We start from the raw sequence: 72,089 nt of genomic DNA, 5'->3' as shown, positions 1-72,089 counted from the left end.
TGGAGTGGGGTGCCATTGCCTTCTCCAGTTATCACCTACAAAAGTAGTCAAAGTTGAGAAGAAGTACTATAGTGGATGGCACGGACTGTGGTGCTTGATCATTAGGGCTCAAATCAAGTCTTCCACTTACTAGAAGATGAGTATAACACGGATCCATGTTGAGATAGTTATTCAATCTCTCTGGTTACCCAAGTTCTCTTCATTTAACATTCAGATTTGAAAACCAGGAAGAACTGACTACATCCCCTTTTTGTAAGAATTAAACAATCGATGATAGAACAGTGCCTAGATTATAGGAAGTGGTCAATGGTTATTAGTTATTAGTAATATTAACCCAGAGCCACATCTTTTGTGGAGCTCTGGGTGGAGAATACAGAAGTTCCACAGTACAGGACAATAGATACAGGTAGACTCTAAAGTAAATAGATGATATCTCCCAGAATCACATGTCCCTAGCTACAAGTGTTTTCTACGGCTCCAGTGATCCCAATGTATCAAAATCACTGACAAGAAGGAAGATAAGGACTTATTAAGCTGCATTTTATCTGTCTCTTTTCAGTGTCCCCAGAGTCTCCACTTCTCAAGTCTGGACAGAGTCAGCTGGAGTCAAAAGTTGAACTCATTGCATTGAATAGTCCTAGATGCAGATCTGAACCAAATTCCATTGAGGGACCAAGAAATGTAAAAAAATAAAAAAAAGACATGGATTAGCTTTGAAGCGCCCTGAAACTTAAAATTACCCTTTAGACCACTGAAGAATTTAGAACTCTTTAATTATGACAGCTTCTTGGTGAGGCACTTAAATCTACCTGTTCTAAATTTCTGTCCTAATGATTTCTCAGGGACAGTTTCTTTTCCATGAGCCTGCTTTTCTAGGAAGCAATCAAAATGATCCATTTCATTCTAGACCAAAATTGGGGGGCAATATATAAATCAGCTGAATCCTGAAGTGTTTGCTTCTCACTAGCAACTGAATTTTGATAAAGGATAAAAAGGGAATGGCTGAAATCTGTGGATACAGATAATTTTTCTTTTTCAAGCAGCTCTATCATAGATCCAACCTCTCCTCACCAATCATGTGTTCAGAACACAGATTTTAATTAGTTTAAGATTATATTTTATATCTAGTGTTATCAAAATGCAAATTTTTTACTCCCATTTCTTATTATCCTAACATTTTACCATGTCATTGTTCTCTTTTATGAGGCCTCCGTGTCTTCTGGCTAGGATTCTTGGCCCTGGGTCTATGTGTGAGTGTGTATGTAACTGAACTGTAGGAGTATAAGGCATCATTACCACTTTTGCTTTCATATAAACCACGCACCATTGTAATTTTTAATAAATTGCATACTTCTTTACAACTCTTATTCAGTAATTGGCTTTAGTATTTTATATATGCTATGAAAATTACTCTTTTATGATTTGTTACCATAAAAAAAAAACTAAAGTGAAATAGTCACAGGTCTAGGTACAACTGTCCAATGATTTATAAACTTTACTGAAGAGTTGAAAGTATGTTGATCAGGGCACATGAGCATACTCTTTAGGTAAATTCATACTACTGAAATGAATTTAGGAAAACTCTGAAATGATGAATTTGAAGGATATATTGCCTGTATTGTTTCCTCTATTTCAATTTTGTCCAAAGATAATTATTATTTAAAGTTTTATGTTCTTATAGTAATAATCTTTTCTGAAATACTGACTGTTGAGTGACATAAAAGATATTCTCTTTTTAACAAATAAGGGTCTCAGAACATGCTCTCAGTTATTCATTCTATTTATGCATATAATTGGGAACTTGCAGGCTACAAAATACTCCTTTTTTCCTTAGAAGTTTGAAGCTAACTATTGATAGTTTTCTAAAGAAACTGTAAGTTTGTGTCCAAAGAAGTCTTTGTAGAGTGTTTTTGACAGGCAGAGAAATAGGGAATGAGAGCATTTTGATATCTTGCAATGACTTATATATATTTATATGTCATATATGTGTATCGTAAATATAAATATATGTCATAAAAATACAGATAAATAGAATGTGTTCTTAAGCCATATGATTTTTTCTTTTTAAAATGTAAAACGTTTCACAAAATGCCTAAAAATTTTCTGAATAATGAAGGAATCTTTGTGATGATGATGGACTCAGAAGTTACTTCCAAACTAATCAATTTATACAAAAATAGAAAACAAAAAAGAAAGTGCCAGTTGTATAATTGAAAAATATGTGTTGAATGAAATAAGGGTCAGTAAATTTTATCTCACAAAACAGACAGACAGAGCATCACATCTTTGTGAATGCTAGTTTAGAATGGACATATTTTCTTTGGGGCTGTCATTGTCTTCTCTCCAACTCGATTTGTAACTTATCCTATACAACTGTATGATTTGAATGGGAATTTCATAATCTCACTGTACTGTAAACTACCATCTTGTGTCCTGTTATCACTTATACAGACGTGTTTTTAAATTTTCGTTATTTTGATATAGTCTGAAGAAATGCTTTGGTGAGACAAAATTTCTTTTTAAAATGTTGGATACTGCTTCTTTTGAAAACAGAAAACACTACACAAGGACAAAAGTATGTTCTCATTTATTGTTCATTCCTTTAACGTTATTCAGAATTTATTATATATAGGATGGTCTCTGACACACACTGGAGGAAGGGTAGCTCTGTAAAATTGTATCTTTTCCTTCAAGAAATCTTACCAAGATGACAAGAAAATAGTTGCTGTTGATTCACAACCACTCTGGTCTGGCCCAGCACTTCCAGGCATACTGCTAAAATCAAACCAGAAGTATTCCATCTCTCCCTGTCATAGGTGAAGACTCTTGCAAGATGAGCTACAGATCTACCTATTTAATTATTGAATCTTTTGAAACACACACACAAACACACCCACTTATACACATACAGCCTTTATCACTCTTGGGCACTGGATATTGCTAATAGGACATTGGCAGAGTTACTGAAGCCCATTTTGAGAAAGGAAATGTTTCTCTAACTTGCTTACATTCAGAAAGACATTGTCAAAATAAAGTTTATTCCTCTGCACTTTATCGCTTCCTTATGTTGAATATGCTGACCTAAGAATTAGGGTTTGTTATCATTTGGCTATACCCTTGACTTTCCAATGAATGTTTTAAAAACCTCATTTTAGTCAAAACTGATTTTTTCACAGAATCTTTTTTCCTGAGTCTTTCTATTATACACAATGGTAGGGAGCACAACAAGTGAGACAATGTAGGGCATAGCGCTGTTAAATGACTCACTGCCTACACTAGTTTCTGAGCTGCAAATGGCTAACTCTGGGACATTAAGCAGAAATCTCAATCAGAAGCCCAGTATGGACCAAGAGACAGAACACTATAGTGTACTGTCTCTTCCCTAGACATGGGACTTGGGAATGGAGGGTATCATTAATCATCCTCCTAAAAACCCAAGGATTGACTTAATCTCAAATGTCTCAAATTTGGAAAAGTGTACTCCTAAAGGACTACACTAATATTTGCATTTCTATAAATGTGGTGTCAATTATTAGAAGAGCATTATGCAGTTTGGACGTGAGAAAAGAAAGGTCATACCTTATCAGAACAGTTAGGAAATTGAATGTTTCCTCATGTGGAAACCTTTTGATGAAAAATGCTAATTCCTTAGATTCTCTTTTTACAAACTCTTAGGAAAGTTCACTTTAAGGAACAGCATGCCAGCTGTACAATGGGAAATGGCAAAACTAGACACGGTAGAAAAAGAACGCATAGTGCCAGGAACACATCAAAGTACAAAACTAAAGACCAAATCTTCTCCGCTTAACCTAAACAGCAAGCGGAGCTGATGTTGAAAGATAAACAAAAGAAGAGTTACAGGTTATACCATTCTAGCATGGTATGGCTCTGATAATCACTAACCATCATACATCACTTGGCTATTCACCTAGAAGATGACCAAAGATGCTTGTATGCTAAACGAATACCAACATACACCAAAAAATGACTGCTATTTGAAGAGACTGTCTCCTCTACCTCATAACTTAGATTACATATTTGAAATCTGGATTTAGGACTTTGCCCATATATTGATGCTATAATAAGCAGAGAGAAATAATGATGTAAACATATGCACGAGTATAAAAATTAAGATACATGCCATGCATTTGCAAATAATTTTCTGTCATCACAATTAACTTCATATATGATACGTTTTACAGTGAATAATTTAGGGAAAGGTTGAAGTTATTTTTCAGTTCAGTTCACTTCAGTCACTCAGTCATGTCCGACTCCTTGTGACCCCATGAATCGCAGCATGCCAGGCCTCCCTGTCCATCACCAACTCCCGGAGTTCACTCAGACTCACGTCCATCGAGTCAGTGATGCCATCCAGCCATCTCATCCTCTGTCGTCCCCTTCTCCTCCTGCCCCCAATCCCTCCCAGCATCAGAGTCTTTTCCAATGAGTCAACTCTTCGCATCAGGTGGCCAAAGTACTGGAGTTTCAGCTTTAACATCATTCCTTCCAAAGAAATCCCAGGGCTGATCTCCTTCAGAATGGACTGGTTGGATCTCCTTGTAGTCCAAGGGACTCTCAAAAGTCTTCTCCAACACCGCAGCTCAAAAGCATCAATTCTTTGGCGCTCAGCCTTCTTCACAGTCCAACTCTCACATCCATACATGACCACAGGAAAAACCATAGCCTTATTTTTACTTAGATAATATATGTTCACTATAGTGGAAGATGTTGTGACTGGTTTACACTGACAATTAGATTTCATTGATTTAGTCTTATTGGGTACAGTCAATCAACTTCCATAAAACCTGCATTAACTCTGCCTTCCATGTGGCAACGTAAAGTTTTATATAGTCACACCAGTAATTTTGATTTAACATCACCACCATGTTTGTTTATCTGTGAAAGCTACCTTTAACATAAAATATAAAGTGAATGGCACCTGGTCAAACTGTTCAATAGGGCAGGAAAGCAAATCATGCAAGTTGCCAAAATGTGACAAGGACTTTGCAATATAAATTATTTACCTGATTAATTAGGAAAAGGGAGATTTTTCTGGCTGATCAGCCTATAGCCAAACTTCTGCAAGTGCTTTGAAACTGCTAGATTTTTCATTGAAGACTATGATACATGTTAAAAATTCCAACTAAAAGGAACTTTAGAAGTTCCTCTGGTTAACATTAAGTGACTTCCTTGAACTAAAAATATTTCCTACTCTTCTGAGCAAAAACATCTATAACTAGCTCCATAAATTTGAAAATGTGCTAAAATGGTCCTTCGAACATTTGCTTTTGATAAGTCCATCATATTTTATAATCTTTCGACACACATACTTATTCCTACTTGAAAATAACCTTAAGGTATAACTTACATTAAGAAGTATGAACTAACAACAAGTTCATTTACTGATTTTTAAGAAGCAGAAACAGCCGAAAACAAAATCCAAAACAAGAAACAGGACACAACCCACATTTCAGAATTCCCCTATCCCCTCTCCCAACAGTAGCCCTCCTGATCAGAGGTGATCATTTTCCTAAATATTAGATTATTCAAATAGACTTTTACAGCGTATATCCTGTTATGTATGACTCCGAAATAATTGTGATATCAAACTATGTTGTCGCACGTGGCTGCCATTTGTTTCCTTTCATTTTTATATCCACTGTAAAAATATGACACAATTTATTCACCCCCTCATATTCTTGTAAACAATTTCGTTGTTTCCAGTTTGGGACCATTTCAAATAATGTTGCTACATACATTTTTGAACATGTCTTCTGGTACACACAGAGATGTTTTTTGTTACTATATTTAGAATTGAAATTGATTGGGGTACTCATGGGAGAAGGCAATGGCACTCCACTCGAGGACTGTTGTCTGCAAAATCCCATGGATGGAGGAGCCTGGTGGGCTGCAGTCTATGGGGTCACTAAGAGTCACACACGACTGAGCGACTTCACTTTCACTTTTCCCTTTCATGCATTGGAGAAGGAAATGGCAACCCACTCCAGTGTTCTTGCCTGGAGAATCCCAGGGACGGGGGAGCCTGGTGGGCTACTGTCTATGGGGTCGCACAGAGTGGGACACGACTGAAGCGACTTAGCAGCGGGGGTACTCATATGCTTGTGTTTAGTAGATACTGGCAAAAAAATCCAAAAAATCATTATAATACCAGCCCAAAGTTTGTAACGCTATCTATTGCTTAGTAACTTGTGTTATCTTCTTACTGTTTTTCTTCAAACAGTGTTCACGCACCAGTGCCTTTCACTTTCCCCTTTGTTACTCTAATTATAAATATTAAATTCTTTTTTACCTTGCCCCAAACATGTCTTATTCCTTTATCTGTATTTTCAAAACTGTTTCATCTCTGTGTGTTTCAATTTGCTTATTTTTACTGACTTATCTTTCAGATTGTAAGTCCTCAATTGGGCTATGTGTAATGTACTATTAAATCTATTTATTAAGTTTTTAACTCTATATAGTATATTTTTCTAATGTTACAGTTTATTTTTGAACTATTTTCTCTACATATAATTTTATGCTAAAATTTTCCTTCTATCAGTTCAGTTCAGTTGCTCAGTGGTGTCGGACTCTTTGTGATCCCATGAATCGCAGCACATCGGGCCTCCCCGTCCATCACCAACTCCCGGAGTTCACTCAGACTCACGTCCATCAAGTCAGTGATGCTAATAAGCCATCTCATCCTCTGTCGTCCCCTTCTCCTCCTGCCCCCAATCCCTCCCAGCATCAGCGTCTTTTCCAATGAGTCAACTCTTTGCATGAGGTGGCCAAAGTACTGGAGTTTCAGCTTTAGCATCATTCCTTCCAAAGAAATCCCAGGGCTGATCTCCCTCAGAATGGACTGGATGGATCTCCTTGCAGTCTAAGGGACTCTCAAGAGTCTTCTCCAGCACCACAGTTCAATTCTTCGGCGCTCAGCTTTCTTCACAGTCCAACTCTTACATCCATACATGACCACTGGAAAAACCATAGCCTTGACTAGATGGACCTTTGTTGGCAAAGTAATGTCTCTGCTTTAGACTGAGATATAAACTTGAGTTATTTGAAAACTTATGGCTGATAATTCCACTATTTATTTTTCCCTATAGGTCTGTTTCTATAGTGTGATTTTTCAATTAGTTTTAAATACTTTTGGGATCCTGGAATTCCTTTTTTTTTTTTTTTTTTAATACCAAGTATCATATATAAAAACATGGAGAGGTTACTTGTGAGTGTATAAAACATTAGTTTTCTTTTCTTTTGTTCCTAATAAGAAGTTACATTCTGGGGTGACTGCTTTAATCTTAACATGAGTTGAATTCTTTTGAGGCTAGGTTTCTGTTTTCATGAGAACCACTTACATTCTTTCTGGCCATTCTTCTTGGGCAAACTCTTTCAGAAACCTCAACTAAAATCCTAAATGTATTCCAGAACTCACTACCGGCCCCAAGTCCCCAAGAGACTGCTTAATGCTTTTCTCAACTCCTCAGCATTTCTTCTGCTACTTAGATTTAGGACAGATCATCGTGGTATAATCAGGGCAGAGCTGTTTGAAGTTTAAGGTCTGGCTGCAGCTTGAAAATAAGCAAATAACTCCAAAGCAAGAGAAAATTCCAATATTAAACTCACTTCTTATTGTATGTTATCACTCTAAGATACTGACCTCTAAAATTTTGGCTAACTTGATGGTTTTCTGATGTTATTACATTATTTTTTTTAATATTTTATTCACTTTTCTAGTTTTTTTCAGTAGAAGAGTTGGTCTGATACAACCCGATCGACCATAGTCAAACACTGAAATTTTATATACTCACTCAAACCATGCTCAAAACTTACTCAAACCATGCTGCTTTACACATGTTTTATTCAAAAAGGATACCAATACAGTGGAAGGTATATAAAACTTTTGGTTTAATTTATAAACATGCCCTTTTATCAGTTCAGTAAAACATTTGAAACGTAAGAACTGATATTAAAAGCACACATTTATTATTAATATATGTAGACTTCTTTATTTTCCTAATATCATATTTGGGTTTTGTTTCTAGAATTTTTTGAGACTGCAACCTAAACATAAAATTAAATAATATCTTCATAGAGTAGTCTCTATTGGGTATATAAATGTAACCATAAGATGGTATTAGTTTTTATATGAAATTCACAAATGTTCTATATAATTTCAGGTTGTTTTTGTATGATTATATTTTCCCTTAGTTAAGGATAAACCCATTGAATAATTATAAAATAAAATAATTTATTTTCCTTTGGTTTTAGAAATAGTAATTTCATTAAATTAGAAATAATGAAATCATGTACTTAAGAGAGTTTTTGGTGATAATGTTCACCCACAGATATACAAAATTATATGTATTTTTACTCACAAAGTCTATCTCAATTTTAAAGGTGTCAAGGTTTTTAGTTTACTTTATTGCTGGCTCAAAAACCTGAAGGCAACTATTTTCTTCACAATTTGAGAACAAATGAATATTTCTAGTGGAAATATAATATGATTATAGGTTGCCAGAATATCCTTCCCCATAATTGTGGAATAAAAAAATAAGCCCATCAATTAATATTTAATTATTCATATGTGAGCACATACATGTTGATGTTTACTTAAGTATGTGTCTTCTCACTTCATTTTCTACTTGTATTGGTAAAAATGAAAAAAAAAAAAACTGTACTCATTACACTAATAATATTGAATAAAAAAGAAGTGAAATATGCTATACTGATTAAACATTTGTCAGTTCTGCTTCATTTGTGTTCTCATCCCCCATCCATTCCTAGAAAAAAAATTGTGCTGCTAGATATTTCCATATGATGGCTTTTTAATAGCACAACCATTTTTATTCAAACTATATTTTCTGAGCAGCTACAAAATGCCCCTCCTCAGGCTGACTGGGGAAGGGTACCCCAGGGCTAAACAGGCAACTCTGAACTGCCTGCCAAACCAAAGGGCATGTATTTCCATCCTTCCTCTATTCTGGTCCTTTCATCCATATCCCAATAGTCCTGCTCAAGTCACTGTGCAAGCAGGCTGGGTAGCTTCTTAATCTTGGTAATAAAAGGTCCTGATTCTGATCTGGGCCTTTAGAATCTGGTTAGAATCTGGATCCCATCCCCATCTGGATCTACAAACTATTCTTGCTCTGATTCCCACATACACTCATACTATTGTATGGCCAGATCTCGAAGAATTAGACTTCTGCTAAAGTAGGACAATTCTCTTCCTTTGTGTCAGGACAAATCACTACTGTGCATTTCTCTTTTCTGCTGTACTTTCTGCCATTTGCCTGGATCATGGCCAGAAAAATTGCCTCTTTCACTTGAGTATGTCTTCCAGCCTGGGGCTCCTCATACACCAGCATCTGGGCACTGGGGCTTGTTCCATGGTATATCAAGCCAGGTGGCACTAGTGGTAAAGAACCTTCCTACCAACACAGGAAGACATAAGAGACACAGGTTCTATTCATGGGTTGGGAAGATGGCCTGGAGATGGGCATGGCAACCCACTCCAGTATTCTTGCCTGGAGAATCCCATGGACAGAGGAGCCTGTAGGGTTACAGTCCATAGGGTTGCAAAAAGTTGGAAACAACTGAAGTGACTTAGCATGCACCTATATCAAGCCACGGCCTCTTTTTTGACTTCACAGTTATTTGTTACTAATTAGCTCCCATGTTCCTTCAGGAATTCAGAGACACAACAAATCTCATATAAGCAATCCTTTGCTGTGCCATAGAGTTGACCCCCCCCTTTTTTTTTCTATTAAAGGATACATTTCTTTTCCAATTATAGGGACAAGTTTATCACATCAAAATATTGGTCAAATATTATTCTGTGAATCTTAAAAATAAACAAATATAATTTATTTCCTAATATATAAAGGAAATTATAAACCATAAGGAAATGAACATTCAGAAAATATTCCTTCCAGATAACATTACATGCTAGCAACAAGACCCTGGTAATTTACGAATTTTACTATTACCAACAATATTAATAATCACCAAAATTAAATATGTAATCCAGTCCCATATTAAAAATATATGACTTAAGTCATTCCATTTGATTCACATCATAGCTTGAGGTGGTGTATAAGTTGAAGAGTAAGAAAGAAGCATATACACTCCGGTGGGTCTACCTTTAATCAAGGAGTGAAAAGATTCTACAATATGATCATCGTCATTTACAAAATATGAGGCTTTACAAATTAGTTAGTTAATACAGCAATGCATCCTTCCCCACAAAACTGAAATTTATGAATAATGGTTACATAATATTTAGAAACAGATTCTTATACTAATACTCATTTTCAACGAAATTCATATTACTTAACTGTTTCATATGATCATTCTGATGAGTGATAACTTTCAATGAGGTAAATTAAGAAAACTAAGTTTTTAGTCATTTTTATTGCCAAGTAATATGAAAGCATATGTTCCCACCTCGTCTGAATATTACCCTGTCACTCACTACCTCTAGAAGTTTAGAATGAGCTGAGACTCAGAAATCAGCCAAACCAAATATAAAAGTTTAAGACCTTTCAGTTCATTTCAGTCACTAAGTCGTGTCCGACTCTTTGCAACCCCATGAACTGCAGCATGCCAGGCCTCCCTGTCCATCACCAACTCCCAGAGTTCACTCAAACTCACGTCCATCAAGTCGGTGATGCCATCCAGCCATCTCATCCTCTGTCATCCCCTTTTTCTCCTGCCTCCAATCCCTCCCAGCATCAGGGTCTTTTCCAACGAGTCAACTCTTTACAAGAGGTGGCCAAAGCACTGGAGTTTCAGCTTTAGCATCATTCTTTCCAAAGAACACCAAGGATTGATCTCCCTCAGAATGGACTAGTTAGATCTCCTTGCAGTCCAAGGGACTCTCAAGAGTCTTCTCCAACACCACACTTCAAAAGCATCAATTCTTTGGCGCTCAGCTTTCTTCACAGTCCAACTCTCACATCCATACACGACTACTGGAAAAACCATAGCCTTGACTAGATGGACCTTTGTTGGCAAAGTAATGTCTTTGCTTTTGAATATGCTGTCTAGGTTGGTCATAACTTTTCTTCCAAGGAATAAGCGTGTTTTAATTTCATGGCTGCATTCACCACCTGCAGTGGTTTTGGAGCCCAGTAAAATAAAGTCTGACACTGTTTCCACTGTTTCCCCATCTATTTGCCATGAAGCGATGGGACCAGATACCATGATTTTTGTTTTCTGAATGTTGAACTTTAAGCCAACTTTTTCACTCTCCTCTTTCACTTTCATCAAGAGGATTTTTAGTTCCTCTTCACTTTCTGCCATAAGGGTGGTGTCATCTGCATATCTGAGGTTATTGATATTTCTCCCGGCAATCTTGATTCCAGCTTGTGCTTCTTCAAGACCATAGAAAGGATTAAAATGGGGAAAAGCTTATGAATGAGTCAGAGTGAGGAACAAAGAGGAGATGAGACATAAAGTTGAGATACAAAGTTCTGAATGAGTACTTATAGAATACTTTGTAGTACAAAAATAGCCTTTAAATATTACTTATGGACAAATTGTTACAATATAATGTTTTTTTCAATCAACCATATCACATGTCCTGTTTTACCACAAACATAAGAAGGTGTGTAATGAGGGAGTCCCCTAAGTATTGTCCAAGTGTTAAAATAATAAAATATACAAATAGAGATTTGTGTATAAGTAACCATAACTAAATGAGTAACTAAATACAGAAAAAATCAAAGTTTAGGCAAGGAAGGGACTTCCCTAATGGCTCTGTGGTAAAGAATCCACCTGCCAATGAGGAGACATGGGTTCAATCCCTGACCTGGGAAGATTTCCACAAGCCTGTGGGCCACAACTCCTGAGCCTGTGCTCCAGAGCCCAGGAACCACAACTGCTAAGCCCTCGTGCCACAGCTGCTGAAGCCCTCACACTCCAGAGCGCATGCTCCGCAGCAATCGCAGCCACTGCAATGGGGAGATCACTCACAAGCTAGAGAGTAGCCCCACTGTCCACAAGTAGAGAGAAGTCCACACAGCAAGAAAGACCCAGTGCAGCCAATAAATACATTAAAACACATAGGTATATCCAAAAAAAAAAGTAACCCAGTGGAAGGGGATAATGGGAAGAATAAAGATGAAATAAATTGGTTAAAAAAAAAGAGAAAGAAAGAAAAGAGACAAAGTTTAGGCAAAATAGCTAGTGGAAGTCTCAGTAGAGCAGGATGAGCAGGTGAGTTTGAATAAAGCTTAATTGTCATTGATTTCGCTATTCCTCAGAGGAAAACTGTGTTAACAGAAAATGTTTCAAAGGATCTCAGAGAGCAGGCATTCACAAGACTGGACTCTGACCACGTGACCTCACATCTATCTAGTCTAGGAAAAGGTCTGTGTGGCCCAAACAAGACAGAACTGCCTCAGGCTATCCGATCATGATGATACCAGCCATTTCAATTATAAAACTAATTATCTTCGAACTGGTTTTGTACCCACTAAACTAACTCCTGTTTGAAATTGGGCTTCTCACGGAAAACTTTCCTATAAAGAATGGATAGACACTGTGAACACTGAAGTTACATTGCTCATTACAAATCAATATTGTGTGGTTCTGGTTAAAGCTGAATCTTTTAAAAATATGATTATTGTGGGTTAGTTCTCAAGAGACTAAACTACTTGAACTACATAGATAAAATAATGATTCTGTTGCAGAAACACTGACAAGTAAACATATCCAATGCATCAACTCAGATTTTCTAAATTTTTTACTCAGTTTTAACGTACACTCAGCAAAATGCAGAGTTTTGAACTGTTTGCTTGATGGGTTTTTGACAAATCTATATGCACTTGTGTATAAAACGCTCAAAATGGAATGTTTCTCCACCAATAGAGTATCCTCGCTGTTTTTTTGATCCAATCTCTTCCCACAGAGGAACTGTTTTGACTCCTATCAGCAAAGATTCTTTTTCTTCCTCTTCTAGAACTTTATATGGATGGAATCATAGGGCATATATTACTTTTTCTTGACATTGTCATTGTCTATGACAGCTACGAGATGAATCCTTATTAGCATTCAGTTTTCCTTGCCTAGTTTATGATGGTGGTGGTGGTTTAGTTGCTAAGTCATGTCATACACTTGCAGACCACTGCATAAATGTACCAAATACATATATCCATTTTCTTGTGGATATATAACTTCTTTCCCCACCACCCCTCCAGTCCTTCAGGTTTACAGCTATTACAAAGAAAGATGTTAAATACTTCTTCACATATATTGGCGGGTGAATATGCATACATTCATGTGTTTTCATTATACACCAAGAAATGAATGTCTAAGGTTGCAGGGAAGGTGCATGTTTAACTTACTTTATAGTGAAAGTTGCTCAGTTGTGTCCTACTCTTTGTGACCCCATGGACTACACAGTCCATGGAATTCTCCAGGCCAGAATACTGGAGTGGGTAGCCTTTCCCTTCTCCAGGGATCTCCCCAACTCAGGGATCGAACCCAGCTCTCTGGCATTGCAGGTTGATTCTTTACCAGCTGAGCCACCAGGGAAGCCCAACTTACTTTATAAGAGAGTACATTTACATTTCTCCATGTTATGGTTCTATCAGCAATATACAGTGTGAGACTTCACAGTTGCTTCACACCTTCAAAATATTCTTTAATCATTTTAAAATTTAGTCTTTCTAAAGAGACTATAGTGATATTTCATTATTTTAATCTGCTTCTGTGATGGAGCGCTACGTTGAGCTCCTTCCACATGCTTATTTTCTTTTTCAGAGTACTGTTCAAGTCTTTTAATTGGGTATTCATGTTTTCATTCATAAACTGAAGGATAATCTTTAGATTCTCTGAATACAAGTCCTTTACCAGAAAATTTTACAAATACTTTCCCCAATCCGTCTTGCTTTTTCATTTACTTAATACTGTTTATTAATGAGACACGTTTTCACATTGTAATGTAGCCTAATTTATTAAAATTCTAACATATTGCTAGTGCTTTTGCATCTGAAGAAAATTCTGCCTACCCCAGGACTGTTGATATATTCTCCAGGATGTTGCTATATTTTCTTCTATAAATCTTAAAATTTACCTTTCATATTTAGAATTATGACACATCTTTGGTTAATTTTATATATGTTTCAAAATATGGAGGACTTCCCTTGTGGCTCAGATGGCAAAAACTCTGGCTACAAATGCAGGAGACCCAGGTTTGATCCCTAGGATCAGGAAGATCCCCTGGCGAATGGAATGGCTACCCCCTCCAGTATTCTTGCCTGGAGAATTCCACAGAGGAGATGGTGGGGGAGGGTGTTTTCTGTGGGGTCACAAAGAATCAGACACAACTGAGCCACTAACACACTGGCAGGTGAGAGCAAGATTTGGAAGAAGGTTCACTTTCCTTGATTTTAATATTCATTTGTCCCTACACCAATTAGTTGAAAAGACTGCACTTTCTCTTTGACTTGTGTTGTCAATTTTGTTAAAAATCAATTTCCACAGTTATGTGAACTTAGAGACATAATGACTTCATGTTCAGTTATATTAATTTATTTATATATCCTTATTAATTTCTGTTCCTTTACAGTACTTTAAAAAATTGAGCAGTAGAAATCACCCATCTTTTTATGCATGTTTAAAGTTGGTTTGGCCATTTTAAACCATTTGCATTTTCATATAAACTTTAATTTTACTAGTCATCTCCTCAAAAATCACTACTGGTAGAATAATTGGGATTACATGCTTAAGACGGTTACTTTTATATGTATTTTTGCTGTTGTTTTTTTATTTCAACTCTGATTCTGTCAGAGAACACATTCTATACTATTTTGACACGAGATTTACAGAAACTATATTTTAAGGTATCTGTTTTGCTGTATTAAACACACGCACTTGAAACCAAAGTGCATTCTATAGGTATTGAGTGTGATGTTCTCTAAATATCAATTAGGTAAAGGGAGTTTGTTGTTGTTTAGTCACTAAGTTATGTCCAACTCTGCAACACCATGGACTGTAGGCCATCAGGCTCCTCTGTGGGATTTCCTAAGCAGGAATACTGGAGTGGGTTGCCATTTCCTTCTTCAGAGAATCTTCCCAAACTAGGGATCAAACCCATGTCTTGCATTGCAGGTGGATTCCTTAGCACTGAGCCACAAGTTTATTTTGCTATTTTAATCTTCTAAGCCTTTATAGATCTGTGTGTGCTAATTCTATGAATTACTGAAAGAGGAGGACCAAAGAACTATTCATCAATTTTTGCTTTACAAAATTTGAAATTGTTAGGTGAATAAACATATATAATTGATTATTTTTATCATACAATTTCTAGTCCTCTGAAAATAATGCAGAAAATACAGACAAGAACAGCCTATCTGATGTTAATAGCACCACAGTAGCTTTTTGATGAGTAATACTCTGCTTTCAAAGTGTCTCTATCTTTATGTTTAATATTTGTTTCTTATAAAAATTGTTTAGCTAAGTCTTCTCTTTAACCTAGTCTGACAATCATTGCCTAAAAACCAAGCTGTTTAGTCCATTTACAATTTATATTGGTATGGTTGGGTTTAATCTATACTACAAGTAAACCAAGGCTTCCCTAACAGCTCAGCCGGTAAAGAACCCACCTGCAATGTGAGAGACAAGGGTTTGATCCCTGGTTGGGAAGATCCCCTGGAGAAGGTAATGGCTACCCACTCCAGTATTCTTGCCTGGAGAAGTCCATGAGCTATACAGTCTATGGGATTCCCTGATAGCTCAGTTGGTAAAGAATCCGCCTGTAATGCAGGAGACCTGGGGGTGATTCCTGTGTCCAGAAGATCTGCTGGAGAAAGGATAGGCTACCCACTCCAGTATTCTTGGGCTTCCCTTGTGGCTCAGCTGGTAAAGAATTTGCCTGCAATGCAGAGTCCTGGGTTCAGTCTCTGGGTTGGGAAGATCCTCTGGAGAAAGGAAAGGCTCTCCACTCCAGTATTCTGGCCTGGAGAATTCCATGGACTTTAAAGTCCATGGGGTCACAAAGAGTAGGACATGACTGGGTGACTTTCACATTTCATTAATATAGTCCATGGGGTTGCAAAAAGTCGGACATGACTTAATGACTTTCACTTCACTTAGTTAACCAAGTAGTTTTTGTTATTTTATCTCATCTATTCTGCTTCTAGGTTTTTATGTTACTTTTATAGTGCCTATTTTAGTGATTATAATAATATGCCCTCAACTTACCACTGTCTAGCTTGACTTACTATAATACCATTTCATGTATAGTGTAAAACTATTCTCATCTTTAGACTTTTTGCTATTTTTGATATATTTGCAACTACATATGTTAGTAACTCCACAGAACAGAGGTATTAGTTTTGCTTTAAATAGTTTATTGTCTTTTAATAAAATTTTTAAAAGTGTTATATTTAACCCCAAATATACCATTTTAAGGGTTCTTCCCTCCTTTATTAGATCCATGTTTTCATCTGATATCATTCCCATCATCCCAGATAACTTCCTTTAGCATTTATTTTAGCATAGGTTTGGTAGTAATGAATCTCCTTATACTGCATTTAATTGAAAATTTCTTTCTCTTCATTTAGAATATTTTCACTAGAGAATTCTGTGTTCTTTTTTCCTTCAGTAGAGACATCATTCTATTTTTGCCCATTGATCAGAGGAGCAGTCTTACGTATTGCTGTTTGTGCTATATCTTTTTATTCCTCTGCTACTTTCAAGTTTCCTCCGTCACTTTAGTTTTCAGCAGTTGACTGAGATGTGTCTAGATGTGGTTTTGTTTGTATTTATCCTACTTGGGGTTGTCTGAGTTTCCTCAATATTTAAGTGTATTTATTTCATAAAATTAGAGAATTTTCAATTATTATATCTTAAAATATATATATTGCCCCAGTCTCTCTCCATTGAGGATTTCGTTTACACATGTCAGACTGCTTGATGTAGTTCTATGAGTCCTCTAAGGCTTTGATGATTTTTTTCTTTATTCTTCAGATTTGATTACTTCTATTGATCTGACTGCAATTTACCTCTTTTTTTCTATCATCTCCAACTGGCTGTAAAATTCATCTGTTGAATTTTTCATTTCAGATATTATAACTTTCTACTTACACTTTATTTTATAAAAGAGCTTGATTAAAGTGTAATCACATAGCATACAATTTTCCTGAGTACATAATACAATGCCTTTAAACAAATTTTTAAAGTTGGAAAGTTGGTTTTAGAATATTTCCATCATTTCAGAATGATTCCTTTTTGCAGTTGATCCCCATTGCTACCTCCAAATCCAGGCAGCAACACATCTGCTTCCTGTCTTTAAAGATTTCCCTCTTAAATACATATCTTAAAAGTGGTAACAGACAAGTAAAGTCCTTTGCATCTGGGTTCATTCACTAAAGACACTGTTTATGACATTTACCCATATTACAACATATAACATTTTCATTTTCTATATTTTTTCCATTCACCAGTGATAGACATTTGTACTGTTCCAAATTTTTGTTTCTTATGAATAAGGTCACTATGGAAATAAATGTAAAAATATTTGTGTATATACATATGTGCACTCACGTGCATTTCACTTGTGTATAGATTCATATGAATCATGTTTCTTGAATTATGGTAAGTTTAGGCTTTACTTTTTAAGCAACAAATCATTTTCCAAAATGACTGTATTATTCTACAGTCTAATCCCCAATATATGAGAGCTATGATTCTTTCTCATCAATACTTATACTTTTTGATCTTTTAAAAATTATAGCTATCATAGTTTAAAATGGTATCTTATGGTTTTAAATTTTGTTTCCTTTATAATGGAGATATTGACTGTTTTTAAGATTTTTTATAGCTTATATTTTCTACTGAGAATTCCCAGAAGTTTTTTTCACTATGTCATTATTTTCCTCTCAGCCATTGTTTCTAAAGCAGTATTACCACGAACTAGACAACTATGTGGGGAGGCTGTTTTGTGCATCATAGGATGTTTAGCAGGATCCTCAGCTTCTACTCACTGAAGGCCAGCAACACACCCACCAGTCACAACAATCAAAGATATACACTGTCTAATTTAGGGGTCAAAAATACACCGGTTGAGAACATATGCTTTAATTCGTTGATAGTAGTTTTAAATATAATTTATTCTAATTCCAATATAATGAAGTAGATTTTCTTGTATCTTCAAGTGTATAGTGATACACTGTAATTACTGATAATACATTGGAGAGACTCTAGCTTCTATTATTTTCCTCTGGTGAGCCTTATTTTTGTTTATTTGTTTAGTAGTCAATTAAATTGCTTGCTTCCTTCTTTAAAAAATGGGAACTTGCTTTCATGATTTACTATTGTCGATCTGTTTTAGATTTTTCCTTGCTCTTGGAGTGAATCCTTTAGCACAGGGATATACCTTTTCTGTCTGTAAGTCTCTTTGGGTTTTTCAATGGAAAACCCAAGGTATTTCCTAGTACTTTCACTCTGGTGGTATTCAGACTTAATACTATGTTTCCCAAGAGATGGGCAGTAGCTGCAATTTCTGCTCAGTGTTTTCAACATTCCACCTGTGTCTATCCACTGGGTTTCTTAAAGTCTTCCCAAAACTTACACAATTCTGTGGTCAAAGATTTAAAGGCAGTTTTTAGAAACATTTTGAACTTCTCCATCCTCTTTGATATTTCCCCATGCTTGATTTTCTAGCTGTTCTGATATTATTAAACTATTTATATCCTCTAACAACTCAAGCAGATAAAGATCTTAGATTACTGCTTGAGTTCTAGCTATCATATGCAAAATACTACATCAATGTAGACCGCACAGCAAGATAGTCTCAGCTAGCTTTTGCTTATCTTTGTGTCAAATTCCCATTAATTTCCTCTTGTTTTAGTCATTCCATCATGCCTCTAAATAGTGGGTGCACACACATACATGTGTGTGTCTATGTGCGTGTGTATTTTCCAGAGTTTATAAAGATTATTTGTGGGCATGCTAGTTTGATTTGTTTATTCTGATATCATCTCTTTGTGGTTAGCCTTTTAGATCCAAATTTTACAGTGAGATTAGATAACATCTTCAGGGTCACATAGCTAGTAAAGTAATCCTCTTTCCATTTCACCATACTTTTATTTCCTAACACTATTTTTTTCTATATAGGTTTTCTTTTTTTTTTAACGAGTCATCTGAATTTAAAAGTTCATGATTTGCATTTGTTATTATAAATATTATAGATTGTCCACAATACTCAATTATAGGTATCTATCATTAGAAAATAGCACTAATATGTATGTATTTAATTAACAAATAATGTAGGAAACGTAGGCTTCCATTACTATTTATGAATTAAGTAGGCTGCATCCTAAAGGCAATTTGAGGATATCAATTCCGAAGGCCTTTTAAACTTTGTCAAAACAGTTTTCCAAATATGTGTGAGTCTAAGTCTGGGATTTCTATTCCATTTATTTATCAATATTTTCCATCTTTGAGCCAGTACTCCACTGTTTTGATTATTGCAGCTTATAATAAATCTTGAAATCACTGATGAAATAAGTCCAGTTAAAAAGAATACTAAAACCAAACTCATAGAAACAGTAAGTAGCAAGGTGATTATCAGGGGCTAGAAGTAGGGCAAATCAAGATATACTGGTCAAAGAGTACAAACTTCCATTTATAGGATGAATAAGTTCTGGGGAACTAAAATTCAGCATGATGAGTATAATACTGTATTAACACTTAGAAGCTGATCTTGTATGATGTGATGGAGGTGTTAGTTTAAGCTATGGTGATAATCATTTTGTAATATATAAGTGGATCAAATTAACATGTTGTATACCTTGAACTTAAAACAAAAAACACTAGTGCAATTTATTTCTTAGTTCTCAGGATTTCCAACACTTAAAAAATAAGGAATGTTTTTGCTCCTTCATTGCAAAATAAGTTAACAACTTAATAACGAATTAATAGTGAAAGTATTAAACTTTTCATGTCTTTGTACATTTAAAGCTTAGCTTCACAAGAACCCACCCATTTCAGTGAGGAATCTTTAACATAAAGAGATTAACTTGAACACACAGTTAATAAATGGAAAAGTTGGAAATCAAATTTTGGCAGTTTAAGCTAGAGCTGAGTTCTTGGCTACCTTACCTCTATTAGTAATGAAACAGTTGAAAACTATGCAAAAGCATACAAAGAAATTACTATTTTTTATCTCATTCAACAAGAATAATCACTGTTATTTTGGCATACATTTTCTCCAGACTCTTTTTTTTTTATTACCAAATGTATGAAGTCAAAAATGAATACATTCTTGAACGTGATAACAAATATTGATCCATTCAGTCTAGAATCTAAATACAGTATTATATCCCAGACTTATTTAACTCAAGACTGTGTGAAGGAAACAAAGAAATCTTTTGAAATAGCAGAACTTATATTCAATAATGAGAATTATATAGTTACTGGTGTTTATGGTGAGTATAATATATGCATCATACAATCTGAAGCTGCTAGGAGAGCTGATCTTATATGATGTGATGGAGGTGTTAGTTCATGCTATGGTTGAAATCATTTTGCAGTATATAAGTGGATCAATGAACAGTAAAGGCTGTAAAGGACAAAGGACATTCTTCATCAGGTTTTTTCTTCCGAAGGCAACTGACATGATCCTTAACCAGCAAAATTTGCCATAGGATATTGCTACATTTGGTGACTTTGTTAAACTACTTTGTTAAGTAAACTCCCCATCCTGAGTCATCCATGAGACAGTGAGCTGGATTTAACAAAAGACCACAAGGTAACTGAAGTAGACAAGTTTATTACTAAAAGGTCTTAAAAGAAGGAGGAGATATACAGTACAGGCAAGTCAAGACAAGAAAAAAAGATAGGATCTGGGGTGCATGTCTTTATCAGGAGCCATGAGTGAAATGCTTTGAGGTTCCTGGGCTAAGGCTAGATTGAATAAAGACCCTAAGGGTCTTAGCTAAGCAGTGCACAAGGTTAAGGGCCCTGGGAGGCAGGGGAGACTATCACAAGGGCACTTGGCAAAGTCCTAACAGGAACCTACACTTACTTGTGACTGTGGGTTGTTGCCTAAAGCATGTGTTTGCATCAGGGGCTACTGTCAGTTTAAGGCCCCCACAGCTAGCCTGGCCAAAAGAAATGGATGCTGCCAAGGCAGTAATACCAGAGTAGCTTAGCTAAACTCTGGACGCATTACCACTGAATTCTTGGACTTCTCATTTTCACTCCAGGGAAAACTAGACCATGCTTCCACACTGTTTCTTTGAGCTATATGGGTGTTCCAGAACTCCCTTCATTGTGAGCAGTGTTTTCCTGCTCTGAACATTTCCACTCTATCATATATATAGGTGCCAGGCAGTATGGAAAGATTTTTTTCTGTTTAGACTCAACTAAACTTGAGTTCTTCATTTAATAGAAGTCAGGACACATCAATATTTAATCACCTTCCCTCTAGAGATGTGCTTGTTTACAAAAGCTCAGGTTTCTGTTATGGCCTTGAACAATAAAACTAGAATAACTCCTATTTTACCCATTTATTGAGCAAGTGATATAATGTATATGGTAATAGTATGTGTAGGCAATTATTGCAGTTATTCAGTCACTAAACCGTGTCCACTCTTCTTAGACCCCATGGACTACAGTCCAGGCTCCTCTGTCCATGGGATTTCCCAGGCAAGGATACTGGAGGGGGTTGCCATGCCCTCCTGCAGGGGATCTTCCCAACACAAGGATCAAACCCGCTCTCCTGTATTAGCAGGCAGATTCTTTACCACTGAGTCATCTGAGAAGCTTAGGTTATTACTAATAGGACTTTTTATGAACATACCATCTCCTCAGAAACTTGTTTCTTTTCCAAACATAGGACACATAGTAACCGGGTACAGTGAGGATGAGGCATAAGCTCATAAGCTAATAGTGTTTAGTTCCTACCCCTCCTCTGGGTGGGGAAACATAGGGCACAGCTCCCCATTTTCATCACTATTTCTAAGCACAGCTACAGGAATAATACATCCCCAGCTGACCAGAATAACTGAGAGAATTAGCTGTCAAGTGAAAACAGATTATCTATTTTGTTGTTGCTTAGTCACTAAGTTGTGTCCAATTCTTTTGAGACCCAATGGACTATAGCCCTCCAGGATCCTCTGTCCAGGGGATTTCCCAGGCAAGAATACTGGAATGGGTTACTATTTCTTTCTCCAGGGGATCTTCCTGACCCAGGAATTGAATCCACATCTCCTGAATTGGCAGGCAGATTCTTTAACACTGAGCCATGAGGGAAGCCCCATCATCTGTTTTACTTAGTATTTTTATCTTACAGAAGTTTGAATGACAAAAACTTCCACAAACTTCCATTTGTGGTGGTATGGCAAAAACCACCACAATGTTGTAAAGTAACTAGCCTCCAATAAATAAATTTTAAAAATAAATCAATTAAAAATAAAATAATTAAAAGACCTTTGAAATTTCATTTTTATTGCTCTAAAAACAAAGCAAATTTAAATAACCAAAAAAGGATGTCTAATCTAATCAAAAAGGATGTACAAAAATCTCCCAGATTCATCAAAGTTCCTATGTTTTGAGTTGTTCTTGAGGATTAAACATAGGTACAACTTCAATGATCTGTGTTTAAGATAAAATATGTGAAAGATAGACACATACCAGACAACCTTCTGGTTGGAGGATGTGTTCAACAGACATTTATCTTGTCTTCATCAGGAAATAAAAGCTCTTAATATATCTTTATTTGGGATAACCATGTAATGCTAAACTCCTCCCTTCATACGCACACTTTGTGAACACAAAAAATATGCTGTCCAAAATATAGTTTGTTTCCTATAAACCAGGCATGTCTTACTAAAATTTTCTTAACACCAGTTACAATATATGTTAAGTATCTTAAAAATGGAAATGGGAAATTATATACTTGAGGCAGGGATGAAAATATGAATGAATCATTTGGGAAAATTCCCAACATAACAACTTCTTATGAGAGCTTTACTGTCATAATAGCAAAGATAAGCTTAATTCCTCTGGGTGCATAAAAATCACATGAGGATGGGACTGTAATTTTAGATGAATGAAAGTGTTGCGAAGGAGTGCAAATTGGCTCATGCACACATATCCATAGCCCATGGGAGAAGAGATGCGCCTAAAGCAAAATCCTTCTTGAGGTTATAATGCTCAGTTTATGAAGCTTATATTTCATCTAGCAGGAAAATATACCTACTGAAAAAAATCTTTTGTTAACCTTGCGTTGAGACTTTGCCTCACACTAGCAAACAGTGAGAAGCAGTCACTCACACAGCAAGTGGTTATGTTTGAAAAGAAATTGAACATTCCCAAAGGGTGAGAATATGGCTATTTGCACCTTCAAAATGGAATTGTAAGCCTGGGGCCAAAAACAGCTTTATAAGATATACGTTTGACACAATGGACTACCTCTGCCTCCTCCAACACCTCCCGATCTCAGAAATACTATCATGTATTAGTACTTCTGTAGCTTTAATTACTCCAGTTTCTTTCAAAAGTTTTTCTTTCTGTTTGATAAATATGGGTTTATTATATTTAACTGGCAGGTTGGCATTTTCATTGAGAAGTCCTTGGCTCAATAAATAAGTATGTCTAACTAAAATCACAATAATCTTTCCCTTCAAACTGCTCATCCCTCCAGATTTTACTGTCAGAATCAATAACGGTACCATCATTTTTCTTGTTACAAATCAAATCCTTAGAAATATGTTTGAATTTCTTTCCCCACTATTTAACTTAAGATACCTCATTAGGCCAGACTCCAATTATTTTGGTATTGGTAACCTCTTTATTATCTTTCTTTATTTTATTGCCATTTTTCTAGATCAACTTCTCGTGCTTGGATAATTGTACTAGTCTTATAACAGTTTCCAGCCGTCAGTAAAATCATCTCATTCTGCACATCACCATCAGATTAATTTCTTCCTGCAGTGTTTAGCCCTCAATCAGGTGCTTCAGTTAAGTTCAGTCCAGTTGCTCAGTCGTGTCCAACTCTTTGCAACCCCATGAATTGCAGCACGCCAGGCCTCCCTGTCCATCACCAACTCCCAGAGTTCACTCAGACTCACGTCCATCAAGTCAGTGATGCCATCCAGCCATCTCATCCTCTGTCGTCCCCTTCTCCTCCTGCCCCCAATCCCTCCCAGCATCAGAGTCTTTTCCAATGAGTCAACTCTTCGCATGAGGTGACCAAAGTACTGGAGTTTCAGCTTTAGCATCATTCCTTCCAAAGAAATCCCAGGGCTGATCTCCTTCAGAATGGACTGGTTGGATCTCCTTGCAGTCCAAGGGACTCTCAAGAGTCTTCTCCAACACCACAGTTCAAAAGCATCAATTCTTCGGAGCTCAGGTTTATTCACAGTCCAACTCTCACATCCATACGTGACCACTGGAAAAACCATAGCCTTGACTAGACGGACCTTTGTTGGCAAAGTAATTGTCTCTGCTTTTGAATATGCTATCTAGGTTGGTCATAACTTTTCTTCCAAGGAGTAAGCGTCTTTTAATTTCATGGCTGCAGTCACCATCTGCAGTGATTTTGGAGCCCCCAAAAATAAAGTCTGCCACTGTTTCCACTGTTTCCCTACCTATTTCCCATGAAGTGATGGGACCAGATGCCATGATCTTCATCTTCTGAATGTTGAGCTTTAAGCCAACTTTTTCACTCTCCTCTTTCATTTTCATCAAGAGGCTTTTTAGTTCTTCACTTTCTGTCATAAGGGTGGTGTCATCTGCATATCAAAACAAACCTAAAAGGTTTCTAAATAACATTCACAATCATGACTCAGTGTTCTTCTTTGCCAAACACAAATCTGTGTATTTTCCCTGTATTTCAAGCCATATATATTTCTAATATGCATAATACCTCCCCCATAACTCTATGTTTCAATCTAACTTTTGAAATCCAGCACTATTTTCAACATGCCCTAGTCATCAATCAATCAAATACTGGTCGTCTCAATGCCCTGTCTGCATCAAGGGTCAGCAAATGACATCCATCGTTCAATTCTACCCCCTTTATCATTTTTGGCTTGTTTGCAAATTAAATGATTTTTTAAATACATTTTTTACAAGTCAAGCCCTGGTATGTACTCCTCTGCCTTCACCATACTGAGAGCCAATCAGAAAAAAATTAAATTGTTACATGAGTGGTAATAGGTAAAGTTATTTATCCTTACTATGGAGTCTGAAAGGAGTTTAACAATGTAATCTCACTGAAAACAAAGCCTAATTATTTTAAGAACTAAGAAAGTTTGGTCAATATATAAGTGTCTGTTGAAGGAAGAGTTTTTCCAGTTTGATTAAGCCTAGATTATGAGAATATATTTGAAAAAGACAGCTCCACAAAATTCTGTTTTAAAAGTTCTTACTCAAGAATCGAAAATATTACTTTGTGAACAGTACTTTCCAAATTCATATTTCCAAATTCAACATTATTTGAAAGCTATTATGTGAATATATTGGTTTCCGTGTTCTCTATCAGATTTCATTTATGTTCTTATTTTATTATCTAAGTCCAGGTTCAATGCACAATACTGGATGCTTGGGGCTAGAGCACTGGGACGACCCAGAGGGATGGTATGGGGAGGGAGGAGGGAGGAGGGTTCAGGATGGGGAACACATGTATACCAGTGGCGGATTCATTTTGATATTTGGCAAAACTAATACAATTATGTAAAGTTTAAAAATAAAATAAAATTTAAAAATAAATAATAATTTAAAAAATACTTATTTCTGGACCATCTGTGTACACCCCTTTTAACTGAGTATTTCCATGTGGTTTCATTCCATGTATTCAGATTTTGGTTTATAGTGATCAAAATTAAATCTAAGTGGCTGTGTTATATTTTAAATACTTTTCAAGCATGCCCTACCAGAAACTGGGCATGCCAGCATTACAAAATAAGCATTGCCAGGATTAGCACTGGCAAGCCTCACTCTTCAAATTTGATCTTTGGATAAGTATCTGAATTTTATAATCATAGTACAGGACTTTAGATTCTTAAATCAACATCAATTTCTAGTTTAAATTACTGCACACAGAGTTCATAGCTTCCATGGAAGTCTTGCAATGAAGATAGATAGGCAACTTACTAGAAAATAGAGAAACCTAATTATCTTATCAGAGATTCCAAACACACCCCTGTTTCCCAAATGTAAAATATAATATCCAGTGTGATTGACAATCACTATTGACCCATTATCCTATTATCAAATCCAGATATTAACTATGTTCAAATCTAAAGAGAAACAAAAATGAAAAACATCTAAATGGGGCTTACAGTTCAAAGGGAAAATTTTTTTCTAGCTAGTGGAATTTTAAAAAAGAAGAAAGGATTCTATGACATAAAATAAGAAACATATATAATACCTCAATATTTCCTTGAGGAGAATATATTGTTTCCTTATGAGTATGTAAACTTACTAGTCATAGTCTAATATACACATGTCTATACCAATAAATCATAAAAGAGAAGGTAGAATATGTTGTTATTCTCTAAAAAATTATCAACCAGCAACATTCACAGTAATTGAGAACTTAAAAATGTAGAATCACTGACCCCACCAAAGAATTGCTGAAAGAGAATTTCATGTTAATAAGTTCCCCAATGTGATTTGTATACATATTAACACTTAAGCTGTGCTTCAAAACAGAAAATTCTAAACTCTACGTAGTCTTTCTTTTACTGAAAACTGTTTATAAAGGGACAGAAAATGTGTTCTTTCCTCGCCCCACATTATGAAAGTTATTGATAGCAATAGCCATAAAGGGCGCTATATCATTTAAAGAGAAAGCATTAAATAGGTATATATGAGAACTTACCAGGAAGATTATATTCCACCAATAGAAATCATATTGCTGTATTGTTATATTTAAATATTACATATGAAACTAGATGTTAACTATTTCAATTAGCATCAATTAAGGGGATTATTTTGTAAATAGACAATGTAATTACAGTAAAACCATATGAAGTATTAATAATTACCAATTATGTCCTTCCTTCACATACAGGAAAAAATCTACATAGCAAGGGTGACCTTTTTTATTAATATTATTGGCTATTATCAATTATTAAAATTATTTAAATGTTGGTTATTTAAATATTTTTGACCCACTTAGTTTTCCTGTAAGCTTAAGTATATATATTCCTATGCAATTAATCTATCCAGTTTGCAAAATAAAACTAATTTCTTACTGTGTTTTCACAATTGGGGGACAATTTTCAATATATCAACTAATTTTTATTTTCATGACTTTTCCAATAATAATTTGTTTTATTCATTAACAAAAGTAATTCCATCTGGTACCAAAAATTTAGCTAATAACATTGAAAACTAGTTCAATCATGGTGGTGTTCAAATAAAATAAAATGAAAATAGTCTTAAGGTATTCCAGAAATTATTGCCAAATTTAAGATTATATCCTTTTTGAATGAATATTAGCAGTATGAGTCTAAAACACTAAATGTGGTAGGATTTTATATATATAATAATGTAAATTATTTTTAAGAAACAAACTGGAATTTATAGATCTAAGTAGGCATTTACAAAGAGTCAACTTGGATGTATATATAATTAAGATGTTAACATAATTCAAAAATATGTACAGCCCTTTTGAAATTATCTTCACAGACTATATACCATTTAAAAAGTACAAATAGTGTTTCTAATGGTCACCATTTTTATTTATTTATTTTTACTTTACAATATTGTATTGGTTCTGCCACACCTCAACATGAATCTGCCATGGGCGTACGCATGTTCCCCATCCTGAACCCCCCTTCCACCTCCCTCCTCGTACGTTCACCATTTTTAAGTGGATTTGATTGTTGAAGATAGAATCTACAATATACTAATTGAAATATCAATGTAAAATTCAGTTTCCTATGAAGCATACTGGTAGTTGAACATATTAAAATGCTGGGCAACAACTTGAATAAAATCAATTATATAAAGTAATAAAGGTAACACCTCATAGGTCTTATAATCTCTGTATTATTTTATAAAGGATACATCATGTTTGAAGAAATTTGATAAACTGACCCCAAATATATGGGTGATAGGCATAAGATATAAGTTTTCTTCTATTTTTTTTCCTTCTACTTAGTATGAAGCCAGTGCTCAAAAGAAAAACATAATTACACAGGAATAGAAAGTGAAGTCAATAACATTAAAACACACAGAACCCCATTTTGAAAAATGTCTATAGATTTTTATATATTTAATTGAAAGAAATATCAAGTTACTAAAGGAAAAGTAAGAGTATGTGAAACTTTTTGGTAAATTAACTTGTTAATTTTCTGTTGTCATATGCTTGTTTGGTTTTACTTAGGAGAGAGTAGAATTTTCCACTCTTCAGTTCAGTTCAGTTCACTTCAGTCACTCAGTTTTGTTCGACTCTTTGCAACCCCATGTACTGCAGCACATTTGGCTTCCCTGTCCATCACCAAATCCCAGAGCTTACTCAAACTCATGTCCATCACGTTGGTGATGCCATCCAACCATCTATCCTCTGTCGGCCACTTCTCCTCCTGCCTTCAATCTTTCCCAGTATCAGGGTCTTTTCAAAGGAGTCACTCTTCTCAGCAGGTGGCCAAAGTATTGGAGTTTCAGCTTCGCATCAGTCCTTCCAATGAATACTCAGGACTGATTCCTTTAGGATGGGCTGGTTGGATCTCCTTGCAATCCGAGGGATTCTCAAGAGTCTTCTCCAACACCACAGTTCAAATACATCAATTCTCCAGCACTCAGTTTTCTTTATAATCCAACTCTCACATACATACATGACTACTGGAAAAACTACAGCTTTGAACAGACAGACCTTTGTTGGCAAAGTAATGTCTCTGCTTTTTAATATGCTGTCTAGCTTGGTCATAGCTTTTCTTCCAAGGAGCAAGCACCTTTTAATTTCATGGCTGCAATCACCATCTGCAGTGATTACAGAGCCCCCCCCCCAAAATAGTCTCTCATTGTTTCCATTGTTTCCCCATCTATTTCCCATGAAGTGATGGGACCAGGTGCCATGATCTTAGTTTTCTGAATGTTGAGTTTAAGCCAACTTTTTCATTCTCCTATTTCACTTTCATCAAGAGGCTCTTTAGTGTTTCTTCACTTTCTGCCATAAGAGTGATGTCACCTGCATATTCAAGGTTATTGATATTTCTTCCACTTTTCAGAGTCAATAAAATGTGGAGTTTAGTACTGTGAAAATTAAGCCACGTTTCTTTCCTGCAACTAGGTATAAACTATAGATCAGAACAAGAATGAGGATACTATATACACCTCTTTACATTCCCCACTCCAATAAATACAAAAAAATAGGACATATTCTCACATTTTGCAGCACTTTTCCTTAAAAAGCAGCTAATAAATATTACTAAAGAAAACTGTTACTCTTTTTGTTCTAATATAAGACTAAGCACAAAGTAACAATGTGATGAGATATTTGTTCCAGAAAAACATAATTAACTCTCATTGTGTTGAGATTGGGCCACATATTTTTAGATACAGAATCAAATATCTCCAATCCTTTGTTTTCCTTTCTGGATGAGGAACAAAACAAGAATTATAATACACGTTGTAAATAAAAGCAAGGGAATGTCTAACTCTGTATGTGAAATCAATTTCCCACAAGAGATCATATTGGAACTGGGAAAAAGAAGTGCCTTAATTTTTATATGTATGTTTTTTCCAGACCAAACAACAGCAAAAGATGTATAAATGTATGTACATATATTCAAAAGTTTATGTGATTATAAAGGAAGAAAATACTTATTATCAGCCTCAGCTATCTAAACTAAAAGACTTCCCCAAGATTCCCTTCTCCCTAATGAACAAAGTGAAGCTAGTTTTTCTTGCTGAAAATTTTCTAAAAACATTTTAGAGAAGTTATTCACTCTGACTTATATTAATACTTTCCCCATGTTTTAAATTCATTAGTGCTGATTCATGTTTCTAAAACAGATACATGCTTGTTGAATGTGACACAATGAATGTCATATCTCTATTTCTAAACATTACAAAAGATATGAGAAAATAATTTATCTTAAAAATAATTCTTTGTGTATTTAAAATTAATAACCAGTACATGCCAGATAGGCTATAGAGATTTTATTATGTGCTAAAATAGCTGATTTAAAAAGAGTTAACACTGAATGTTACCATATTCTATGACTATAAAATTATGAAACAACTATCAAAAGTTTCAGGAAAAGAGACATATATTTAACATCAAGTGTAAAATCCATGGGCATACACTCCTATATCAAAATATTCTCATCTTGCCCAGCTTCAAATAGGAACAAAGTGACATTGAATTTACTGTCTTCCTATACTCCTTATACATATTATTTCTTATATTCTCACCAGTATATAGAAACAGTGTGTTAACCTATCTACTGCTGTATAACAAATTATCTGAAAACTGTTTATCTTAAAACAACATAAATTTATTATCTCACAGTTCCTATGTATCACCTTAGCTGAGTCATCCCATTCAGAGTCTCTTACAATAAGGCAATCAAGATACTGGCGGGGGCTCCAGTTACCTTAAGGTTCATCTGAGGAAGGATCCACTCCAGAGCTCACTCACCAGTTGTTGGCAGGAGTTAATTCCTCACAAGTTGGTTGACTGAGGTCAGTTCCTCACTGGCTGTTTGCCAGAGTGAGTTAGTGAACGTCACTCAGTGGTGTCCTACTCCTTGCGACACCATGGACTGTTCTCCAGGCCAGAATACTGGAGTGGGTAGCCTTTCCCTTCTCCAGGGAATCTTCCCAACCCAGAGATCAAACCCATGTCTCCTGCATTGCGGGTGGATTCTTTACCAGCTTAGCCACAAGGGTTGGCCGGAAGTCTCAATCAATTCTTTGCTATTTAACTCTCTCTATAATGTAGCTTACACATGCCAGGTGGCGTCCATTTGAGCAAGCAAGTGAGAAGGCAAGAGAAAGTGAATGAGACAGAAGTCACAGTCCTTTTGTAATCTAATCTCAGATGTGATATTGAATTCCTTTTGGCCTATTCTATGCATCAGTATGGAGAAGGCAATGGCACCCCACTCCAGTACTCTTGCCTGGAAAATCCCACGGATGGAGGAGCCTGGAAGGCTGCAGTCCATGGTGTCGCTGAAGGTCGGACACGACTGAGCGACTTCACTTTCACTTTTCACTTTCATGCATTGGAGAAGGAAATGGCAACCCACTCCAGTGTTCTTGCCTGGAGAATCCCAGGGACGGGGAAGCCTGGTGGGCTGCCGTCTATGGGGTCACACAGAGTCAGACACGACCGAAGCGACTTAGCTTAGCTTATGCATCAGTAGTGGGACACTAGACTCAATACACATTGGAGTGGAGGGGATTACATGAAGGTGTAAATGCTTGGATGTGAAGTCTGTCTCACTATTTAATCCATAGACTCTTGTTGTTCAGTTGTTCAGTCATATCCAACTCTTGTGACCCCATGGACTAGAGCATGCCAGGCTTCCCTGTCCATCATCAACTCCCAGAGCTTGCTCAGACTTATGTCCACTGAGTTGGTGATGCCATCCAACCACTTTATCATCTGCTGCCGCATCCCCTTCTCCTATTGCCTTCTATCTTTCCCAGCATCAGGGTCTTTTGCAGTGAGTCAGCTCTTCACATTAGGTGGCCAACATATTGGAGCTTCAGCATCAGGCCTTCTAATGAATATTCAGGGTTGATTTCCTTTAGGATTGACTGGCTTGATCTGCTTGCAGTCCAAAGGACTCTCAAGAGTCTTCTCCAACACCACAGTTCAAAAGTATCAATTCTTTGGCACTTAGCCTTCTTTATGGTAGACTCTAGTTAGCACTTATATATCTTCTAAATAGCTACATGAATTTGTCTTACTATAAACCATTTCAGAAAAAAACAAGAGTTCAAATAACACAAAAATGATTTTTATAGTGAGTAATAACTTCTTATTTCTTAAACCAACTGAATTGGTTCTAAGTAGCATTAATCTTTGCTTTACTCATTTAATCTAGTGGAGAATTCAATATAATATATCTAATTATCACTATTCATCACCTGTCTTGACTTGCTGATTTGTCAAGATGACTATAAGCTATTCACAAAGAAATACACTTTTCGTAGGTAACCACAGATACTCTGGTTTAACATTACCATCACATTTTTATATGAAAATATTGTTGGCTATCACTTTAATTCAGTGCTTCCTGTGCTAGTGGCTTTCTGGTAATGACACACATTGATGAATGGAGATGTATATCCTCAGTTTCAAAAGTTCTGCATGTGCACATATATATACACACACACTTATATATATATGAACATGCTATGCTAACTTTTAAATACAGATATTCCTAAAAGCATAAGAGTGTGTCTGAAAGACTATGTTCATATGAAGTAATACATTTATTGTTTTCTACTTAAATGGAATTTTCCTCAGCTATTTAAAACAAAATGCTGTTACCAGTTCCATTGTGTGCTCTATTTTTCCTGAAAATAAGACTTAAAAATTAAGAATATATATGAATCAGTTGTCCTTGAAAAAGAAAAAATATTAACTAATTTTTGCAATGTTTAGAATATCTTTGAAAACTAAGAACCTGGACATTAAAATTACTCTTTGAACCATCACAAACGTCATCTGCTATAAATAACTTAGTAATAATTTGGTATCCTTGAGGGGGAAAAATGGTAAATAACAACGGAGGAAGGAGAATAATTTTAAATGCCCTTTCTCAGTAACCAATATAATAGATCAATTTTTTTACATGCTTTCACTGAAATGGAAGAGTGGCCAAATTAAAAAAAATAATAATAATGTTATCTGCCATTCATATCTCTAAAAATCCTGGTGTTTATGTTTTTAATTCTAATATGCAAAATTGTATGTTATTTTCTTCTTAGTTGTATATAAAATACTAGCATGTAGCCTCTGGTCTTCTGGTTCCTAATTTGCATCCATAAAATTTTGTTGGTAACATTATGAGAACTGAGACGAAATGTTAACTGTAATTAGTGTAATTACTGTAGTTAGTGCTAATAACATAAACAAACTTGATTTTAAAATACCAAAATTTATATTTTATAGCCCTTTAAATTTAGAATTTGCTTTTGTTTGCATGCAGCAGCTATTCAATGTCTCCTTTATAATGGGCTGGATAGCATCCTCCCAAAAGAATTGTCCAAGTCTAACCCACTGTACCTGTGAACGTGACCTTTTGTGTAAATAAGGTAGGTGTATACGTAACTGCTAAGGATCTTGAGTTAGTATCTTCTTGGATTTGGGGTGGGCCTTAGTCCAATGACTGGTATGTGTATTAAGAGAAAGGAGTAGACTATTTGGGACACAGAGAGAGGAAGGGCGCATGAAGACAGAAGCAGAGATTGGATGTCATCTGTGTGCCATGGACTGCCTGCAGCCACCCGAAACTGACGGGGAGACAAGGACTGCACTACTCCTTAGATCCTTCAGAAGGTACCAACCCTGACCACACTTTTATGTATCCAGCCTCTAGAACTATGAGAAAATAAATGTCTAATGTTTTAGTCAACCAAGTTTGCAGTAATCTGTTGTGGCACCCCTATGGAGAGCAAGACAACCTCACTTAACATACACTCTAAAACAGAGATGCTTATTTACCCAAGACGAAAGTCAATTAACTGAACTTATGTACGTATCATTGGCTTAGAGAAGAGTGAAATATTCTTTCAATATATGCTGAATTTCTGTTTCTCTTGATACACTATTGAGCACTATAGTCTTCTTCAAAGCAATCATCATTAAATTTGAGCTGATTTTTTGGAAACATTTCCTCAGACAAGGGAAACATAAACAAAAATAAATAAATGGGTCTACATAAAATTTTTCACACAGCAAAATGAAAAGCCTACCTACTGAACAGGAAGAGGTATTTGCAAACAATATGTCTGATAAGGAGTTAATATACAACATATACAAAGAACTCTTATAACTCCACATCAAAAACACAAACAAAAAACTTGATTTAAAAAAATGGGCAGAGGATCTGAATAGACATTTTCCCAAGGAAAACAGAGAAAGGAACAACAGGTACATGAAAAAATGTTTAACATCATTAATTAGAGAAATATAAATCAAAACTACAATGAGACACCACTTCATATCTGTCAGAATGGCTATTACTGAAGAGATAAATAACAAGTGGTGGCAAGGATGTGGAGAAAAGGGAACTCTTCGCATTTTTGGTGGAAATGTAAATTGGTGCTGCCACTACAGAAAACAGTATGAATGCTCCTCAAAACTTAAAACTAGAACTATCACATGATCCAGCAATTTCAATCCTGGGTATTTATCTGAAGAAAATAAAATCACTAATTAAGAAAGATATATGTACCCCCAAGTGCACTGCAACCCTTTTTACACAAGTTCAGATATGGAAGCAACCTAAGAGCCCACCTCTAGATGAATGGATAAAAATGACGTGATATTATATGCATAACACACACACACACACACACACACACACACACACAGAGGAATATTGCTCAGCCAAAAAATAAAAAAAATGAAACCATGCCACCTGTGACAATATGAATGGATACAGAAAATGTTATGCTAAGTGAACTAAGCCAGACAAAGACAAACACTGTGTGATTTCAAGTATTCATGTAATCCAAGATACAAAACAAATGAAGAAACACAACAGAATTTTGAGTAAAGTTAAAAAAAAAAAAGAGACTGAAAATAAATAAATGTTGGGACCATATTAACCAACATCTTAGGTATGCTTTCTTTTTTAATAAGAGTGAAAAATAATAAAGGTAAGCTGATTTTAAAGGAGTTGTGTTAACTAGTAAAATTGTAACAAAATGAGTAATAGTATAGGCCAACAACTTAATTACCAGGCTTTTCCTTTGAGAGGAAACATAAAGCAATGATGTATCTTGTCATTGATTCTTTGATTTGATGATCTATTTGTGACTGTTCTGTAAATTGAAGGAGGATTAGCGAGAAGTTTTTATAAAAGGTCTTTCTGAGGATTCTTCTCTCTCATGCAGAGACCTGAAAATGTCACACTGTAACTTGTCAGAGTTGCCAAGTAAGTGTTTTTTCGAGTGAGGAAGTTTGTTATGAATAGATGCTAATGTTATACTCAGGAAATTCTATTCTATAAAGACATACATTTTCTTTTCTTTAAAATGAGTATTTTCTTCTAATTTCATGGTTATATTTTTGATGGTTTGCCCGTTTGCTTTTTCATTTGAATTCTTAAAAACAAGATAAAAGTTGTGAAACTGTCATAGGTGGTTCTGAACTAATGCTTTTCAGACTAATTGTGTTTTAACACAAGAAAGTGAGGACTTTAGTTTTAAAACTGTAATAATTTCAACAATCTAACGATGACTCCTATGTTTATACTCTGTAAAATCTCCTAATCTGGAATGTGGACTAGATCCGTGATTTGCTTGTTACTGATAAAACATGGGAAAGGTGCTGAAATGTCATTCTTATGATTATATTCACATATGTGTGTATATATGTATATATATATATAATATACATAAATATATTATATACATATATGCATATGTAGATATAAATCTGTATCCACATTGATACTGATTTTTTTTGGTCACTGCTATTGTTCAGTTGCTAAGCTGTGTACCATTCTTTGAGACCACACGCACTATAACACGACAGGTCCCTCTGTCCTCCACTATCTCACAGAGTTTGCTCAAATTCATGTTCACTGAGTCAGTAATGATATCTAACCATCTCATCCTCTGCTGCCATCTTCTACTTTTGCCTTCAATCTTTCCCAATATCAGGGTCTTTTCCAATGAGTCAGTTCTGTGTCTCAGGTGGCCAAAGAATTGGAGCTTCAGCATCAGTCCTTCCAATGAATATTCCAGGTTTATTTCCTTTAGGATTGACTGGTTTGATCTCCTTGCTGTCCAAGGGACACTCAAGAGTCTTCTCCAGCACCACAGCTCAAAAACATCAAATCTTCAGCACTCAGCTTTCTTTATGGTCCAATTCTCACACCCTCACATGGCTACTGAAAAAACCATAGCTTTGACTGTACATGGACCTTTGTTGGCAAAGTGATGTCTGCTTTTTAATATTCTGTCTAGGTTTGTCACAGCTTTTCTTCCAAGGAGCAAGCATCTTTTAATTTCATGGCTGCAGTCACCATCTGCAGTGATTTTGGAGCCCAAGAAAAGAAAATCTGTTCTATTTGCCATGGGTCTTGGACTGCAAGGAGATCAGCCCTGGGATTTCTTTGGAAGGAATGATGCTAAAGCTGAAACTCCAGTACTTTGGCCACCTCATGTGAAGAGTTGACTCATTGGAAAAGACTCTGATGCTGGGAGGGATTGGGGGCAGGAGGAGAAGGGGACAACAGAGGATGAGATGGCTGGATGGCATCACTGACTCGATGGACGTGAGTCTCAGTGAACTCCGGGAGTTTATGATGGACAGGGAGGCCTGGTGTGCTGCGATTCATGGGGTCGCAAAGAGTCGGACACGACTGAGCGACTGATCTGATCTGATCTGATGGGTCTGGATGCCATGGTCTGAGTTTTTATTTCTAACATTGAGCTTCAAGCCAGGTTTTTCACTCCCCTCTTTCACCCTCAAGAGGCTTTTTAGTTCCTCTTCAGATTCTGCCCTTAAAGTGGTATTATCTGCATGTTTGTTGATGCTTCTCCCTGCAGTCTTGAAGGTTGTGATTCTTTGAGCCCAGCATTTCAAATGATGTACTCCACATATAAGTTAAATAAGCAGGGTGACAATATACAGCTTTGTTGTTCTCCTTTCCCAATTTTGAACCAGTCAATTGTTCCATGTCCAGTTCTAAATATATATACTATATACCAGTATATAATATATAATTTGTTTATCCCTTTATATTCCCTATATGAAAATAAACATACACATTTATGAACATATTTATTATGCAAGCATGTACTTCTCTATAAAAATGTGTAAGCATGTGTTTGTAAACAAGCCTGTCAAGAAGATGTCTTTCTCTTCCTGGTTTTGATGGAATAAGCTACCATCTTAAAAGAATACTTATGAGAGGGCCTTGTGTTTAGAAAATAAAAGCAACCTATAGGATCTGAAAGCAGTTCCAGGTCAAAGACCATCAAGAAAGTGAGGATTTTAGTTTTATAACTGTAATGCCTTCAATAATCTGTGAGAGTTTGGAAGTGAATTTTTCTCTAGTCCAGGCTTTGATGAGAATGTGGTCCTGGTGAATACCTGGATTTCAGATTATCCTTGACTCATGAAAACTTAGGCAGTAAGCATATATGATTAACAGAGAATGCAGACATTTCTATTTTATTCTGTTAGTCTGGCAAGTTTAACATACTCTCTACAGAGAGGCATGAGACCTTTTTTTCCCACTCGGTTTAGTTTTTCTTTATTTTCTGCCTTTGTCCCAGTATTTAGGGTTTGACAACTTCTTGAGAGGTCCTCCTGCCCATGTGTTCCTCCTCCTTGGATTTGTAGTCAAACCCAATAAGCAGTGAAACAATTTCCCAAGTACCAACTGATGAATGATGTGATGTGGTATTGGGCTTCCCTGGTGGCACTGGTGGTAAAGAACCTGCCTGCCAACGCAGGTAGATGTAAAGAGACATGGGTTCGATCCCTGGGTCAGGAAGATAACTTGGAGGAGAGCATGGCAACCCACTCCAGGATTCTTGTCTGGAGAATCCCTTGGAGAGAAGAGCCTGGTGGGCTACAATCCATAGGGTCACAAAGAGTATGTCATGACTGAAGTGATTTAGCAGCAGCAGCAGCAGTGAATGGTATAATGTATATTTTGCATATTCTAAATGTCACCCTGGGTTCTATAAAAAGTCTAAACAATTTTTATTGGCTATAACTTTCTCTTTTTACATTTGATTCTTGAATCCATGAAAATCATTTTAAATTCAAACTTTAAATAAATGAGGAGAGTGAAGAAAACTGGCTGAGAGTATAATTCCTGAAATCAGACAGCTATGGCTTGCTGACTTCAAATGCTTTCTCTGCTATTTACTGGCTCTAGGGCTTTGGACATGCAAGTCAGTCTTTTGGAGGTCAGTTCCCATATCTCTCAAACGACCATCACAAGAGTGCTTCCTCATATAACAGATGAAATGAATGAGGCGATATATATTTTCAGTTCAGTTCAGTTCAGTCTCTCAGTCGTGTCCGACTCTTTGCGACCCCATGAATCACATCACGCCAGGCTTCCTTGTCCATCACCAACTCCCAGAGTTCACTCAGACTCACGTCCATCGAGTCAGTGATGCCATCCAGCCATCTCATCCTCTGTCATCCCCTTTTCCACCTGCCCCAATCCCTCCCAGGATCAGAGTCTTTTCCAATGAGTCAACTCTTCTCAGATCAGATCAGTCGCTTAGTCGTGTCCGACTCTTTGCGACCCCATGAATCGCAGCACACCAGGCCTCCCTGTCCATCACCAACTCCCGGAGATCACCCAGACTCACGTCCATCGAGTCAGTGATCCCATCCAGCCATCTTATCCTCTGTCGTTCCCTTCTCCTCCTGCCCCCAATCCCTCTCAGCATCAGAGTCTTTTCCAATGAGTCAACTCTTCACATGAGGTGGCCAAAGTACTGGAGTTTCAGCTTTAGCATCATTCCTTCCAAAGAAATCCCAGGGCTGATCTCCACTTTCATCAAGAGGCTTTATATTTTAGCACCTATCAAAACACTTCGAATATAATTTGTTCTTAATAAATAAATTTGCTAATCTATTTATTGGGCTTTCCAAGAGGCTCAGTGGTAAAGAATTCACCTGCCAATCAGGAAATACAAGAGACTCAGATTCAGTCTTTGGGTTGGGAAGATCCCTTGAAAAAGAAATGGCAACCCACTCCAGTATTCTTGCCTGGGAAATCCCATGGACAGAGGAGCTTGGTGGACTACAATCCATGGGGTCACGAAAAGTCAGACACAACTGAGCATGAACAGGCAAGAATCTACTTACTATTATTAATATAACTATTAATACAAGAAGGCATTTTTAATACTGATATCATTCTTAACCATGGGTACTTTGTCTCCCAGGGGACATTTGGCCAAGTCTAAAAAGATATTTGGTTGTCATGACCAGGTTGATAGGTAAGGAAATTCTACTGACATCTACTGGGTAGAGGACAGGAATGATGTTAAATATCTTACAATGTCTGTGACAGTCTTCCACAAGGAAAAGTCATCCATCCCAAAATGAGACCAAGGCTGAAGCTGAGAAACTTCACTATAATTATGTTTGTTCATAGACCTTCCTTCTCCAGCACTGATGGTTTTCATTTAAAATCATTTTATTTTTTCTTTATGTCCTTTAACATCTTGCTTACACTTCTGCAAGTTAACTGACTTAGAGTAAAACAAATGCCACTATTATGCAAAATATTAGGTACAGGAAAAAACAAACAGCTGAACATACAACTTCTTATTCTGTGATAATTAAACTCTTTTCTTACAAAGTATATTATTCATATTCACCAAATCATGATGCGTTTGAGATATATTCATTTAGAAATCCATATTAAATAGCAGTCATCATTTGTAAGTTATTTAGGTGTCTATGCAACTATACTTTTGCATCAGTGAGGCCATCAGCCATCTCATCCTCTGTCGTCCCCTTCTCCTCCTGTCCTCAATCTTTCCCAGCATCAGGGTCTTTTCCAATGAGTCGGCTGTTCACATCAGGTGACCAAAGTATTAATTGAAACCCAGAAAAATGTTATGCTTAAATAAAACAAGTTGAATCAGCATATTATTGCACTTAAGTTTTTTCAACAATGACATGTTGAATCATTGCAGGCTTTAACAGTGTGTTTAGTCAGTACAATTAATCATCATTAGTGCACACTTCCTAATGATCAGTCACACTCAACTTTATGACTAGAATTGATCACCAAAGAATGTATTAGTAATCGTCCACAAATTTAAGAAAACAGGCTTTTTTGCTCCCATTTTTAAGTCACTGAAATCTTCCATTAGTAACAACCATTTGAATATTTTTGGTATTTTTGATTGAATTAATATTGATTGACAGAAGTTATATTTAAACATAGTATCTGCAAATTAAACAGATGTCCTAAACTAATTCACATAATGACATGAAATTTTTAGCCTTTTTTATTATTTCAGATCAGATCAGTTGCTCAGTCGTGTCCGACTCTTTGCGACTCCATGAATCGCAGCATGCCAGGCCTCCCTGTCCATCATCAACTCCCGGAGTTCACTCAGACTCACGTCCATCGAGTCAGTAATGCCATCCAGCCATCTCATCCTCTGTCATCCCCTTCTCCTCCTGTCCCAATCCCTCCCAGCATCAGAGTCTTTTCCAATGAGTCAACTCTTTGCATGAGGTGGCCAAAGTACTGGAGTTTCAGCTTTAGCATCATTCCTTCCAAAGAAATCCCAGGGCTCATCTCCTTCAGAATGGACTGGTTGGATCTCCTTGCAGTCCGAGGGACTCTCAAGAGTCTTCTCCAACACCACAGTTCAAAAGCATCAATTTTTCGGTGCTCAGCCTTCTTCACAGTCCAACTCTCACATCCATATATGACCACAGGAAAAACCATAGCCCTGAATAGACGGACCTTTGTTGGCAAAGTAATGTCTCTGCTTTTGAATAAAATAGAATATATACATATATATACATAACTTATGCACATATATAAACACATACATTATATACCTTAAATATACAGGCATGTTTTTTCCCAACAGGTTTACTCAAATGCCACAGTGGCATTTGATAAGTTTCTTTAAAACCCTTTCCCCATATTCGTTTTCCCTTATTTTTCTCCCGCATTGTATTTTACTCCATGACATGAATAATTATCTAATTATTCCCTCAGTGTTTGTGGGGCATTGGTTCCAGGAACCCCTGCAGATACCAACATCTGCCAATGCTCAAGTCTTTTATATAAAATGGCATAGTACAGTCAGCCCCCATATGCACAAGCAAAACCTGCAGTTTTGAAGAACACTTATTTTACTGCTTTATTTTTAATATGGGAGAAGGAAATGGCAACCCACTCCAGTATTCTTGCCTGGAAAAATCCATGGACATAGGAACCTGGTGGGCTACAGTCCATGGGGTTGCAAAGAGTCGGCCACGAACGAGCACATCAGCATATATTTAATATGACCTCTCTTCCTCTTTCCCCACTAGCACATATATGAATATGAGCTTTGCAGTCTGATAGTCTGATGTGCTAGGTTTTAATTATGGCTCTGCTTATTACTAACTGTGGGAGTTGGGGCAAATTAATATTTGTGCCTCAACGTCTCTGGCAATAATAATAAGGCTCCCTATCTCATAAGATTGTTCTGAAGTTTAAGTTAATTATTTTAAAAGTACTTAGAATACAATAAACATTATGTAAGTGTTAGCTTTAATGATTAATCTTCATGATGGTAAAGCTTTGTTTTTCACCACTGCATCTTCAGACCTGTAGCACATCTGGCACATGGTGAACAGTCAAAGACGCGCTTAAAGAATGAATTTATCCTTAGTTACCAAAGGTTCTCTGATTTTATTTTGTCGCAAACAACTTACAAAGGTCTTTCACAAACTGTCATGTACTCCAGTACTCTTGCCTAGAAAATCCCATGGATGGAGGGCCCTAGTAGGCTGCAGTCCATGGGGTCGCTACTAGTTGGACACAACTGAGCGACTTCACTTTCATTTTTCACTTTCACGCAATGGAGAAGGAAATGGCAACCCACTCCAGTGTTCTTGCCTGGAGAATCCCAGGGACGGCAGAGCCTGGTGGGCTACCGTCTATGGGGTCGCACAGAGTTGGACATGACTAAAGCGACTTAGCAGCAGTAGCAGCAGCAGCATGTACTCTAACTCTTCTCAAAATGGAGCAAAGGGAGAGTAAAGGGATGGCAGCAACAGTTACAATCAAACTGCAGGGGAATATTTTATTGCCTTCTTTTCTAATGGCATATAATTACCTCACAATATTGTGCTAATTTCTAGTGTACAACGGTGTGAATCAGCCATATATGTACATATACCCCTCCCTCTTGAACCTCCTTCCCACCCCCCATTCCACCCCTCTGGTCATTACAGAGCATAAGGGGAATATTTTTAGATTGTACTTTGCTTTTCCTATTTTACAGGGTTGGCCAAAATGTTCATTCAGATCTGTCCATAAAACCATTACAGAAAGCCCAACAAACCTTTGGTCACACAATATACTTTTACCGATCACCTTTGTCATTTTCATCCAAGTATAGCTGAAAGGACAGAGCCTATAGCAGATAAACAAGTAAATACTACAATTATAAGAACAAGACATTCTTCTGAGAAGGCAAATTACAACATGTTGATTAAAAACAGTTTTCTACTTAGATATGTGTAATGTGAAAGTTGAGCTTAGGTACACATGTAACTAATAGAAACGAAAGATTTCTGCTTGGTAGCTGACAAACCATGTGCTTGTGAATTTGTGCTTGATTTACTGTGGAATCTTGCAGAGGCCATAATAAGCAAAATTAAACTTATAGCAAACATCAATTTATTTTCTTCTCATTTATACTTGAGAATGAGGAGTTTTATAATTTAAATGCATTAAATTGTTCAAGTTGTGAATAAAACCAATATAAGTATAAACATTTTTAGATTACATTTTTATCTTTTTTGATTTCATACATCAAATCTAAACTAATGACAAGCTAATATGCAGGCCTAAAACCTCACTAAACCCTCATAAAAAGCTGAAGTAGGTTTTATAATAACATATTATAAGGAAGAAATTGAAAGTCAGAAGATTAAGTAACTTATCCAGCATCCAAATACAGGTGTATGAGACTGTAAACTCCATGCTTTACCACTATCTCAAGCCTTACCTTGACTGTTAGAACTAATATCACAATGGCTTTACCATTAATATAGGTCTTAAGCTTTAAGATTTATTCCTGTATCAATTTTATACAACAAATTTCTGCTATGATCCATGAAGAATAAACAAGGACAGAACTTCCCACTATAAACAACTAGAAACTACACAAAATACATGAAACTATTTCAAGACATCAGACAACATACAGTGCAGGTTTGCAATTCTTGAAAGATGGAATATAAATCAAATGAGACAAACAAGTCTTCATTTCTTTCCTAGAGACAATTCAGACCATTAATGCAAAAAGGGAAATCCAAATGGCCCTGGCATTTTGACATGCTAAATGGGAAGATGGAGTTCAGGTTTCTGGGGAGTCTGTGTCAGCTAGATGTGTAAGTCAGAGTTCTGGAGAGGAGGGAAATATGTTCACAGAGAACTCTGGAAATTTGTTTAGAGATTCCTGAGTCTTTATACTAGGCTGTGTACAAGGCTATGCATACATGGAGCAAAACTCTAAAAGACAGGACAAAGAAAGACCAATAATGTGTATGCATAGCAATTCCAAGAACTCACACAGGGCAGACAGACATTCATGCTTCAGCCTACCACAAGTAGAGACTCTACAGTCATCAGTGGAGATCAGTGCTGAGACTGCTCTGGAGTGAAGATACTCTTTGACGCCTATGAATATTCATGCACTAACAAAGCTTAAAAACCAACAGAGGTAAATTTATCCAAATAATCAATTTCAGGGCAAAAAACAAACACTAATAAAATTACAATGTTCAACAGCCAATCAAAATTACTACACAAACAGCCAGAAACTGTGACACAAAACCAGGATAAAATTGACTTAAAAAAGACCCAGAAATTACAGGATGATGGATTCGTCAAAAAAAGCTAAAAGAGCTATTCTAAATATACATACGTATTTATAAAATGGAAGCCTAATAAATAGAAATGGAATATTTTTTAAAACAGTCCCCAAAATTTCTAGATATAAGAACTAGATTATCTAAAATTAAAATTTTATTGGGTGAAACTAAGAGTAGATTTGGCATTGCAGGGGGAACCAAAGGATCAGTGAACTTGGAAGAACAGTAATGCAATCTATCCAAAATAATTGAGCTCTAGACCTACAGAATAATTCAAAACCCTGCAAAAATAATACACAGTTGACCCTTGACCAACACAGTTTTGAACTGCATAGGTCCACTTACATGTGATTTTTTAAAAAATAAATGTATTGGAAAAAATTTTGGAGATTTGCAACTATTAAAATAAACTTGAAGATGAATCTCATAGCCTATAAATATTACAAATATTAAGAAAAAGGTATGTCATGAATGCACAAAATACAAATACTAATTCATTTTATCATTTACTATCATAAAGCACACACATATCTACTATTAAAAGTTAACATTTATCAAATTCTATGCACACAAACACTTACAGACCTTACATGGTGCCATTTGCAGTGGACAGAAATGTAAACAAATGTATTAACTCATAACTACATAAAATTAACTGCTGTACATACTGCATCATGGTAATACTTTCAAAACCACTTCCTATTGCTATTGTGGTGAGGTCAAGTATTGAGAGCATTAGCTTAACACATCATGTAATAGTTATCATCTCCATGTAAGCAGTAAAACTCTCCAGTAAATTGCATATCACAATAAAGTATCTCTCAGTGTACATGTATTTTCATTGTGTCTAGTGCCATTCAGTAAACTCCAAATAACACCAAGGAACCCATATGAAGTGCACTGGTGATGCTAGATGTGCTACCAAGAAACAGAAAAAAGTTATGATATTACAAATCAAAATTGAATTGCTTGAGTATGTACTATAGATTGAGGTCTACAGCTGCCACTGCCTATCATTTAAACATAAATAAATACAGCATAAGGACAAACATTAAAAAATAAAAGGAAATTCGTGACGCTGTAGCTGCAGCTATGCCAGCAGGCACAAAAACCTTGAACATTATGGGGAATATCTTTTTATCTCCTATTGAAAAACACAGTTTTTATGGAGGTGCAGGATTGCTATAAGAAAGGCATTCCTATAGACTCTAAAATGATTTGATTAAAAACCAAGTCATTATATAAAAAAACTTAAAGCAAAAAGAAGGTGAAGGATCTAAAGGTCAATGGAACAAAATAGAAAGCCCAGAGATAAATCCACGCACCTAAGGACACCTTATCTTTGACAAAGGAGGCAAGAATATACAATGGATTAAAGACAATCTCTTTAACAAGTGGTGCTGGGAAATCTGGTCAACCACTTGTAAAAGAATGAAACTAGAACACTTTCTAACACCATACACAACAATAAACTCAAAATGGATTAAAGATCTAAACATAAGACCAGAAACTATAAAACTCCTAGAGGAGAACATAGGCAAAACACTCTCCGACATACATCACAGCAGGATCCTCTATGACCCACCTCCCAGAATATTGGAAATAAAAGCAAAAATAAACATATGGGACCTAATTAAACTTAAAAGCTTCTGCACAACAAAGGAAACTATTAGCAAGGTGAAAAGACAGCCTTCAGAATGGGAGACAATAATAGCAAATGAAGCAACTGACAAACAACTAATCTCAAAAATATACAAGCAACTCCTGCAGCTCAACTCCAGAAAAATAAATGACCCAATCAAAAAATGGGCCAAAGAACTAAACAGACATTTCTCCATAGAAGACATACAGATGGCTAACAAACACATGAAAAGATGCTCAACATCACTCGTTATCAGAGAAATGCAAATCAAAACCACTATGAGGTACCATTTCACACCAGTCAGAATGGCTGCGATCCAAAAGTCTACAAGCAATAAATGCTGGAGAGGGTGTGGAGAAAAGGGAACCCTCTTACACTGTTGGTGGGAATGCAAACTAGTACAGCCACTATGGAGAACAGTGTGGAGATTCCTTAAAAAACTGGAAATAGAACTGCCTTATGATCCAGCAATCCCACTGCTGGGCATACACACTGAGGAAACCAGAAGGGAAAGAGACACGTGTACCCCAATGTTCATCGCAGCACTGTTTATAAGCCAGGACATGGAAGCAACCTAGATGTCCATCAGGAGAGGAATAGATAAGAAAGCAGTGGTACATATACACAATGGAGTATTACTCAGCCATTAAAAAGAATACATTTGAATCAGTTCTAATGAGGTGGATGAAACGGGAGCCTATTATACAGAGTGAAGTAAGCCAGAAGGAAAAACACCAATACAGTATACTAATGCATGTGTATGGAATTTAGAAAGATGGTAACGATAACCCTGTATGTGAGACAGCAAAAGAGACACAGATGTATAGAACAGTCTTTTGGACTCTGTGGGAGAGGGAGAGGGTGGGATGATTTGGGAGAATGGCACTGAAACATGTATAATATCATATATGAAACGAGTCACCAGTCCAGGTTCGATGCACGATACTGGATGCTTGGGGCTGGTGCACTGGGACAACCCAGAGGGATGGTATGGGGAGGGAGGAGGGTGGAGGGTTCAGGATGGGGAACCAGTGTATACCTGTGGCGGATTCATGTTGATATATGGCAAAACCAATACAATATTGTAAAGTTAAAAAATAAATAAATAAAAATAAAGATCATTTGACAATTTTAAAAAGAGGCCTGGGTTAAAACAATGTCACAGGAGAAGCAGTTTCCACAGACCAACAGACAGCAGGTAAGTTCCCAGATGCTTTTTGGAAAAGCATTAAGGAGAAAGGATATCTGCCTGAATAGGTTTTGAATGCATAGAGAAGCGCCCTATTTTGGGGGGAAAAAAATGCCACAAGGACATTTATTAGTAAGGAAGTGAATTGCTCACCAGGATTTAAGGCATAAAGGGTACTCAAATGCAATCATATCAAGACTAGTACCTTGAAAGGAAAAGGTCAGCACAAGCTGCAGTTTTTGGCTGTACCGCAACAAGAAGGCCTGGACAATGTGAATCCTCTTCTGAGCTGGTTCCATTTATGCTTTCTCCCTGAAGTCAAGAAGTACCCTGTCTGTAAGGAACTGCCTCTTAAAGCCTTTTTGATATTGAACAATGCCCCTGGCCACCAAGAATCCCATGTGCTTAACAGCAAAGGCATCAAAGTGATCTGCCTGCCCCCAAACACAACCTCTCTGATTCAACCTCTGGGTTAGTGGGTCATAAAGACCTTTAAGAGTCATCATACACCATATTCTATGGAGAGGACTATTCCAATAGAGAGAACATTATAAAAGTCTGAAATATTATATAACTGAAAATGTCATAACTGGTATAAAAAGCTGTGAAAGCCATCAAGTCCAAAACAATAAATTCCTGCTACAGAAAACTGTCCAAAAATTATGAATGACTTTACAGGATTTACAACAGAGCCAGTTAAGGAAATGAAGAAATAGATTGCGGATTTGGGGAAAAAAACGATGGGGGTGAAGGATTTCTACACATGCATCCTAGAGAAATTGAAGAAATAATGAACCAGAGGAATTAACAGAGATGTCTTGATGAAGATGAGTACTTCGAAAGCAGTGTCAGACAACAAGGAAGAAGATATAGGAGTGAAAGAAAAACAATCTAGTAGAAGGGTTCTAATTATTCAAGACTGCATTTGACTTCTTTTATGATACTGATCCTCCTACAATATGGCAAAAAAAAAAAAAAAAACTAAAGCAAGTGGTGGAACCATATAGAAACAATTTTAGAGAAATGAAAAAACAAAAAATCACACAAATTATGATGTATTTTCATAAAGTTACACCACGAGTGCCTGTTTCTCGTGCCTGAAGTTTCACCTTCTCCAGCTATTTGTACTCTGCTCCCAGAGACAGCAAAACCAACACTCCTGCTGCTCCTCCTCCCCAACCTAATTAAGGTGAAGACAATAAGGATGAAGACCTTTACCATTATCCATTTCCACATAAGGAACAGTAAATAATCATTACATCATATAGTTAAAAAATGTAAATGCTGTGTATACATGTACCTTCATGTGAGAATTCAATAATGGCAAGGTCAGAAGTGTATGAGAGTTTTTCTTTCATCATCATGATTGTCACTGCCTAAAGGAAATCAACCCTGAATATTCACTGGATGGACTGATGCTGAAGCTTCAATACCTTGGCCACCTGCTGCGAAGAACTGACTCACTGGAAAAGATCCTGATGCTGGAAATGATTGAAGGCGGAAGGAGAAGGGGATAACAGAGGATGACATGGTTGGATAGCATCATGGACTCCATGGATGTGGGTTTGAGCAAGCTCAGGAGTTGGTGATGGACAGGGAAACCTGGCCTGCTGCAGTCCATAGGGTCACAAAGAGTCAGACACAGCTGAGTGACTAAATCGAAGAGAAAAATTCATTGTGTAGAACACTGTTTGCAGGACTTGTATTGAAGTGGATAGCCTATGCTTATATAGGCATGTGGTGATGATATTTAATATAAAATTAATAACGTGCTAAGTTTTTTTTTACTGTTTTATAACTTTGCTTTCAAATAGTTATTTTACAATACTGTATTCCTCTTTCTCCAGAGAAGGCGATGGCACCCAACTCCAGTACTCTTGCCTGGAAAATCCCATGGACATAGGAGCCTGGTGGGCTGCAGTCCACAGGGTCCCTGACGGTCGGACACGACTGAGCGACTTCACTTTCACTTTTCACTTTCATGCATTGGAGAAGGAAATGGCAACCCACTCCAGTGTTCTTGCCTGGAGAATCCCAGGGACAGGGGAGCCTGGTGGGCTGCTGTCTATGGGGACCCGCACAGAGTTGGACACGACTGAAGTGACTTAGCACCAGCATGCCTCTTTCTCATAATTGGAGAAACTGCTTATCAGCCTAACATTACAGGTGAATGGCTTTAAAATAACGTAACAGTGTTTCCAGTATTTTACTATGGATTTGACTGTAATACTGTATGCCATAAAAATTTTATAATAACTCATTCATTAGTTTATAACTAAGTTATCAGGAAGCAATTCTATTATTCGGTGTCACCATAAACCAATCATATTGGTGTTTCTTCATTATCAATATGCAATTCATTATACTTGTAAACAAATATAAATTTCTTCTTCACATTTTCATTTTTTTGTCTAATGTTAGTCATACTTATATTATCTAGAGTGTTTTGTATTGTTAGGAAGTTAGACATGAGCAGCACAAGTTGATCTCTAGCCCCACACCAGACACACCCTAACACAGCCCAAGGGAGCACATTGATATGCTACAAAATAACCACAGATCAGATCAGATCAGTCACTCAGTCGTATCCGACTCTTTGCGACCCCATGATCGCAGCACGCCAGGCCCCCCTGTCCATCACCAACTCCCAGAGTTCACTCAGACTCACGTCCGTCAGGTCAGTGATGCCATCCAGCCATCTCATCCTCTGCCGTCCCCTTCTCCTCCTGCCCCCAATCCCTCCCAGCATCACAGTCTTTTCCAATGAGTCAACTCTTCGCATGAGGTGGCCAAAGTACTGGAGTTTCAGCTTTAGCATCATTCCTTCCAAAGAAATCCCAGGGCTGATCTCCTTCAGAATAGACTGGTTGGATCTCCTTGCAGTCCAAGGGACTCTCAAGAGTCTTCTCCAACACCACAGTTCAAAAGCATCAATTCTTCAGCGCTCAGCCCTCTTCACAGTCCAACTCTCACATCCATACATGACCACAGGAAGAACCATAGCCTTGACTAGACGAACATTTGTTGGCAAAGTAATGTCTCTGCTTTTGAATATGCTATCTAGGTTGGTCCTAACTTTCCTTCCAAGGAGTAAGCGTCTTTTAATTTCATGGCTGCAGTCACCATCTGCAGTGATTTTGGAGCCCAGAAAAATAAAGTCTGACACTGTTTCCAGTGTTTCCCCATCTATTTCCCATGAAGTGATGGGACTGGATGCCATGATCTTCGTTTTCTGAATGTTGAGCTTTAAGCCAACTTTTTCACTCTCCACTTTCACTTTCATCAAGAGGCTTTTGAGTTCCTCTTCACTTTCTGCCATAAGGGTGGTGTCATCTGCATATCTGAGGTTATTGATATTTCTCCCGGCAATCTTGATTCCAGCTTGTGTTTCTTCCAGTCCAGCATTTGTCATGATGTACTCTGCATATAAAGTAAATAAACAGGGTGCCAATATACAGCCTTGATGTACTCCTTTTCCTATTTGGAACCAGTCTATTGTTCCATGTCCAGTTCTAACTGTTGCTTCCTGACCTGCATACAAATTTCTCAAGAGGCAGGTCAAGTGGTCTGGTATTCCCATCTCTTTCAGAATTTTCCACAGTTCATTGTGATCCACACAGTCAAAGGCTTTGGCATAGTCAAGAAAGCAGAAATAGATGTTTTTCTGGAACTCTCTTGCTTTTTCTATGATCCAGCGGATGTTGGCAACTTATCTCTGGTTCCTCTGCCTTTTCTAAAACCAGCTTGAACATCAGGAAGTTCACGGTTCACATATTGATGAAGCCTGGCTTGGAGAATTTTGAGCATTACTTTACTAGCATGTGAGATGAGTGCAATTGTGCAGTAGTACGAGCATTCTTTGGCATTGCCTTTCTTTGGGACTGGAATGAAAACGGACCTTTTCCAGTCCTGTGGCCACTGCTGAGTTTTCCATATTTGCTGGCATATTGAGTGCAGCACTTTCACAGCATCATCTTTCAGGATTTGGAATAGCTCAACTGGACTTCTATCACCTCCACTAGCTTTGTTCATAGTGATGCTTTCTAAGGCCCACTTGACTTCACATTCCAGGATGTCAGTGATCACACCATCGTGATTATCTGGGTTTTGAAGATCTTTTTTGTACAGTTCTTATGTGTATTCTTGACATCTCTTCTTAATATCTTCTGCTTCTGTTAGGTCCATATCATTTCTGTCCTTTATCGAGCCCATCTTTGCATGAAATGTTCCTTTGGTATCTCTGATTTTCTTGAAGAGATACCTAGTCTTTCCCATTCTGTTTTTCTCCTCTATTTCTTTGCATTGATCGCTGAAGAAGGCTTTCTTATCCCTTTTTGCTATTCTTTGGAACTCTGCATTCAGATGTTTATATCTTTCCTTTTCTCCTTTGCTTTTCGCTTCTCTTCTTTTCACAGCTATTTTTAAGGCCTCCCCAGACAGCCATTTTGCTTTTTTACATTTCTTTTCCATGAGGATAGTCTTGACCCCTGTCTCCTGTACAATGTCATGAACCTCCGTCCATAGTTCGTCAGGCACTCTATCTATCAGATCTAGGCCCTTAAATCTATTTCTCACTTCCACTGTATAATCATAAGGGATTTGATTTAGGTCATACCTGAACGGTCTAGTGGTTTTCCCTACTTTCTTCAACTTCAGTCTGAATTTGGCAATAAGGAGTTCATGGTCTGAGCCACAGTCAGCTCCTGGTCTTGTTTTTGCTACTTATCCAATTCCTGGTATATGTATGCACACTAGGCACATAGTGGATACAAACTAAACACAGGGTTTTCTCCAAATGTGACCTTGCTGCATAGCTGTGCTCTCCAATGAACTTAGGCAGCCAGGAGTCAACTAAGGGTTCATAAATATTTTATATATTCATATATCTGATTATAACAGACTGAATTATGGGAAAGACATGCACAACAGAGCCTGTTGTTATGTAACTTGCAACTGTCAGTCAAAACTGTCAGTCCATGCCTGCCTAAATAAATATGTAAAAGCACTGTCTTGAAAATACTGTATGTCTTCATTCTGGTACGAGTGCCTCTCCTTGCATGGCCCACCTCTCCCTTGAGGTGCTTTTTTTTCTTCTTTCTGCTCTTTTTGTTCTTTATTCAATGAACTTGTTTTTACTATGGGTAGGACCTCAGATTCTTCTTTGTGTCCTTACAAAGAACAGAGGCCCACAACGGAGGGTCATCTTCTACCCTCACCCTCCCAAATCTGGTAACAGTGTCATACAAATAATACTGATTTAAACACTGACAGATGATTCAACTTGTAAACACAGTATAGAATTACACTAACAATAAATACAGTGCAGTACTATAAATGTATTTTCCTTATGATTTTCTTAATAACATTTCTCTAGCTTACTTTATTCTAAGAATACAGTATATAGACCATGTAACAGACAATATGTTAATTGCTGTTCATGTTATCAATAAGGCTTCCACCCAACAGTAGGCAATTTAGGTTTTCAGGAGATAGGTTTTTAAGAAGTCATACCAGATGTTTAAGCTGGTTTTAGAAAAGGCAGAGGAACCAGAGATCAAATTGCCAACATTCACTGGATCAGGGAAAAAGCAAGAGAGTTCCAGAAAAACATCTATTTCTGTTTTATTGACGATGCCAAAGCCTTTGACTGTGTGGATCACAATCAACTGTGGAAAATTCTGAAAGAGATGGGAATACCAGACCAACTGACCTGCCTCTTGAGAAATCTGTATGCAAGTCAGAAAGCAACAGTTAGAACTGGACATGGAACAATAGACTGGTTCCAAATAGGAAAAGGAGTACGTCAAGGCTGTATATTGTCACTCTGCTTATTTACCTTATATGCAGAGTACATCATGAGAAATGCTGGGCTGGAGGAAGCACAAGCTGGAATCAAGACTGCCGGGAGAAATATCAATAACCTCAAATATGCAGATGACACCACCCTTATGGCAGAAAGTGAAGAGGAACTAAAGAGCCTTTTGATGAAAGTGAAAGAGGAGAGTGAAAAAGTTGGCTTAAAGCTTAACATTCAAAAACAAAGATCATGGCATCTGGTCCCATCACTTCATGGCAAATAAATGGGGAAACACTGGAAATAGTGTCAGACTTTATTTTTTTGGGCTCCAAAATCACTGCAGATGGTGATTGCAGCCATGAAATTAAAAGACATTTACTCCTTGGAAGGAAAGTTATGACCAACCTAGACAGCATATTAGAAAGAAGAGACATTACTTTGCCAACAAAGCTCCATCTAATCAAGGCTATGTTTTTTCCAGTAGTCATGTATGGATGTGAGAGTTGGACTATAAAGAAAGCTGGGTGCCAAAGGATTGATGCTTTTGAACTGTGGTGTTGGAGAAGACTCTTGAGAGTCCCTCAGATTGCAAGGAGATCCAATCAGTCCATCCTAAAGGAGATCAGTCCTGGATACTTATTGGAAGGACTGATGTTGAAGATGAAACTCTGATACTTTGGTCACCTGATGCAAAGAGCAGACTCATTTGAAGAGCTGACTCATCTGCAGTGCATGGGGTTGCAAAGAGTCAGACACGACTGAGGGACTGAACTGAACTGAAGTTATGTATTAAGGGAGTGGTCCTGGTGCTCCGAACCCCCGTACTGTTCAAGGGTCATCTTAGCATTAAGCAGACTACAGAAAACTATTTTAAGAAATAATGGCTGAATAATATCCAAATTTAATTTAAAAAATTATGCCTAGCAATCCTAAAAGCTCAATGAACTGGAGATAGGAAATGCACACACATACCACATCAAGACATATTATAACTACATTTATGAAAACTAGAAGCATGGAAAACAAGATACAAGATACAACAAAATACATACTGACCCTTCTCAAAGTAAATATCGAAAGCCAGAGAAAATGGAAAACATTTTAAGGTAAAAAGGAAAATCTATTAATCTAAAGTTTCATATGGAGAAGGCAATGGCACCCCACTCCAGTGCTCTTGCCTGGAAAATCCCATGGACGGAGGAGCCTGGTAGGCTGCAGTCCATGGGGTTGCAAAGAGTCGGACACGACTGAACGACTTCGCTTTCACTTTTCACTGTCATGCGTTGGAGAAGGAAATGGCAACCCACTCCAGTGTTCTTGCCTGGAGAATCCCAGGGAGGGGGAGCCTGGTGGGCTGCCATCTCTGGGGTCTCACAGAGTCAGACACAACAGAAGCAACTTAGCAGCAGCAGCAAAATTTCATATTTGGCCAAAATATCATTCAAAAATTAAAGTGGAATAAAAACCTTTCCAGAAAAGGAGAAGGAAGTGAATTTATCATCAACTGACCAAAACCAAAGAAATATTAAATTTTTCAGTCTAAAAATTATATCACAGGGAATTTTGGATCTTAGCCAAGGAATAAAAAAAACCCAGAAATTATAAATATGTGAGTAATTACAAAATATTATTTATAAGTTTTAAAAAGATAACTGAGTTTTTAAAGTACAAATTAAAATAATATGTTGTGAAGTATATGGTTCTATAAAATAAAATTATAAGGAACAATAGTATAAAGAATGATAGAGAACAGAAGCATTCTTTTAAGGATGTATAATGCATATGATACATTAAGGTTGTATTTTGTTGCATTATTTCAAGATAGATTGTCATAAGATATGCATATACATCTGTGTGTGAATATATATATATATTTTATATATATACACACACACACACATATATATATGATGTGAACACATCCCCTAACCCTAACCAGAAGACATACCTAACTAGTGAATAATGAAGCCATTTTTTAAAACACTCAACATGATAAAAAAATAGGAAGAGAAGATAAAAAGGAATAAAAAACAAATGCAACTTTTAATAATTGCAACATCACTATAAATCCAAACATACTGATACATATACCAAATGTAAATTGACTAACTGGCAAATAAAAGACAGAGATTTTAGGACTGAATATAAGAAAACACTCTAAATATATAAAAAGAGATAGAATACAAATTAAGAGAATGCAAGATCTTTCTAGGTGGCATTGGAGGTAAAGAATTCGCTTGCCAGTGCAGGAGACTTAAGAGCAAGGGTTTGATCTCTGGGTGGGGAAGATCCCTGGAGGAGCGTATGGCAACCCATTCCAGTATTCTTGCCTGCAGATACCCATGAACAGAGGAGCCTGGCGGGCAACAGTCCATAGGGTCACAAAGAGTCGGACACAACTGAAGTGACTTGGCCCACATGCATGCAAGATAATGGGAAAATACAAACCCTGAAAACACTGAACATAAGGAAGTTGGAAAGGCTGTAGTAAAAAGAGGGGGAAATTATGACATAATAAGCAGCAATAACAGAAGGGGAAAAAAAGGTATTTTGAAATGACAAATAAATAAATTAATCAAGGAAGCCTAAGAGTCCTTCATGTGGACACACTCAATAATAGAGTGACAAACTACAAGAAACAAAATCTAAGAGTAATGAAGGGAGAAACACAACCAGAATTATGACTGGAGTTTTCCAGGCCCCCCTCCCAATCATCAGTAATACAAACAAAAGTATAATCTATAACAAATAGAAAAAATAAATAATAATATCAACCAAATGGACCTAACTGACATTTACAGGTTGAAACTGCAACCTCAAACAGCAAAATACACATAATTTTCAAGTATACATGAAACATTTAACAAAACAGATCACATGATATGCCATAAAATAAGTTCATCAAATTTAAAAGAACTGAAATCACACAGAGCATGTTCTTAAACCACAGTGAAAATAAACTAGAAAGAAATAATTCAAAGATATCTGGGAAACCCCCAAACAATTATAAGAAAACATAAAAAATATATATTTCTAAACACACTGTCATCAAAGCAAAAGGAAAACTAGAAAGTATTTTGAATTAAGTAAAATTGAAAACAACATTTAAAAATGTGGGATGCAGGGATAAATGGCTCTCAAAGGGAAATTTATAGCTTAAAATGTTTATATCAGAAGCAAACTAACAAAAATTTAAAATCAATGATCTAAAACAAGAGTTTACAGTTTTTCTTTTAGAAAGAGTCAGATGGGAAATAAGTGTGTGTAGTTTATTATTGCTACTAACATCTCTGCCATTGTAGTGTGAAAGCATTCATAAATGGATGAAAAGGACTGCACTCTAAGAGCAACCTTTATTTATAAAAAGTGTAACTTGAGTTTCATGAAATGTTCACATCCACAAAGTATTATTTTTATTTTTTCAAACATTAAAAAATGTAAAAATCACTCAGCTTTCAGGTACTTTAAAACTAGGTGATAAACTGAATTTGGCCTCCAGTCCATAGGTTGTAGTCTCCTGACCTAACTTTTGGCCTTACGAAGCTAGGCAAAGGGAAAAACATTAAACAAAAAATAAATGAAAGGAAGGGTTTAATAAAGATACAAGTAGGAGAGGGGACTTTCAAGATGGTTGAGGAGTAAGATGAGGAGATCACCTTTTTCCCCATAAATACATCAAAAGTATATTTGCATGTGGAACAACTTCTCTAGAACAGCTTCTGAATGCAGGTAGAAGACCCCAAACTTCCAAAAAGATAACTCAATTTCCTTAGTATGAGGTAGGGCCAAAAAAGAGAAAGAGAGAGACACAGGATTTTGGCAAGGGGAACTGCACCTCAAGGAGGGAGCATGAAGAAGGAAAAGCATCCCCACACTCTTGGAAACCCCCTCAGGGGCAGAGACAGGGGGCAGCTTTGGAATCTCAGAAGGGAATGCAGAAACAGGTGATAAGAAAGCAAAATGGAGAGAATTCATCACAGAGACAGTTGCCAAACAGCACTGCCCAGTCAGGAAGCAACTTGCACACCAGCTTCAGCGAATGGAATGGAAGATGGGTGCGGAGGCTCAGGCTTAGGGGCTTAGACCCCTGAGTGAGGACCAGGATTGAATGCTGTGAAGAGGGGACTAGTATAACACAGCTGAGGAAGTCCAGGGAAAAGCCTGGGCCTCTCAGAGAGGCAAAAGATAGTTGCCACAGGGACCCTCTAACGCTGCAAGCTAGCAGACCGCAGGAAACCACCTTCCTGAATGCTGCAGGTGGGATGAGAGGCATCTGTGAACTCCCCAACCCAGAGGTAGACAAGCCTGCCTGGCCACCACCAAAGCAGGCAGGAGCGTGAGAGGTGCAACTGGACATGACTGCAGTTTATGATCCCAGAGGGAGGAACTCAAGCTGACTGGCCACTGCCAAAGCCAGGGTAAGTGCCTGAGGCAGGGGACAACATGCTGCCACGACCAACCCAACACCAGAGGTAGCAGCTGCCACCGAGCGGTGAATGGGCATCGGTTACTGTCCACACCTTCCTGGGAGCCTATTCAGCTTGGCTCTGCTGAGCGACACAGGACCCAGAGCTAATTCCCCAAGGACAGCACAAGACCCTCCTCAGACTGCAGCAATTTCCTGCAGGCCTAGATCACAGCAGGCAAATCTCCCAATCTCCCAATCCCCAATCCCCAAATCTCCTAATCTCCCAATCCCCAAATCTGCCAAATGTGGCTTCCATGATCGTCCCTCTCCCCAGCCCCAACTAAGCAAATAAGCCCTAATAAGCCACTACTTTTGCCCCTTCTGACCTGGGCAGGGAACATACACCTGAGGCAGCCTACAAAGTGGGTCCCGAATTAAAGCAGCACATACAGCTCAATATCAGAAAAACAGTCCAATCAAAACAATGGGCGTAAGACCTAAACAGACATTTCTTTGAAGAAGACATACAGATGGCCAATAAACACATGAAAAAAAAAATGATCAACATCACTAATTATTAGAGAAATGCACATCAAAACTATAATGAGATATCACCTCACACTGGTCACAATGGCCATCATCAAAAAGCCTACAAACAATAAATGCTGAAGAGAATATGGAGAAAAGGGAACCATTTTACACTGTTGCTGGGAATGTAATCTGATACAGCCATTATGGAGAATAGTATGGAAATTTCTTTAAAAAACTAGAAATAAATCTATCTGACCCAGCAATCTCACCCTTGGGCATACACCCTGAGAAAGCCACAATCCTAAAAGACACATGCAGCCCAATGTTCACTGGAGCACTACTCACAGTAGCTAGGACGTGGAAGCAACCTAGATGTCCATCTACAGGTGAATGGATAAAGAAGTTGAGGTACATATACACAATGGAATATTACTCAGCCATAAAAAAAAAAAATGAACTTGAGTCAGTTCTAGTGTGGTGGATGAATTTAGAGCCTGTTACACAGAGTAAGTCAGAAAGAGAAAACCACACATTGTATATGAACACATAAATATATACGATCTAGAAAAAGGGTGGGTACTAATGACCCTACTTGCAGGGAAGGACTAGAGACACAGATGCAGAGGACGGACTTGTAGACACAGTGGAGGAAGGAAAGGAGAGTGTGAAAGGAAAGGAGAAAGCAGCTTTGATATATATACACTATCATGGGTAAAAGAGATAGGGGGTAAGAAGCTATCATATAACACAGGGAGACAAGCCTGGTGCTCTGCGATGACTTAGGGTGGTAGGATGGGGCTCAGGAGGGAGTGGTTATATGTATAATTATGGCTGATTTGTATTGCTGTACAGCAGAAATCAACATAACATTGTAAAACAATTTTGTACCAATTAAAAAAATTAAAAGGTACAAGTAAGATTCAATGACAATGATGAGGAATAAACAGAAAAGGAAAAGCAAGGAAGTCAAAGGCTGGTAATTTGGAAAAAATCAATAAAATTGATAGACTTCAAACTCCACTAATAAAAAAAAAGCATTCTGAAAACATATTATTAATATTAGGAATGAAAGAAAAGACATATTTTAAGACCATGAGTTAATAAAGAAATGTTATAAGTAACTTCACACCAATATATTTGATACTGAGATTAAATAAATTCTGGGAAGATATAAATTTTCTAAAATTTTAATAGCTCCAGCTCTTTCAGGGTATTTTAATTGGTAATTAGAACTTTCCCACAAAGGAACTCCAGAAACAAATGTTCTCATTGATACATACTACTTACCATCTAAAAGAGAAATAATATGAAACTCATACAGAGCCCTTCAGAACTTAGAAGAGGAAGAAACATTCTATGGAGTCAAAAAACCTTATTATCAAAAGCAGGCAAAACTTCTCCAGAAAAAAAAAAAAAAACAGACAAATATCTCTACTTGAAACCTCTTTTAAAATGTTTTGCAAAGAGAAGCCAGAAATACACAAAGGGGATAATACAGTTTGAACATGTGCAGTTTATTTAGTGAATAAAATCACCATATTAATAGAACAATTGGTGAAACACACACAAGACCGTCTCAGTACATGCAGTAATAGCATTTGACAAAACCCAGAGTTCATGCATTGCAAACACTCTCACAATTTAGAAATGAATAGGAACATTCAGTGAAACATCTATGAAAAAATCTACAACTATGATTGTACATAATGGTGACAGACTGAATATTTTCCCCTTACTAGGAACAAGTCAAGTTAGTCATTCACATCATGTCTATCAGAACTGCAGTGTAAGTTGCAGCCAGCGTATCAAGTTGTTTAGTCCCTAAGCCCTGCCTGACTCTCTTGTGACTCCATGGACTGGAGCCCACCAGACTCCTCTGTCCAGGGATTTCCCAGGCAAGAAAACTGGAGTGGGTTGCATCTCCTTCTCTATGGGATCTTCCCAACCCAGGGATCAAACTACTATCTCCTGCACTGCTGGTGGATTTTTTACCACTAGCCATCAGGGAAGCCTGGCGAATCAAGTATAAAAAATAAAATAAAACACATACGTTTTGAGAAGAAATAAAGTTCTTTTTATATTCAAACACCATGAGTATCTACAGGAGTTTACAAAAAGCAATGAGAATTAATTCATGAGTTAAATAAGATACAGTGCATAACCACTTAGCAGGTCAGCAGGTGTGGAACTCTTTCGAAAGGACCAGACTGAGGATGCTGCCTGAAGGACTCAGCATATCCAAACAGAAGGGTGCTACGTGACGTACGCCATAAGAATAGAAGATGTCAAATGCACTGTCCCCTTCAGAAATCAGAGTATGTGTATAGGGTGGGTGGGAAGAAATATGCTCTCAAAGGTACAAGGGAGGAAGGGCTTGCATTTTGATACCTGCACAAAAAGGGCCCCTCTGCTCAATTACAGCAGCATTTGTCAATAAAAAGCATGTATTTCTTTTTCTAATTCTTGTTCCATTTGATCTAGGAAGAAGAAAAAGAACTTAAAATAGTAGGTGGAAATAAAGTGTAGAGGAAAAATAACCCAACAATGATTCCCTTTCTCATGGCAGATAACAAAATTAGGCCTTAGATGAGTTTAGAAACAGGCGTTCAAACCCCAGGTTGGAAAGGGCCCCTGGAGGAGGAAATGGTAACCACTCCAGTATTCTTGCTGGGATAATCGCATGGACAAAGGAGGCTGGTGGGCTACGGTCCATGGGGTCACAAAGAGTCGGACACAACTGACTCTCACCCACAAGGATAGAGGAGCTTCAAACTGGATGTGAAGAAAAATTTTGGTTTAGGTCAGAGAGTATTTTTAGTTTCTCAAGTGAAGTGATAAATTCAATATCCAAGATAAATGATAAAGCTATCTACTCTAGCTATCACAGAGAAACTGAGAAGGGGGAGTAACAATTTCAAACAATGGTGAGAGACAAAATAAGATATTTACTGATGGCAACCTACAATCAGAACCTTCAATAGACCTTTCTTATTTTACCTAGTATCCACATCGTCCAACATAAGCACTCAACAGTTGTTATCACAAAAAGTGAAGAACAACTAAAAATCTGTTAACTATTTGTTTTATGAACCTATAATTTTTGTCTACATAGCCTTTGATCTGAAAGTGAATTGCTGCTTTGTCTAAGAAGAATTTTTTCTGAACTAGAAAAGAATCTTGGAGTGTATTTTTATGGTATGGTGCCTGTATGCTGAGGCAGAAAACTCAAAATGTAGTTGCCATGCTTTATCATGTTCTAATTTACAAAAACACTAAAATATCCATTGCTTGTGGTTTAAAATTGGTATCTGTTAACTGACTCTGAGCAGACTTCTAATTTTCACTAAAAATAAATGTGAAGTTCAGGAAATACAACCAAAGCAATAGCAATACTGAACACTAAAACTAAGACAATGTGCTACTAGAAAGCAAAAGATGTATTCTATAATTTTGAATTTTACAAAGTTAATTCATAAACTTACTGTCTACATGGTTTTTGCTTTTTCTGAAAATCACCTATGTTGTTATTTACTTTACACATTTCTTGAAGTAAAATTTGAACTTTTTAGCTATCCTAATACTAAATAATAATAGTTTTCTATTACTTTTTTTCTGTCAACAGATTCAAATCTCTATCAGAATGTTTAGGGAGGCCTGGCGAGCTGCAGTCCATGTGGTCAAAAAGAGCTGGACATGACTTAGCAACTGAACAACAATAACGTGATTTAAATTAACCACATAACACATATACAGTATATAATTCTAATTTCTCAGCATTGAAACAAAATCTTAACATAATTCCTATCATGAGACCCAAGATAAAACAATAACTTCCTCATCTTATTACAGATAGTAAGATATGAGCAAGGAATCAGAAGACATTTGTAATTTTTAATTTCCTTAGTGCATAAGTGTCTGAATACAGTCAATATTTATTTCTCTAACAGAAAAATATATTTGGAACCTGAGAAAAGACTGTGTCATCTATAATCACTGTGGTACTTGAACTAACCACTTAAGCCGTTTGCTTTTTACTAGTTTTGTTAAGCTTTCCTCTTCTGGTCCCATTTTAAGTGCATAAACATATCCACGAATATACATGTATGTAATGCCTTTCTTACATCAATTCCATGCCTCACTTACAAACCAATATTGTTATTATATCTAAGAATATTTAAAAGAGGTTCCAGAGATTGTGATTAATTACAGTTTGACAAGTTTATTTCTCTGTTTGAGTTCTTTAAAACATATTTCATAGAAATATTGTAATTAAGTCTAAGTATTACTTTTCAATATTTGTTACTTTAAATGAACACATATTTTTGTGTCTTCCCTATGCAAAGCTGTGTTTTTATACAGTAAGAAATATTAACACAATAATAAATGATGCTCTAATAAAACCCTGCTATAAAAAACTTCTGATTCATAACAACAGACAGAGATGTGAACTTTGATGCATGGATTAATAAAGATAAAGAACTTGAAAATATTCATTAGACCTTAAAAAGAAAGTTGATATATCTAATGAATTATCTTCAAAATTTTCTTAGACAAATAAATTTTAGAAAGATGGAAGCTGGAAAAAGAAAGGGCTTCATTGCACATGATCTAGCTTCTCAGTATTATAAATTGACAAATCTTAAAGGCACAAAACTAATAGAGTTTTGCCAAGAAAATGAACTGATCATAACACCCTCTTCCAACAACACAAGAGAAGAATCTACACATGGACATCACCAGATGGTCAACACCAAAATCAGATTGATTATATTCTTTGCAGCCAAAGATGGAGAAGCTCTATACAGTCAGCAAATACAAGACCAGGAGCTGACTGTGGCTCAGACCATGAACTCCTTATTGCCAAATTCAGACTTAAATTGAAGAAAGTAAGGAAAACCACTAGACCATTCAGGTATGACCTAAATCAAATCCCTTATGATTATACAGTGGAAGTGAGAAATAGATTTAAGGGCCTAGATCTGATAGAGTGCCCGATGAACTATGGACTGAGGTTCGTGACATTGTACAGGAGACAGGGATCAAGACCATTCCATGGAAAAGAAATGTAAACAAGCAAAATGGCTACTGAGGAAGCCTTACAAATAGCTGTGAAAAGAAGGGAAGCAAAAAGCAAAGGAGAGAGCATCTGAATGCAGAGTTCCAAAGAATAGCAAGAAGGGATAAGAAAGCCTTCCTCAGCAATCAATGCAAAGAAATAAAGGAAAACAACAGAATGGGAAAGACTAGAGATCTCTTCAAGAAAATTAGAGACACCAAGGGAACATTTCATGCAAAGATGGGCTCGATAAAGGACAGAAATGGCATGGACCTAACAGAAGCAGAAGATATTAAGAAGAGGTGGCAAGAATACACAGAAGAACTGTACACAAAAGATCTTCACGACCCAGATAATCACGATGGTGTGATCACTCACCTAGAGCCAGACATCCTGGAATGTGAAGTGAAGTGGGCCTTAGAAAGCATCACTACGAACAAAGCTAATGGAGGTGATGGCATTCCAGTTGAGCTATTTCAAATCCTGAAAGATAATGCTGTGAAAGTGCTGCACTCAATATGCCAGCAAATTTGGAAAACTCAACAGTGGCCACAGGACTGGAAAAGGTCCGTTTTCATTCCAATCGCAAAGAAAGGCAATGCCAAAGAATGCTCAAACTACCGCACAATTGCACTCATCTCACACGCTAGTAAAGCAATGCTCAAAATTCTCCAAGCCAGGCTTCAGCAATACGTAAACCGTGAACTTCCAGATGTTCAAGCTGGTTTTAGAAAAGGCAGAGGAACCAGAGATCACATTGCCAATATCCGCTGGATCATGGAAAAAGCAAGAGAGTTCCAGAAAAACATCTATTTCTGCTTTATTGACTATGCCAAAGCCTTTGACTGTGTGGATCACAACAAACTGTGGAAAATTCTGAAAGAGATGGGAGTACCAGACCATCTGACCTGCCTCTTGAGAAATTTGTATGCAGGTCAGGAAGCAACAGTTAGAACTGGACATGGAACAACAGACTGGTTCCAAATAGGAAAAGGAGTATGTCAAGGCTGTATATTGTCACCCTGCTTATTTAACTTCTATGCAGAGTACATCATGAGAAACGCTGGACTGGAAGAAGCACAAGCTGGAATCAAGATTGCTGTGAGAAATATCAATAACCTCAGATATGCAGATGACACCACCCTTATGACAGAAAATGAAGAGGAACTCAAAAGCCTCTTGATGAAAGTGAAAGTGGAGAGTGAAAAAGTTGGCTTAAAGCTCAACATTCAGAAAACGAAGATCATAGCATCCGGTCCCATCGCTTCATGGCAAATAGATGGGGAAACAGTGGAAACAGTGTCAGACTTAATTTTTTTAGGCTCCAAAATCACTGCAGATGGTGACTGCAGCCATGAAATTAACGATGCTTACTGCTTGGAAGGAAAGTTATGTCCAACCTAGATAGCATATTCAAAAGCAGAGACATTACTTTGCCAACAAAGGTTCATCTAGTCAAGGCTATGGTTTTTCCTGTGGTCATGTATGGATGTGAGAGTTGGACTGTGAAGAATGCTGAGCACCGAAGAATTGATGCTTTTGAACTGTGGTGTTGGAGAGGACTCTTGAGAGTCCCTTGGACTGCAAGGAGATCCAACCAGTCTATTCTGAAGGAGATCAGCCCTGGGATTTCTTTGGAAGGAATGATGCTAAAGCTGAAACTCCAGTACTTTGGCCACCTCATGCAAAGAGCTGACTCATTGGAAAAGACTCTTATGCTGGGAGGGATTGAGGGCAGGAGGAGAAGGGGACGACAGAGGATGAGATGGCTAGATGGCATCACTGACTCGATGGACATGAGTCTGGGTGAACTCCGGGAGTTGGTGATGGACAGGGAGGCCTGGCGTGCTGCGATTCATGGGGTCGCAAAGAGTCGGACATGGCTGAGGGACTGAACTGGACTGAAGTGAAAGATATAATTACACATTTTAGTGCCTTTTTGCTTCTCCAGGTACAATTTTTGAAGTACTTTACTTTAATGAGATATTTCTTTCCTATCCAAAATCCCTCTCAAAAATATGTTTTGATTTTCCAATTATAGAAAAGTACAGAAACAAAAATATAATACCTAGTTACCATTACTGAAATTATTACTTAGTTAATTATTTTAGAATTAACACCGGTAAGCTGTTTTAAATTTGTAAAATATTAAGTACATCATATATTGAATATAAATATCCAATAAATTTTTCTCCTTTGCAACAATGATTAGGAAATGATAGCTAAGAAAATATACATTTGTGACTATAAAGTAGAAAACAATATGTATTTCAGGTAAAGAGATGAGAAAATCTTTACTAAAGGTTTGTTTTTTAAAACATTTCTTGCTAAGGTAGAGATTAAAATATATTCCTGTGTGCTCTGTGCTAAGTTGCTCCAGTCATGTCCAACTCTTTGTGACCCATGGACGATAGCCTGCCAGGCTCCTCTGTCCATTGGATTCTCTAGACAAGAATACTGGAGTGGGTAGGGATCGAACACGAGTCTCTTAAAACATCTCCTGCATTTGCAGGCAGGCTTTTTACCATTAGCAACACCTGGGAAGTCCAAAATATGTTCATGGTAACTGCAATTTTATTTACTGACTGTTCACTTGGGTTAAGTAGAGAATAGAAGAAAACAGAAAAACTAGCAAATAGAAGAAAACAAATTATTAAGTATAACATTTATATCCTCCTTTAACTTGAATTTAAATTAACTTCTACTTACCAAACTGTTCAAAAAATGTTGAAAATTTTTATTCTAATTTGCATTGATATTACACACTCAGCTGCATTCTTGTTGAAAAATATCTCAGGAAAACATTGACAAGTTTCCACTTGTCTTTGTAAATAAAAAAATGGAAATTAAAATATATCTATATATGTAAAATATTATGCATATATATTATGAAATATAGGTAATTTTGTAGTATAATATGTATTATATTTAGTTTTGAAAACCTCTGTTCACAATGCTTGTTTTAGAAAATTTATAACCTTCTTTTACTGCATTCTGTTATATTATGAAAATCTGAAAACAAGGCTTCTCTATTTCAACTACTAAAAGTTTTCATCTCACAGATAATTAAACTTTTCCCAATGTATTTCCAGATTCATTTTAAAAGATCTAGCACTCATGTCTTTTTACAACTTAAGTTAATCTTCCATATGTTAACGTTGCTTTTCAGAAAATTATCTTAATGATGATGTTATGTGGAAAGGATCCTTGGTATATAAATGTATAAAAATGCAAACAACATCTTTGTGGACTCAATTTCTGCAAGTACAAGCTATGTAAAGGAATTATTGTTTTTTGGGATTGTTATTATTTTTGCTTAATGTAGCTTTTGGTTAATCAGTTAAAAGTTTAAGAGTTGAGGATGCTCCAAACAGGCTAGTTTAAAATCCTCCCAGACTTTAAATTTTAAAACTATAGAAAGGTTGAAAAAATAGAAAAACGAATACTGGCAAGCACTTCAGCTAGATTTACCAAATATTAGCCTATGCAGTCTCTTTCTCTCCCTGCTCTTCATATTGTTTATTTCTAACCATCTGAAATTAATTTGCAGATATTATTCCACTTACTCCTAAATAATGCAACATATATTATCCTAAAAACTAAAAGACACCCCTATATAAGATCAATGCCACATTAAATAAAATTCATTAAATAAAACACTGACCTAATTATAATGATGCTATAAGTCCAGATTCAATACTTCCTAATTATCCTAATATTGTTCTTTATAATTTTTTGTTGTTGTTTTTATTTGTGTAAATCTAGAATCCCATCACAAATCTTGCATGGCATGCTGTTGTTTTGTCAGTCTCCTAAAGAATAGTTCCCCAGACTCTTATTGTCTTTCACATTTAATATTTTGAACAACCCAGATCAGTTGTTTTGCAGAATACTTCTCTATGTAAATAGAGTCAAATTAAGTATTTTTGGTAAGAATACTGCAAAGGCAAAACACTACATAGACACCTTCCATTTCATCACATAAAGATCAAGTAATGTTATTTTATCCCATCATTAAAGATGCTGGATTAGGTAATGTTGGTCTCTATCAAGTCCTTCCATTTTACAGGCAAAGATTTCCTTTTGTAATTAATAAGTAATCTCAGCTGTGATGACTTCCATTTATGTTCAAGCAACCATTAATGATACTTTGATGAATTAAGTTTACATTGGAAGTTTTAAATGGAAATTTCTAATTGTACAATTTGTTGTACATTTATAGGTATTTGTTAAGAAATGTTTCTTTCTCTCAGATACTTTTTTTTAGTATTCAAAATAGTATAATTAATTACTATGAATATTATGTTTTAACTTTTGAATATGAAACAGTTTTAGAGTAACAGAAAAGCTGAAAAAAATAATATACAGTTTCCATTTGCTTTCACTATTTTCCCCTAATGTGAACATTTTCCTTAACTATAGCACAATGATCAAAACCAAGAAGTTAACATTGGTACAATACTTTTAATTAAAGTAGAAACTCTATTTGGACTGCAGCATTTTTTGCTGCTAATGTCCTCTTTCTGTGATGGGATGCAATTCAGAGTATCACACTGCAATTTGGTCTTTTTCATCCTTCTCTTATCTTTCATGACCTTAACACTTTTGAAGTATCAGTTCAGTTCAGTCCCTCAGTCATGTCTGACTCTGTGGTCAGTTATTTTGCAGAATGGTCCTCAACTTAAGTTCGTCTAATAGGAAAGAATACTAAAGTTAATTTGTGTTATAATCAGATGTTACATGATGCTGTTATATCTAAGGCTGGTAATTCAAAACTTGATTAGTTAAGGTAGTATTTTCAGAGTTTCTCCAGTACAAAAGAATTATTATTCTCTTTGTAATTAACCAATACTTGGAGGAGATACTTTGAGAGTATGCAAATGTCCCCTCAATCAATTTGTGCACCTATTTTTGCAGCCATTGGAAGACTTTATCTGCAGTTTGGTGTCCTAATGATAACTTTTTATTTCCCTCCTTGCTTTTATATATAATCATTATAAATATTAAGCATTTTTAAGTATGAATATTAATTTTTCTTCCTTTTGTTTTAATTGTCCAAGGGAGGGATTTCTGGAACATATGCTGTTTGTTTTCCATAATGGCTTTATCATGTTGCATTTTCACTAGCAATATACGGGAAATCTAATTGCTCCATGTTCCTGTCAGGACTGGGTTCTGTCATTGTATATGGTTTTAACCATTCTAATAAGTGTGGGTGCTATTTTACCCTGTGTGTGTGCCCATGTGTGTGTTTTAATTCAGTGTAACAATCACCATAATCAATATTCCTCATGGTTCCCACACATAGATCCCTACCCACACACATCTAAACTACTGGCTATCTACCACTGATTAGTTCTCCACACTATATTTTTTTATTTTGGAGAATTTAAAATAAATGGAATCACACGTTATATATTTTGAGACTGGCTTTTTTCATTTTGTATTATACATTTGATTTATACACACACGTATATATAATATACTGTTATATAAACATATATGTGCCGTGCCATGCTTAGTCACTCAGTTGTGTCCAACTCTTTGCGACCCCACGGACTGTAGCCCACCAGTCTCCTCTGTCCATGGGGATTCTCCAGGCAAGAATACTGGGTTGCCATGCCCTCCTCCAGGGGATCTTCCCAACCCAGGAATCGAACCCATGTCTCCCGCACAAAGGGCAGATTCTTTTACTCATAGTAAAAATATAGTGTTGAATGTTTACAGAATAATTTATTTTTATTAGAGTAGTGTTTCAATGTACATGTGCACCACAGTTTGTGTATCTACTCAGAAGCTGAAATATGTTTGGGTTATTTCCCTATTAAGGGTTTAAGCACGTTATAAGAGACATGTTTTTCTTTCTTTCTTTCAAATATAAATGCTCTGTACTTCAATTTCTTACCATATTGCCATATTGCACTGGCCATGATTTCTAGAACTGTATGAATGAAGAGTGGTGAGAAGGACATAGCATGCTTCATTATTGAACTTAAAGGCAGAAAGTTAAGGTTTACATTGTTAAGCATGATATTAGGTATATACAGTGATTTTTATTTTTTGTTTTAAAGATGTCATTTATCAATTAAGAATGTCTCCTTTCATTCTGAGACTGCTCAGTGTTTTTACCGTGAATGAATGTTGGACTTCTTAAGTGATTTTCTGCATATTTGAGATAATAAGGTTTGTAATTTTTAGTTTCTTTATATAATAAATTATATAGTTTTTTGAATTTTGGACCAGCTTGCATTCTTGGGGTAAACTCCACTTGCTTATACTGCATTTTATTTTGCTGGATTTAAAGTATTAATATTTTTTTGAGAATTTTGTGTCAGTGCTCTTGAGGTATATCGGTATTCGATTTGTATCTCACGCAATATCTTTTTTTGTTTGTTTTTGGTCACACCATGTGACTTATGAGATCTTAGTTCCTCAACAAGGGATCAAACTCAGGTCCATGAAGTGAAAGCCTGAGTCTGAACTGCTGGGCCACTGGGGAACTCCCTATTTTTGGTCATATATTTTATCTGCTTTTAGCATTTGAAAAACATTGTGCTCATGCTCAGTCACTAAGTGTGTCTGACTCTTTGCAACACCTTGGACTGTAGCCTGCCAGGCTCCTCTGTCCATGGGATTTCCCAGGTAAGAATATTGGAGTCAGTTGCCATTTCCTTTTCCAAGGGATCTTCCTGACCCAGGGATTAACCTGTGTCTCGTGTGCCTCCTGAACTGGCAGGCTGATTCTTTACACTGAGCCACCTGGGAAGCCCTTAGGGAAACACAGGATTCATTAAATAAGTGGGTATTGTTTTCATCTTGTCTATCATCTATTCTTGCAAGAGACTGGCAGAATTTGATTTCTTCCCAAAAGGATATGTGAATTCACTGTGAATACTTCTAAGTCTGATTTCTTTGTTTAGAAGTTTATAGTTATATATTAAAATTTTTAATTGATAATGGTCTATTAAAATCATCTATTTCTTTTTTAGTAAGTTTTGGTATTTTTTTAATCTAAAGAAATTGATCCACTTAATCTAGGTTGTCAAATGATAGGCATAGAGTTATTTGTAGAAATCCCTTATCATTTTAATATCTATATACTATATGCTGCTGCTGCTGCTGCTAAGTCACTTCAGTCGTGTCCGAATCTGTGTGACCCCATAGACAGCAGCCCACCAGGCTCCTCCTTGCATGGGATTCTCCAGGCAAGAGTACTGGAGTAGGGTGCAATCTCCTTCTCTGATATACTATATAGTGATTAATATTTCATTTTTAAAACTGACACATATACTCTCTCTTTTGTTTCTGATCCATCTTGTTAGAGATGTACAAATTATTTTTAATTATTTATATTTTTATTGATATTCTCTATTATTTTCTTATTTTCAATTTTATTGATTCTGCTCCTCTTTCTTATATAATATGACCTCTTGCTTTGGATTTAATTTGTTTTGTTTTTTACAGAAGATATTTAAATTACTTATTTAAGACCACTGTTCTATTTTGACTTGAGTATCCAATACTTTTAATGTCCATATAATCATTTCATAAATTTTGATATGCTGTATTTTTATTTCATTCAGTTCAATATTTGGTAATTTCCCTCAAGATTTCCTATTGACTCTTGAATTATTCAGAAGTGTCTTATTTAATTTTCATGTTTGGATTTTCTAGGTACTTCCTATTATGGATTTTAAATTGCAGTCTATTTTGTGTAATTATATATTTTTTAGTTTGCTGTGGCTTATATAATGGCCTAGAAAATAGTCTATTTGAATGTTTAATGTGCACATGAGAAAATACGTATTCTGTTATTGTTGAGTAAAGAATCAATTTGATCATTTTTTTCAGGGCTTACCGATTTTCTATCTATATGTTCCATCATTTGATGAAAGAGGAGTGTATAACACTCCAAGTACCTTTTATTGTTTACATATTGTTTATTATCTGATATACAGCAGTAAATTTATTTCTTTAGAGTATAGTTGCAGATATTAAACTATTTGCAAATATTACAGGCTATTCTTAAATTATCCATACACTCTATTATTACATAATACTCTACAGAATTTTTATTCAATAAACTAAGTAGATTATTGTACTATTATCACACTATTGTTATTTCTGTAAATATAAGCATATTAAGCATATCATTTCTGTATCATCACTTCCCTGTTTTCCTCATATATATATATTAAGATCTAGACTCAGACAGGAATATATTTTCAGGAAAAGTTGATTATAACATCAGATGTTCTTTGTAAGAGGATCTACATTGTTGAAAATCTTGACAATTTTTTAAAACTAAAAAATCTATTTTATCCCTATTTTGTACATGAAAATAAACATATAAACCAAATTTGATACATGTTACCAGCCTACTATACAGGTACTAGGGTTTACAGAATCATGAGATAGTTAATTAAATTGACCTTATGATTCTTTATTGCATTATGGAAACAAGCAGTAGTCAATCTCAGTTATAAGCAGAGCAGGGAACATTTACTAAATTTACCCATGACTTTTGATTACAGTTGTCTATTACTGATACTAAGGGAAAAGGCAAGCAAAACAAACAAAAATTAATAAACTAGGTGGCTCCGATAATTTGCTTTTTAGTATTAACACATGAATATAATTTGTCTTCTCTTCAATTTTTGTTGTTTGCACAGTTAAAACATTCCTGATTAAGTTATCCAAGTCCAAATGACTCAATAATTGTAAGTTATATATATTTTTAGCTGATAATTATATTTTAACAAGATATTATTGGGCGCTAAAAACAAAGAGGAGATAAAGTGATATTTGATATATAAGCATTCACTTATAATCTGAAATAAATAATCTCAAAAAGTAAATCAGTGAAAATCTTGATTCTTTTGAGGAAAATAACATTTTGATTTTAGATTATTAGTGGATCATCTGCCCCTGTATCAGTCTTCAGTTCTGTTCAGTTGCTCAGCTGTGTCTGACTCTTTGTGACCCAGTGGACTGCAGCACGCCTGGCTTCCCTGTCCATCATCAACTCCCGGAGCTTGCTCAAACTCATGTCCATTGAGTCAGGGATGCCATCCAACCATCTCATCCTCTGTATTAGCCTTGGAACCTACTTTTGTTTTGGTTACATCAAATTGATAATATTCTGGTTTCTCACAAAGAAACACCTTCACTTCATTGTAACAACTCTTACAATCTCAAAATGATCTTTGATTTCATACTTGTTCTCCAGATTGCCTTACTCTTCTGTGACTAACAGGTTTTTCTTTTAGGGCTTTCACACTTCTCAGAATGCTCTACCCTAAGAAACCTTAAGGATGTTTATCTTCCTCTAAGATCTCTGTTCAATTATCTTCTTATCAAAGAAGCTTTTCCATACCATTTACTCTGCTCATTTTTTGCTCATACACTCTTATTATGATCTAGAATATTACATATGAATTTTCTATTTGTCTATTTTCTGTCCTGACTTCCATTAATATTAAAATTCCATAAGAACAGAGACTGTCAGTTTTGTTTATGTCTATATCCCCAGGGCCTAGAGTTCTATGAGCAGGTCATAGGCACATAAGAAATATTATTTTGCATATTATCTGATGAGTTAATGAGAATATGCCATAAACTGATATTTATAAGATCACATTGCTATGAATTGCTAATGCATGGATGTGTTGAAGTACTGTATATTTGTATCCGTATATGAACCTATA

The sequence above is a fragment of the Bos indicus x Bos taurus genome, chromosome 6 (assembly GCF_003369695.1).
Source record: "Bos indicus x Bos taurus breed Angus x Brahman F1 hybrid chromosome 6, Bos_hybrid_MaternalHap_v2.0, whole genome shotgun sequence".
In the NCBI taxonomy this organism is placed as follows: domain Eukaryota; kingdom Metazoa; phylum Chordata; class Mammalia; order Artiodactyla; family Bovidae; genus Bos; species Bos indicus x Bos taurus.
This window is presented reverse-complemented; position numbering follows the sequence as displayed.